Here is a 72,089-nt window from a genome sequence, read left to right on the forward strand (position 1 = left end):
TGTGAAATCCTAATTCTGGTACAATATTTTCTTGCTTACAAGGTTATAAGTCTCAAGGGTGATTCTGCTCATCACTATCGTTATGCCGGACTAGTCCACTAATTCTTTTATTTTAGTGGATTATGTAGCTATGCATAATGCTTTGAACACAGGTGCAGAAATAACCTTAATTTTAAGTAGGATAAATTTATTAAAAATAAAAAATATTTATAAAAAAAATTTCAAAATAAATTCTTATATTGCATTATAATTGTTTTAAATAAAAAAAATTACAAGCTTTGCAGATAGAAGTCTAGGATTAGCTGAGAGATTATTAATATCAATCTTTACACGTTATTTTCTCCTTAAATAGCGACCAATTTATTATACTCTAAAAAGAAATTTAGGTTCAAGAAAGATCACCCGTCAATTAAAAAAAAAGATCACCTGTCAATTAAAAAATCACAAAAAAAAATAATTTCATTATAATAATTGACAAATGTACGTTATGTGCGTCTATGTTTATTATTTTGTATAAACATTTATTTGGAGGTAGTTGGAACTTTGAAGTTTCAAGACATAATTGACCAGAAAATTAAAAAAAACATAATTAAGAAAACAAATAAATAGCTACAACTATAGTTACTATAGTTGTCTCTATTCTGCAGGTTTATAGACGTGTAAAAAAAAAAAAAATTGTATGTTCATGAACAACAGCCTGTGTTTTATTTAGTAAATATTTATGTTTGATCCTTCGAGCTTTGTAACATCTATTATTGCATGAAATTTATGAAAGCAATCTTTGAGATGGAGAAGCGAGTTCCTTAGATTGAAGTGGCTGTGAATCAAAGGACGAATCCAATTAATGAAATGTGTTTATAAGTTTTTGAGTCATTTGCTTCATGTAGATTAATCGGGGACTTGCGCACTAAGCGAGGAACTTTTATTATGTCCGGTGTAAGGACGCATAGGAACGTCCGGTTGGAGGTAAAATCCCGCCAAAAAACTCGGTATTTGCTTGGTACAACTAGGTATTATTTGATATTAACGAGAAATACCGCTCTTTGAAGACCAATACCGAGTTATACCGAGCTATACCGAGAAATACCGAGTTGTACCGAGTTTTTCTAGAAAAAACTCTGTACAACTTTTGTATAACTCGGTATTTCAAGATTTATAACTCGATATTGGGTCTTCAAATGATGATATTCTTCGTTATTGTTTGGTATTGCTCGGTACAACTCATTTTTTGGCGGGATTTGGCCTCCGACCGGACGTGACCGGACGTTCCTCTGCGTCCGGTCGGAGGACGTAATAATTGGCCTTAATTAGGAAAGCTACTATAGGTGAGCTGGTTTTATTAAGGCAAGTGATCATGTTAATTTGGATTGGTCTGGTGAGTCATTTGGAGGAATTAATCGAGAATGATTTCACCCTTTGTCCAATTTGATTAGGGAAGGATGCAAGTTATGCTTTCCATATGAGAGAATGACCACTTGCCCATAGGTTGCAGATATTATTCTGTGTGAACACTGGATGGCCTGGAGGCCAATCATAACACGCCACATCACCCGATATCCAGTAGTACGCAACACCGGTATCGAACAAAAAAATGACGTAGGACAGCGTTCGATGTCCACACAGAATAATTTATCCATAGGAAGATGCCAACTACTGCTTTGCAGAATTACGCTTTCTCCGAGTGCCATTTTGATCACGTGATTTCCTTAGGTGGGCTCATTGATAAAAACCTATAAAATACATAAGTTACATGAACATATATGAATATATATCTGATAATTAAGTTGAATGATATTATTTTATCAAATTGAGTTAGTTTGCATTAACTTCCTAAATCAAATCCTTAAAAATCAAAATTAAGTTTAATCAAGACTATTCTTAAAATAGAAATACTCAGAAGAGCTTGCTCTTTTGAAGATGAAAAGACTAAACATCATCTTAAGTTTCATTTGGAATTGTTACAGACTAAACAGAAAATTGACTATGTAATTGCTTAAGAGTCACGAAAGAGAACAATACAGCCTCTTATAGAGATAGTTACAGTAAAGTAATATAAGTGCAAAATTTTCACCAACAAGTGAGATTCACAAATTTAAACAAAAAATAATAGTAATACCTGTGAAGAAGTAGCAGTAAATAGAATCAAAATCCATCAGACATTCACAAAAATTGTCTTGAACAACTTCAAGATTAGGACAAGGAAATAATAAGCATGGTATGAGCCCTCTAAAATCTCTCAATAGAGGCAACTTCAAGTAGCCCAATGGCTGAGAAATTGCCTGCTACAACAGGCTGAAAAAGTTCAGGAGGCTGAGTAATGGAGCCTACGATTCCAACTAATAAATAGAACAAATTACCCAAATCGTCTAACATAGCAGCTGGAACAGTATAAAATTGACATTGCCTTTACATGAAAACGAGGCCAAGACCTAATCAGATTTTATTATTATTTTGTTTTTAATATTGAAAAAGAGTTCTAAGGGCCAACAGTACAGGTTATCCCCATTGTTCAAGATATATTTTGTTCCCCAGTTAGTTTTACAAATTAAAATAAATTGTAGAGAAGAAAATTAGTATGAGCTTTAAGAGTCCAAACTAGTATAATCTAACAGAAACAGTTGGTTGATTTAAGTAAAGATTAAGCCTACATTTGGGACTGCTTTCTTACTGCTTCTTAAAGTAGTTTGCTAAATTGCTTTAAGAAGCATAAAGAAATGTTCATTTTGGATGGCTTTCTTACTTTTTCTTAAATCCGCCTTCTAGTACAAATATTAAAATTTTTGTAATAGAAAACTGCTTTAAGAAACAGTAAGAAAGCCGCCCCGAATGAAGCCTAAGCCAGTAGAGTTTAAATGCATGCATGTTATTTAAATGACAGTGCAAATTTGTGGCATCCCATATGAACCAAGCAAAGAACTGTGTAAAATTCATTTCATTTTTAGTAAGAATAAAAGGATTAGAATATCCTGATTAATTTTTTATAGGGATGGTTACAAATGCATAAGACTTATTTTGAGATTAATATAATATAAATTCTGATAAATTATTCTTGTATTGCACTCATCTCAAAGCAAATACAATTGCTTTGAGAACCATCATGATTAAACTTTGACCACTTTGCACTCATCTAATTTTTTTCTTTTATTTTCTTCTATTAAATGTCTAACTTACATGATAAAATTTGTTATACAAGATTAAACAAATTTTATCACTTAGATCCACAAAATAAAAACATTTTGATAGGTTAAACTCCTAGTATCCACAAACTTGCTTCTCCTTCTTAATATCCCTCATACTTGTGGATAGAAGAATTCAATCCTCCTAAAGAACATTTCTAGAGTGAGGACAAGTCAAGTGATTGGCAAAGTGGTCTTTGGCAAGTCAATCGATTGGTGACCCTTCGAGTATACTAATAAAGCTCTTACTCTGTGTCATCAAGCACATAGGAAGCAGCATTTGTTATTATTCTAAAAAACTCGAACTACCCAACAACTTGTATAAAAACCACTTGTGACATCCTAAAAGAACAAGTCAGAGCAATATCCACTGAGGATTTGAAGGTGAAGATTGATAAATTCAATGGCAAGAATTAAGAATATTGATATATGTAAATTGAAGGTTGTTCATCGTAAGTTACATTTACCTCTCTTGGTGACGAAAGCTAGCAACGACTAAGGCTTCGTTTGGAACAGCTTTTTCATTCCTTTTTAAAACAGCTTTCCTAAAAAGAATCCTCATCTCCATCAAATAGCTAAAGAAAAACTACACAATTCTACCTTTAACAATAGCAATTACAATTTTAATGAGGGTATGATTTTGAATGCATGAAGATGCAAGAATGACATGTTCTACATGACTTCAAGCATCAACACAATGAGAGCAACTGTGGACTCAAATCCTGACTTACACACGTAGCATGGAAGTATGAAACAGATAAGTGAGAAAGAGAAAAGAATGTTTACAATCAATGAGCAAATTTCCTAATCTAATTTGGATTCTATTTTTTGTAAGAATCAAATCTTTGGAAAGTAGATAAAGGTCAATTTCTCAAAGACTAGACAAGAACCAAGTAATCGAAACTCGAAAGTTGGAGCTTGTACATATAGATTTCTAGGGCCTTCTCGTAGAGGCTTAACATCACCTTCATCAAAGACTCCAGTAGAAAGGCGTGAGTTTATTTTTTGAACAATAGATCTAATGCATTTGTTTGTTTCAAAAGATGGAAAATTCAGATGAAAATTTTAACACAAGGCAAAGAAATCGATGCTAAAGAGTTCAGTCAATTTTGCATAGCAAATGTAACGCAGATAACTATTACAGGAACACATAAAGAATGAATGAGTGCATGAATTAAACAGAGAAAGAGAGCGCCAGAAGCATGAAATTACATGCAGGATAGCGTAAAACTTTTGAGGATGTTGTGAACATTGTTGCTCGCCTAATTAACAGTGAACTCGATCTTGCAACTTGAACCTCTTACCTAATTTGGATAGTTAGGTGCACTAATTTTTGCACACACTTAGGTGTTGGATAGGACACTTTTTATAGGCATCCCAGGGTAGAGTGTAGCTAAGATAACATTTTACAACTTCTTTCTTTTTTCAATTTTACATTTATGATGATGTGGTGATGTGTTTCTGACTTGATTTGTTTTTTTGTTGCTTTCTTCTTTTTGTAGATTGATGAGTGGGAACTTGCCCTTAAGTGGTTAGATTTTTATAAAAATATTTTTTGTAGGTGACCACATTCGCAAAGGACAAATAAAAAATATTCAAATAATTATCATAAATGCGCTTTATAACAGGTACCACGAGGAATGCTAAGCCCTTGAGAATGTGGTCCTAAGGACTAGATTCTTGATGTTGATATTATGATCATTATTATAATTGTGTAACATTTTTTTAGGGTGATTATGTAATTTTTATTTTTCAAAAAAATAATTTTAGTTAGGAAAGCCTTGTAGGTGGGTGGGTATTTTAGAGGCAAGAGGCCAAGTAGGAGAACTCACACACCAATTTATTCATCTATAGAATTAGGCTGAGTTGTATATATGATAGAGCTCAACTACCTTTTTTTATTTTCCTGAGGCGCATTATAAAACCGACCTGCATTTATGACCATTAATTATTATTTGTTGATTGATGATTGATATGTTATTGATTGTGCATTAAAACTGCATGTTTTTCATAAGTTTCTTACTTTGTTTTGTTTGGAGGTGGCTCGGATGAATCAATGCAAGGCTCTTTAGGATGTTAAATTTTCTTAAACAATATAAAAATAAGCATAGCATTTAAAATAAACCAATTTTCAAAATTAATGCATGATCCCTTATGGGTCACTTTTAAAATGATGATTAATATTTCAAGCCTTGTTTACTTCATAGTGACTATTAGCCCGTTCTGATTGGCCTTACCCATGCATGCAACTTTGGGGCAAATCACATAGGTTTTCTTTTATAACATAGATGGATAGTTCACTTTGCATAGCATAGTACCATTCATGGTCAGGTTTGATACTCATTTATCTTATGTGCCTCCCACCACTCTTGCATTTGCATAAGACTAGATTGCATGGATTTGATACGCTCGGTGAAGTTTAGCTAGTATCTCTTTCAAAGCAAGGTGATAAATCTAGGTTAGGGCTGCCTGGTGGAATTTGGGTTATGAGTCCTCTTACGATGTCTTGCATTAGTTAGATCGTAGGAGTTAGTACTTGGTGTATAGTGCATCCTTTTGTAAATCTAGGGTCAAAGGTTGACAATATATGTATATTGTTGCATGTTTTATTGTTAGGTAAGCTCTCAATTCTTCATAGACTATAAATCTCACATATCCACATCACATGAATGAAGTCGCCTCCATCTGTCTCCTACGCATGCATGGCATGGATATCTCCTTCCCAGATTTCTTGTCTTTGAATTGGTTGCGTTATCATATGATCCTCGCATGTTGAATAGCCTAATTGAACATATCTTCCTTTGGATTATGAGAGTCTAGATACCCCATTATACACCAACCCACAAAGAGAATAATATAACATCTCTAATCGAAAGTTTTCTTAGGTAGAGACCTAAGATGTAATTAATTATGGGGGTTTATGCCCGTGGAAAACTGACACCCATATCAAATAAACCTCATTCGAATTGATGTATTAAATAGAAAAAAATCTCGTATTATTGGGTCATATATATTATTAACCATCGAGGTGTGTAGGTGAAAACTACTATTCTCCATGGTTAATCGTATATATGATCCTATTTGCTCTCCCATTGTCCTGGTTGCGAAGAGTGTGAAGGCATATGACCGTCTTGTCCCAATGGATAGTGTGATCATGCCCTTTGCATTATAACCCCCTGCTTGCAACATCCTTTAGGAGACCCACAATGACAATGAGCAAATATCAAAGAGATCAACAAAGTCAAGCAAAAGTTATCAAAGGAGTTTATCATGTCAGGGATTTGAATTACTTGTGACAAATTAGTTGGTAAGTTGATATTGCCTCAGGCTTATTATACTTAAGAAGTATTAAGCATGGTCCATATGTTTAAGGTGAAATTTATAAGTATCTCTATGAAAAGTGGGAGACAATATACATGGATTCAGTTCTTTATGCTTCAATAGATGGCATGATAATCTATACCATAATATGCAATAGACATTATATCAATCATGTAGCAGGAGCCATCGATAGATATACATCAAATTCAAGAAAGGCATGTGATATGAAACATATGCAGAAATTGATGGCTGAAATTGAAATTTCATCAAATATAAAACTGGAGATATATAAGAATCTTGTGGCCAAAACTCCTAAATAGCCTTTAGATTAATAAAATACGAAAGAAGACAAACAAGATACAATAAGTCTTCTATTAGAGAGGAAGATCAAGCTCTCCCAAAGCTCTAGATGCCGCTAGAGCCCAAACAAGAACTAAGAACCAGAAAATTTCAGCAAAAACTGAGATGAAAACATAACCCTAGCCACCAAAACATACTTAAGCATACAATCATTAGGTAAATCTTAAAACAGACCCTTTTATTTGAATTTTCCATCCTAAATCCCCCTTTAATTCCCCTAAATAAGCTTGTGGACCCCATTATCAAGGAGCGGCAGAGATGGGGGGCAGAACTTCCCCTATCCCGCCTCTTGTAAATCTAGACCAGTCAATCAATACTCTCTTCCCAAAGAACCACCTTGTCCTCATAGTGGAAGGAGGGAAACTAATTCTTCACCCTCTCATATGGCTCCCAAGTGGCATCATAGTTAGGTAAGTTCTTCCACTTAATCAACACTTCTTTGAGAGGCCGAGTGATATGAAGTGTTGTAACAACATTCTGCCCAAACCAGCCACTTGACTCATACCCTAGATGTTTATGAAGCAAAATACTGCAGGTATGTCTCCAAGCTCCTGCTCACCACTATTGTCTACCCGTCTGTCTGGGGGAGGTAAGCAGCGCTCCTCTTCAGCAATGTCCCTTATAGCTTGAATAGCTCCCTTCAAAAATACCGAGGAATACATTATCTTTGTCTGATACTATAGATTATGGTATCCAATGTAGCCCGACCACCTCCCTGATGATTGTGTACTCTACTGGCATCAGGCGCGTAAGATGTGTATCACCGAGCTCTTCAGCCCTCGAACTTCGACTCCTACGAGCTCATTTGCTTCGCCAAGCTACGTGGGCTTCTCTGCCGCCTCTTCAACATCGCTGGCAAGCACCTCCTCCTTAAGGACCACCTCACTACTCTCAGCCTCAACGTCTTCCCCGACTCTGTCACTGCTCCTTTTTCTTTGTGTCAAAGGAGAATGATGTAGAGCATCTTAGCTGCTAAAATGTTCCTTAGGATATTTGATTTAGTTTATTATAATTTTGTACATGTTTCTAGAACCTTCTAGGTTTCTTTTGCTAGATTATAAGTATAACAATTGTAAATAGGAAGAATGAATGAATTTTTTTGGAATTCCAATAGTTTTTGCGGTTTTGATCCCTAAGAGCTCTTTGCTTCTTATTTGCTCATGTTTCTTCAATGATCTCCCCACATCAATTTCTCTCCTTATGAATAGCCTAGTTTCCTAAATTATTTAGGTTTCATTTGTGTATGGATGCCCATAGAACGAATAAATAATCAAGCCTTCTAGTCACTTCACTTTTTTTTTTTATAAGAACCATACTTTGTGCATGATTAATGTTAATGATAATGCCCCTTTTTAGATTCCAACTCTTATAAGGAAGGATAATTCTTCTAAAAATAAAAAAATGTTAATAATGAGAGCACTTTTATATATGACAAACATCTGGATTATGTTATTGCTCAAATTTTGAAATGATCTCTGATAAAGATCTTGATAAAAATTCATAAAGAAGCATCAGCTTGTCATTTCTTGGATTAAGCCATTCCTCAAGATGAAATGCTAGCTTCAAACATTATTGCATCTAAAGGCGAGGATATGATGATTGAGCCAAATGTTGATGTTGGAAGTTACAATCTTATTTATCAACCAAGGTAAGAAGGGTCTAACAACATTTTTGCACTCTTCAGTGGAGGTTTGCCATTCACATTCTAATATAAAGGCAAGGGAATCGACTTCTGAAACTACTTTCAATTCAAAGAAATAAAGATTCATAATGTGATGAACCTATTGTCAAAAGATTATAAACTATATCATTTAAATATGGGAGAAACTTCAAAAGTTTATCTTTCCTCTCCCAGGTTCAATAGATACCAAACTAGATAAAAAATACACCTAATAATTATTCCATTTCGCATTTGCAAAGAAGTCTAAGACTTAAACTCCCGGTGAGTTATTGCTCAAGTCTTGGATCCCTTAGTTGTCTGCTATTTTAAAAATGATGGATGGATGTTATACATTAAAAGTGTTGGTTGATTTTATGGGCACCATCACATTTTGATGTTGGCATCTCCATACTCTATCTCCTAACATGCTACTTTGAGTGTTGTTCCAAATTGATGTATATTTCTATGTCAATTTTATTTCATTTCTCTTTCATTTTTGTTGGACATGTACTTAAATCAAATTATATAGATGTCTTCCTCTCATTGAACAATACTTGGTTTGATCCCTATGATCAGCAAAGAAAGTCAGTAGTCTTTATGAATACAAAAGATTCAACCACTTTGTAATTTTTATTTTCATTTTATGGATCGGTAGTTATTCACTTTAAAAAAAAAAAAAACTCCAAACAATCCCTGATATAGATAGTAATTTCAACATTTCCTACAACTTGCTCATTTACTAAGCCCAAATCACCACAAAAAACAAACATATTATCTCAAAAATAAAAAACCAAAATATTGGTATGATGGTATCATTTTTGTAGGTGGCTAAAATGAACAAATTAATGGTAGACAATGACGAGATCAAAGAATGTTGAACTTGCATGGAAGAAAATGCTCAGAAAAAGGGCCCAAAGTTATTCCATTTAAAAAAAAACTAAACTGGAATCATTGGGATCTTAAACAAACACTAGAGCAAGAATAAAAGTGTTGAAGGCACATTGGATTATTGGGTTTAGTCTCACATCAAATAATTAAAAATATGTTGGTAAAGAAATACCAAAGGATTGACTTTTACCAATAGATCTTAAATTTATTGTGATTTGACCACTTTTATGTTTGGAATAACTTCAATTTTATTTTGTCCAAAATCTTTAACAAATAATATCAAAGTCGATGATTGGTCTAGTATTGAATGGTTCATGCATCCTACTCCCCTAAGTCTTAATGTTTACATATTTTGATTTTTCTTTCTATGTTACATATCAGATCTAATTACCTTCTTTTATTCAAAGCAACAGTAAAGAAATTGATGATCCTGGGTTAGAGAACTTCTTAGGAAATAATAGAATAAGTAGATTGCTTCTAATTTCCCAAAATCTCTCCTAGAGTTGCCAATATCTTTTGGATTTGGGTATCAAATTCCATGGATATCTTCTGAATTATTCTCAATTTTCAATTGCTTTACTGATAAGAACCCATGCATAAAGAAGACATACATGTTCCTTCAGCATTCCTCATAGTTCATTTTAAATGTTTATGTCATTCTAGCGAACTTGAAGTTAAAAACACTCTGCTATTTCCTCTTTTCTAATTCTTAGATATTGATAGCAAAAATGATGAATGTACAACAACTACCAGCATTACATTTCCTAAAGCTTACTGGAAAAGATTGAACTCACTGAGGGGCCTTTCTTTTAGACTTGAATGGAAACCCACCAGGCGGCGATGGAGAAAACTCTAGAGGAAGATGTGGGAGCTCAGACTGTCCTGTAAGCATCTCTACAATCTCCTTAATGGATGGACGGCGAGAAGGCAACCTCTGAATGCAAAGGAGGGCTACAGTTATGCATAGAAGCGCTTGCTCCCTGTCAACCGCTTGCAAAGAGGGATCGATGAGATCAAGGAGCCTCCCAACATGAGCAAGCTGCCTTGCCCAAGAGATGAGATTAGCTCGTTCGAACTCCGACATGGGAGATGCGGTGACCTGCAGTGGCCGCCGGCCAGAGACGATAACTAATAGAAGCACACCAAAGCTATAAATGTCACACTTTTCCGACAGAGGCCCTCCTCCACCATACTCAGGGGCAACATAGCAGATAGTGCCTCTCATGCTGGGTGTGCTGCTCACCGTGCAACTCTTTGGAATGTCCCCGACCATACAATCTCGGCTGCTCCGCTTACTGATGCGATCCAACCATTGATCATTGCTTGTCTGGCTGCTTCTGCTAAAGCTCTTCTTCCTCGTTCTTTTCGTCCTCCCTTGCGAAGAGTGATGCTGCTCCGCTTCATTCTGCCACCATTGGCGCTCGACTGTTTCGATGTTGCTTTTTGATTTGATGATGGTTTTTCGGTTACTTTTGTTGGTGAGCTCCTCACAGAACTCCTCTCGCCACCACTCCCGTGCCGGCCGGCTTTTCTTCTTCGTCCTCTCCTCGTCTAATGAAGCCCACCATTCCAGTTTTCTTTGCTGCTTCTTCCTGTCCGTTCTTCCATTTACGCGAGGCAGGCAATCCTCAGCGGAGACGGCAGATGTGGATGCAGTAATCCATTCGCTTTTTGGCCGTTCCTTTTTAATTTCCGAGCGGATCCACTCCATCACGTAATCCTTGACGCTGCCCCCGGGTTCGGGATTCCCTGCGCCGCCGTCCTGCCGCCACCACCAATCTTTCCCTACACCATTACCAGTGCCTGCAGTGGGGACGGCCTTCCGGCGGCCGCTCCTTCTGCTGGTGGAGACCACCGTTTCAATCCCGCTGTCCACGCTTGCCCTATCAAAACCCCCAACTTCCGAGTTGGAGACCACGTCGAGGGGCATCAAGGTCTCCGTCGGCGAAGCTATGAGCTCTGCCTCTGAAACCCTAGTAGCAAAAGTATCGTTTTCCTCCTGACATCTCTCATCTAAGCCTATGGTCGTCGTGCTTTCGGCGGTTTCTCCCATCGCCGACGCATCATCGTCGCCTCCACCGACATTAATATCTGGCTGCCAGTTCTCATCTTTCGCCCAAATTTTTTGCGAAGATTTCTGTTCGATCTCGCCTCCTTGGGCTTCCTCCTCGCTCAGATTTTGATCGCCGTCGGGGGCCGGCGAGTTGATGCGGGCAAGACCGAAGTCGGCAATTTTGGCCGAGAGGCGTGAATCGAGGAGGATGTTGCTCGGCTTGATGTCTCCATGGATAACCGGTGGATCACAGATCACGTGCAGGAAATGAAGCCCGCGGGCGATGTCGACAACAACGGAGAACCGCCGCCGCCAGTCCATGAGCTCCAGACACCGCCGATCAAGCAGCGCATCTTGCAAACTACCGTTGTGCATAAGCTCGTAGACAAGTAATAACCTCCGCAACGGCAATGACTCGCCACCGTCATCCATAGCCTCTAAGTCCACCGCTTTCCGCCGCTTACCCCACCAACCGCATCTCTTCTCATAGCTACAAAATCCGAAAGGCACGACGACCCAGCCGCGATCTGGGGAGGATCCCATGGTGAGGATCTTGGCAGCGAGAGCGAGCTCGTTCTGGAACTCACGCTCCCCTTGGAGGAACTCGGAGTCCATGAGTTTGACGGCGACGTGTTGGCCGGAGGGGAGTGTGCCGCTGTATACAGGGCCGAAGCCACCTTGGCCAAGCTTGTGGGAAGGGGAAAAGGAGGACGTGGCACGGCGAAGCAGGGAGAAAGAGAAGCGGCGTAGAAGGCTGGAAGGTGGCCTCAGATCGGAAGGCACGGTGGCTACGGCGCGACCACGGGATAATCGCCGGTAAAGTATCACAGCAAGAGTAGCCGCGGCGGCGGCGGCGATGGTGGCAGCAAGGGCTGTTGCAACCAACACCGGCGTCGATAACTGGTGCGTTGGGTTGTGTCTAGGATGAGTTGTCGCCAGAAGTTTCGCCGCCGTTCCCTGAGACGGCTGCGGGGAAAACATTGAGGCGTCCGTTGGACCGTTGCAAAGGTAAAAGGACAAGAAGAGAAAAAGTGAGCTCCTTTTTGAGTTCGTACGTTTTTTTTCTTCTTCTTCCTTGGAGCTTCGATTGGAAAAGCTAGCTACTCAGCGCGGAGAGCATGGACGGTAAAAGTGGAACCTTTATTAGTTTATTTGTTCCTGTAAGACCAAAAAGTTTTTCTTACATTAAATGTAGTAATTAATAATAAGGCTCTGGTTTGTTGAGAGATGAACATGTGCTCTTCGCCATCTGCTGAATTCTTGACTGAGAAGAAAATAGTACAACAAAACCAAGCTGCTGTGTTCACATTTTTCAGTTTTCGATCAGCAATGAGAGTTTTATATGGTTTTTTTTTACTGATTTTGAAATTTTCAAATTTGTTTGCAGCTTCCACCAAAATATAACAGTTACAGTGAAAACTCAATTATTTTGATTGAAATATGCGTCTCAAATCTCTCTCTCTCACACACACATAAATATATATATCATCTCAAATCATATACATTAAAATATTTTAATATTTATTCTCCCAAAATTACATATACAATAGTCAGCAGATTAGCACAATCGGTAATCCATAAATAGCCTGTAACTATAAAAGAATAAAAGAAAATGCAGAAAAATAATAATAAAAGCAAATCTTGAAGATCTCTTACAACCGCAATCCATCTGGTCCTAATCCATTCCCTGACCTCAAATCATGGAAATCAACAAAATGGTCTAAAAAGCTCAACATTAACTCAAATTCACTAAGCTTCTAATGCAAGGCCTAAAGAACTAATATGTATGCTTAGTTCAGTCAATATAGTCAATAGCATTCAATCTCATCAATGATCATTTATTATTCATAAGGTGTAAGGCTCAACATGATCAATAACAAAAGCAAGAAAATTTCAATGAATCAATAGTCAATACAGGAATCAATAAATCCATAAAGTAATTTTACTAAGATCATTCATAAATTAGAAAAAGAAATTATAACTACAAGTGTCAATATATCAATCTTATCTATTTTATCTAATATCAATCATATGTATCATATGCAGTATATGTAACCATTATAATACATATATCAATGTATTTATGCACATTACGATTCTATCTATCAATACTATTAATACATATATGATTTATTATACGAGTCAACAAGAAATGACATCCAATTGATAATGAGTCATATCCATTATAATTATCATTTATCAGTAAATCAATTATTATTATAGGTGACTTTCATTAAATCAATAAATAGTCATCACTCTCTGCACGTTGGTGTAATTAGTCACCAATTACAAGTATTTTCTATATTAGATTGAGTCATAGGGCTCTTGTGTACAAAAATATCTTAGGAGCGCTGCCTTCTCTACTTCTAAGTAAGAAAAAGGAAGTCTTTGGGATGCTGGGTTATAAGCAATGCAGTGTTGTGTCCTTTGTATTATGGTATGTATAGGACCATTAAGAGTGTTACAGTGATGGCTATCTAGAAGTTGTGACACCAAACTCTATATATTCTGAGTTAATAGAATTCCTTAGGAGTGCTATAATGTTGGCCCTTCAAGCACCGCAGCGCTGTGATTATAATTTTATAAATAGCGAACTTTCACCGACTATTTCTATTCATATGGAGTTTTAAGCATTCAGATATGTATCTAAATTCTAATATAAGTTGTTATAGAATGATAAAAGCCCCAAAATATTATTGTAAATGTTATTTGTAAATAGTTTTATAATTAAGTCATTGTTAAAATGTCTATGTAAATTTATCCCGAATTTCTAACTTCTCAGTTAGAAATGTATGACTCAGCATACTTCTGTATTGAATTCTATTTATATTTGTTGAAAGAGTGATATTTTTTGTATTTGTGTTGAATCTATGTGAAAGATAAAATACTAGTGACTGTTTATTGATGCCTATGTGCATCCAAGTGGAGGTATAAGGGCATGAATTCTAAATGAATAAATGGTGTTATGCACCATGAGTCATAAGAGCCTGATATAATGTGCTATGCGCTGGGAGTTTTAAGTGTCTATTACTAATGTACTATGCATATAATGAGTTATAAGAATTTGATTTTGCATTTGTTTTATATTAGTGAAATGTTGGGAGGTATAAAAGCATGAGCGACTAATCCGATATGATGGGCTTAGAGATTGAATATGATGTGTTATTTCTACTACTTGTGAATGTGTGTTATTTATGTTATCTGGTTGAATAATTATGTTTACACTGTTCTGAATCTTTTGTTGAAAGTTCTGTATGGATAGTATGTCTTTATGCTTCCATAATTATAGATTTATTTACTTATTTACTTTTTTTGTTTGTTATTAAGAATTTAGATAGTTTTCGTGTAGCCTACTAAGCTGTGGTCTGCTCATACCTACTTTTTTATATGTATTAATTTCAGGACAGGGGAAGAGAAAGGAGTAGGATGAGTAGGTAGATCGATGTTACAGATTCCTAGAGGTTAGTTATGCCTTTATGTTAGTAGATTCATGTGACAATTATGATGTATATATGATGATGATGTATGATAATTCTATACTATAATTGTTGCCTATATGAATATTTTGTCAATAAAACTTTTTGTAAATGAATGAAAATTTGATAACATGTTTATTGTGTTTTAAATTGTAGTTTAATGACTTTGTGTTCTGAAAATAAACGAAAATGGAAATAAGTTTTTTCCAAATAGAGCTTAGGACCTAAACTATTGCGATCCGACACAATGTGACCCATTTGGTATACGAGTTATGCTGAGTTCGGTTGTGACAAGTGGCCTCAAGTGATGACAAACATGATGAAGGTTGCCGTGGGGACGATGACGACGAGGATGATAGCGAGCACGAGGACATAGACGATGGCGAAAGTGGGCTCATAAATGTCTATGATGATGGGGAATGGCAACCATAGCTGATGCGAGAGAAAAGTTAGTGTTCGGACAACGGTACCGAGCAGTACTGCTATCGGTACCGAAGGATACCGAGCTCGGTACAGAGCATGTAGTGATGTGACACATTTTTATTGGTCTCTGGACACGCTTGGTGTCCGAACACAATAATCACTCGGTGCGAGGACTCTCACAACAACAAAAATGAGGATTTTAAGAACAAGATAGCATAGTCTTAATGGGCTTCATGAGGCCATTGAGAACCATGTATTCTAAATTAATCTAATTTGAATGAAATCCGAATTCATTGAATATGAACATTTAAGATATTATAAATTCCTCAAAAAAAAAAAAAAAAAATTTTGTATTTATTTTACTCTCAATCATGAATCAAATATCTAAAAATTCAAAACTGTAATCATCCTTTCTGCATTCCTCTATTGCATCAAATAAAAAAACCTCATAATAATTTTGTGTGCCTGAAAAGATATAATAGAGGGTCAGATCTTAGAAACCTTAAACTTGTTAACTTATACTTCACTAAATGTAATATAATAAAGTAAAGGGACTTGTTTATAAAATTTTATGGTTTACCATGCCTTCTACAAAATTTTGACTCTGGTTAAATTTTGATCAAAATTAGTTTGATTAATTGCTAAATTATTAAACATATATTTTAAAATGTGCATAATGTCTATCAGCAATTAAATTTTATTAGGTAATCATTTAAAAAAATTCATTATTTTAAATTTATTTGACAAAAACTCTGAGCAAGATATGTAAGCAAATTTTTTTTCAATTTTTTTCAATTTTTTTTATTTATTTACCCAAAATGTTCCTATTATGTTCTATTATTTTGATTGTTGTTTGATTTTTTATCTTCGTTTAACTTTGTTTCGGATAATTTTATTATTATTTTTTAAAATAAATTTGTAGCTAAAAAATCTCTTAAAAGAAGTGGTAAAAAATTATCCCACTTTGTTTTTATTATTTAAAAAAAATTATATTAAAAAGCTGTTAAGAAAGCTATCCAACCTTAATTTTGAATAATTTATTTATTATTTTAATTATAATCAAATTCATAATGTATATTATTTATGTGAGTCAATGAATAAAGAAAATGACAATCAATCATAAGATAATAAAATAATTCATCTTCAAATTAAACTAATTTTATCTAATTTTTAAAAAATTTACAAATATTTTTTATTATATTTGCCCAGAAAATTAAAGTCTTAAATCGGCCGTTAGATACACAGATCGACCAATAGAGATCGTCTTAATAAAATGATAAAAAATGAAGTGCAGAGCTAGCGTTATCTATATATATTGGAAGATATTTGTCTTTTATGTGTTTGCCTTGTGACGGTTGCCTTCATAAGTGACGGTTTTTTTATTGGAAAAATGGTGGGCCAGAACTGGCCAACTAATATATATATATATATTACTTATAATTTATATATATATATATGCAAATTAAAATTATTTATTTAAATATATTTTGATAAAATTTTTAGAGCCATTAGACTATTTTAAAAATAAATATAATATAAAATTATTATCTGAAAAAACTCATGTACATTTTTTTTTTTTAGATATTTAAGTCGATTAAAATAAAGTCACACACACATCATATAGGTAAGCTTCAAATTTAAGATCTCTTAATTGATACCAAACCTCTTAATTAACTTAGACCAAATACAACCACGTTGCATATCCATTCTTGAATGCATGATTTTGCAATGAGAGTCTAAGCTCTTAGACTAAAGTAGGATGCATAGTAAACTTTCCATTTATGTTATGTTACAATACTATTTGAACGTTGTGATTATGCGATAAGTTTTGCAATCAACTGTTTTAGGCTTTGTTTAGAACAGCTTTTTAAAGAAATTTTGTAGTACAATTTTTCTAATTTAAAAATAATAACATTAAAATCTGCTTTAAAAAATAATAAGAATGTTGTCTCAAACAAAGCCTTAGCCTCTTTCAGTTGACTTCCAATGGGGTTTTGACGATGCTTACGAACTTCTGATGGCCATGAGCCTACCATGTTTGTATGCACTTGCGACGTTCCTCCTCCCACATATTTATCCATCAAGTATAGCTGCTTCTTGTCTTCCCTATGACAAAGTTGCCATTAGATCTACAAACTATTGCCACCTCCACGCTGCTGGAGGTCGGTCATGTTGGCTTCCGCCTACTTTCACTTCATGTTTCTCCACATATCATCGCCTCGATTTTTTTTTTTTTTTGAATGAGGGTATCTAACCGCAGTCACCCCAAAGGAGGCGCATGGCGTCGTAACTAATCCCTCAGTGGGTCTACCAGTAACCAACCCTACAGGTGCAAGGCCACACAGTTATTTTCTCCTCATTTAAAGAGTCGCGCTGCATGAGAGAGAAATCGAACATGGATTGGGAGGTTCCCAACCACGCTCACCCACCAACTCAGTTAAATCTGGTGGGGTAACCCCTCGATTTGTAATTACAATGTTTTTGCACTATTTGAATGTGTTTACCATTATTTTAAAAGATGTCTACTTTTCCCATTTGTATATCACATGTTAAAAGAAAAACATACCATAAAGTTGTCACACTTTCAATATGCTTTATGAGCATCTTCATACAAAAATATACCAAATATCCTATATGCCACACTGCGAAAGAAAACTCTAAGATCATTTCATCGCTATTTTTAATGCTCGTAGATTTTCCATCTTGTGTATCTTTAAAATTTTCAACATAGCGTTAACACACATTTATTAGTTAAAGCACATTAGATCAATTTTTATCTTTAAAATAACTCTATCATTTATCTTCCCAACATGTTGTAGTTAAACATCATTGAGTTTTTTCCTTCCATTTAGTTCTTGAAAACATGCAAAACATAGTCTTCTAGTCATTGTGTTCACTAATTGACTTTCCAATTATACATAAAAGAGTTAATCATAAGCGATGTTTTAGTGTGAGGTTGTAAAAAATGGGTTGAGGACATATCAAAACCAGGTGGTTTGGTGATTAAGGAGGTTGGGTCTTCAAAATATGAAGAGAACGGATCCTTGAGTACATCTTATAAAGCGGGGTCTTAGCAATATGTTGGCGAGGCTATTCAAAATTGTTATTTTTGTATTGTTCCATTACAAATTTAATATAGTTTTATCTTTACTATAATTTAACTAGTTTGAAAATCTAATTTTCTTTTGCAAATTTTTTTAATCATACCATCACAAAGGCACTATCAAATACATTTACACATGGTCATCCTACTTGAGCAATTTGAGGTATAAAAATTTTAACTTTGTTTTTCTAATAAATAAATTTTATTTAACAATTTAAATTTATTTGCATAATTAAATATGTTATAACTAAAATGCTACTTTTCCCCTTGCATTTCGGTGGTGCTTCTCCTATGCTTCATATGAGTCAGCCATAATGAGGGAAGGCTTGGGAGGAAATCATTATGAGGTGTCTCGCTAAATCCTCAATGTTGCATATAATTAAAGATGCCCTCTAGAAATTCAATATTAATCAAATTGATAATATAAAAGGATTAATGCATCAATTATGCAGTATAAGAGAGAAGAATTGAAATGAGCTCCAATTAAAATTAAGCTCTTATAGAGGACCCACTAGATCAAAGAGTGAAATGAATTGATTGACTCTCATTCCATTGCAGTTGTTGTAAGCTTTTTGTCTTTTTTTTTTTTTGGGACATTTAGGCCATTTAAGGCAAATTCACACACACAACACATACACATAGATTCGAACCCTGAACCTCTTAATTGGAAGCCTAAGCTCTCAACCAATAGGCCAAGGAGAGTTGTGTAGCTTTTTGTCTTTTAATAGTCACATGAACAAGAAATAGTAATATATTGAATTTTATGTATGTTTTGTTTATATATATATATATATGAGGTGATCGATTATAATATATCTCAAAGTATAAGGAGGCTGCTATCCAGCAAAAGTCTGACCACTATGCGTGAATAATGCAAGCTATGGGGTAAACTATTTCTACTTTGTAACTGAATTAACTTTCTCTTTGCGTTAGCTTGTTTGTGATATAAAAATATAACTCTATCTTTGCATCAGTAAAAATAAAATAAATATGATTGATCCTTATTTGAACTTGAGATTTTGTTTGGGACAACTTTTATAATGTTTCTTAAAGCAAATTTTTAGTACAAAAAATAAAATTTTTATACTATAAAAATGTTTTAAGAAGCGATAAAAAAGCCATCCCAAAAAAGTCTAAATCTTGAATTTGTTTGAAATTGCCACTTGATTCTTATCTGAAGTTACAGGTGTAGAAATCAGAATATGCAGCCAAAAAATGGCTGTTATTTAAGCTGTCGCAATCGATACAAATCACAAAGAAACCGTTTGGAACTTAGCTGCATCAGCCTTTTGCAGTACAAGTTCTTATCACAACTGACATTTGCAACCCAATAAACCAGCCACAGATTAAAAAAAAAGCCTAAATTATAATAATTTTTCTTCAGATCTTGCATGTTTATAATTTATAATTGTATAATAATAAAATTTTCAAAAAAGTTGCATTTGTTTATCATCTCTTTGTTATTTTTTTTGCAATTGGAGGGAGAAGAAGATATATTTTTAAATAATTTAAAGAATTTCAGGATGACTATTAGCTAATACTGTTAAAGTTAAATAACAAGTAGAGCACAAATTGCACAAAGATGAAAATTCAAAAAAGTTTTGTAGATTTGATTTAAAACTATTTTGAGGCTTCGAAATAACTTTCTTATTATTTTATTTTTTCAGATCATAATCATATTTTTTATTTGACTGAACATTATCTTTCGTTTCTTAAAAAAAAAATTATTAGAAAATTATTTTCTCTATAATAATTTTGTAAGTGAATGAATTACTAAGGATACTTTATTATGATGATGGTAATATTCTTCTTTTGATTCTCGGATGTCCTCTTTCTTTTTCTCTTCCTAGGCTGTGGAATATTTGATGTTGGATTGAGTCCTTTATGATTCTTTTCCGCATTTATATAGTCTTTAAAATTGTATATTTTGTTGTAGGTTTTATTATGATAGGCTCCTCTCATTATTTGTAGACATTATGGTCTCTCCTGTTATAGATGAAAAATGACTTTCTATTGGTTTTGGTTTGGTTTGGAACATTTTTTTATTGCTTTATAAAATTATTGTGGAGAAAATAAAATTTTAAAGTAATAAAAAATAGTGATCAAATAGAAATTGTGGTTGCGGTCATAAAAGCAAAAGAGAAAATTATAATTGCGGTCTAAAAAGCAAAGCAGTAAAAAAGTTGTCCCAAATATAACATTTATGTGAATCTAATTCTGCAACTTTTTGTGCGTGGCTGGTTTCTCCTTTGTCTTCTTGCATATGTTTTGATTGATAGTATTCATTTTCGAGCTAGGAATGTTTACCATATGCAATTAGCTAGCTCTTTTTGGTGATCTTATATATTTTAACTTTTATATTGATATAGTTTGGTCAAGGCATTGACTTTTCCTAAACAAAAAAAATGATAAAATTAAAAATTTTGGAGCTTAATTTTGTTGATTGGCTATACAATTGTATGAAAGATTTCACACCAAATAATTTATTTTGGTGTTGAGTCATTTATGATGGTTACATATGATCTTCAAGTGGATGCCAAATAATTTGGAGTAGTTTGAAATCACTATTTTTTTTATCTTTTTTTTTTTATTTTTAATATGAAAAAATATATACTAAACAACCACTTAGTTTATTTAGATCATGAAAGTTATTATCGATGCCCTGATAATAAATTTTATGTACATCAAAATTACACTTCAACTCTCAATATTTGAAAAAAAAAATCTTGACAATTTAGGCCCATTCTTTTTCTTGAGTAATTAGCCTTATTATTAGTTTTGATTTTGGGTTCGTTTGGGATGGCTTTCTTGCTATTTCATAAAACAGTTTTTTAATACAAAATTAAATTTTTGTACTATAAAGCTAATTTAAGAAGAAGTAAGAAAGCCGTCCCAAAAGAAGCCTTAATGTTTAGGGTTTAGAGTATGTTAATCAGATAAAATTTTAATGATTAGGGTCTGTTTAGGATTGTTTTCTTTTGAAATATATGCTTATTAGTATTTTTTCATATATTTTTATTTTTAAAAATACTCAAATTAACTTTTAAGTATTTTAAGTAATTTTAAAAATAGCTATTATTGGGCCACTAGCAGCGGCTAATTGTCATCTCTAGCATTAATCACTAGCTATCACCTCAGGCCACCACTGGCCATTATCGTTGTTTTAATCACCGCATAAATTAATTTACTTAATATTTAATAAAAATATGTTTATTTATACTTGAATATACGCAAGCTTTAATTTCACAAAGATTTGACCCTGATGCTCATTCTGCTAGGGTTGTTTCCCTGCTCCGCCTTTCGCTGCGAGGATGGTTCTAGCCGTCATTTTTTGCCTCAGGGAAGCTTCTCCACTCTAGTTTCCCTGATTTTTTTGCATGTTTTGGTTTTCTTTTTTGGACTTAATGGCAAATGCCTGGCTTAGTGACCTGGGATTTTTGAACGGAGCTTCTCCGGATTTTTCGTTTAAGGAGGCCTTATCTGGGGCTTCTTTGTCTTCGGTTCCTTTTCCTGATTTGCATATTTCTTCTCACCGGGGTTTGTCGGCATTGTTGATTTCAGAGGAAGAAGTTTCATCGCTTGCGACGTCGTTTGAATTTGCTTTGGTTGGTCGGTTTCATGGAAAGCGACCATCTATCGATGCCATTCGAAAGTTTTTCTTTAATCTGAAACTCATTGGTGATTGTTCGGTCACTGTTCTTAACCCTAGAAATGTTTTGATTAAGCTCGTGAACGATTTTGATTACTGTCGTATCTTCTCCCATTGATCTTATTTTGTGAATAATTGTTTTATGAAAGTGGTGAAATGGTCCCCTAATTTTGATGTTGAGGTTGATTCCCCGATTATTCCTATCTGAGTTTCGTTTCCCTATCTTATGCCCCATCTCTTCTCTCCTAGGATCCTCTTTGGGTTGGTTTCTCTCTTTGGCTGAGCGCTAAAATCGGCACAACTACTGCTTCGGGTTCCCGTCCTTCGGTGGCTCGTATTCTCGTGGAATTGGATGTCACCAAATATTACTCTGATAAAATTTGGGTGGGTTCAACCAATACGGGCTATATACAATCTGTGATTTTTTATGATATCCCCACGTCTGTATGCATTGTAATTCATTAGGACATTTGAAGGATGATTGCCGAATTTTGCATCCTCATCTAAAAAATATTCCTAAACCTGTGTCCACTCCGTGTGCGTTGTCTGGGATGAATGTGATTAATGTGGGCTCTAATGCTGCTCTTAACCCAAGCTCTAATTTAGTCCCTTGTCCCTTCTGTTACGGAGAATGTGGAGCAGGTTTTGGGTTGTGTTGTTGGTAATCTTGAGGATGTTGTTGTTGTTTTGTCCCCTGACGCATTATCGTTTGTAACACCTGTTCTTGACTTGGGATCTCTGGAGTCGGTTTCTCCTGCCCCTTTGCTAGTTAATTTGTTGATCGGTTTGGTTTATGTTGATGAGGTTGGTGCCGCTGTGTCTTCTGTGAAGGTTACTGAGGATGTTGTGGCTGGGGTCTTACCTTCTATTCATGATCATTGGGCTTGTGCTAGTGTTTGTGGTCGTTTGGGTTGTGCTGTTAATTCTTATCCCGTGTTATCTGATGTGGGTGTTGTGTCTGCCCCATGCTTTTTGTCTGGTACTACTATGCCTTGTGTGGCTGTGGAGAATTCGGGTGAGTCTGGCATCCCTAATGTTTTTTCCCCTGGTAATTTGGGTGGGGATTGCTCGGTTACACCTTCAGGTGTGGTGAGTGAGGGATCGGTTAGTACTGTTGTTCCTACTTTTGTTGACGTCCCTGTTAATTTAGTATCTCCTAAGGCTTTGGTTGCTCATGTGGGTGTCAATTCGGGGGAGAGTGTTAGATTGCAACTTGATTGGCTTCAATGCTCATCTGATTCCTCTTCGAAGACTAGCAGGGATGATGAACCTGTGGTTGATTTTACTTTGCAGAATGACTGTCCCATTGTTTCTGTTTCCTCCCGTGGGAGGGGTAAATGTGGGAGAAAGTAATTTGGGTTTGTGCTGTTGTTTCTCTATGGTTGTGGGTTTCTTGTGGTGGTGACAATTTGTGCATTGGTTGGCTTTGGGTGGTTGTCGGTTCACTGGAGCTTCGTTTATTATTTTTAGTTGGCCATTTTAGTTTTCTGGGCAATGATGTGGCTCGGGCTCACTATTCCGTAGCCGTGGCTTGTGGCAACCTTTGGCGGTGAGTTTCTTGCTCGGTTGGGATGGTTACTTGGCATGTTACTGCTCTCTGATCTAAACTGGACAGCCTGTGCCTGGCTTCATAGTAGTTGGAAGTCTCTGCCAGTTATTGAGCCCGATGGGTTGCAACCCTTTTGTATCTTATGTAGCTTTTGTTTCGTTCCGTTTCTTGGCATCTTATACTTTTTTATTGGTTTTAATAAAATTTGTGTTTGTGTTAAAAAAATATTTAATAAAAATAAAAATAAGTTATAAATTAAAATAGCAATGAAAAAAAGGGTAAAATCAAAACATAATATGCTCAGGTTTTATAAAAATAATTTCCTTTTTTTTTTCTTATAATGGAATTCTCTGAAGCACGATCACCAAACATCAAAGACCAGTGGACTACACAACTCTCCTTGGCCTATTGGTTGAGAGCTTAGGCTTCCAACTAAGAGGTCCAGAATTCGAGTCTATGTGTGAGTTTGCCTTAAATGGCCTAAATGTCCCAAAAAAAAATCAAGATTAGACCAGTGGACTAATGCTGATAAAGCTGTGAGACCTTGCGAGTAATCAGCCAGTGCTTATCCAAACCTGGCAAGTTGTCGCAATTGACTTTGTGGAGTTTGTCAACCATAAAAATCCACGGTGACATTGCTGTGATTTAATTTTCATGAAAATGAATACTTAATGGGCTGCTTTGTTGGCTAAAAAAAATAGACTGTAAAATGAATGTAATATTAAAAAAATAATGTTGAAAGAATACTATTAAGTTATTTGGATGAATGTAAAATAAATAAAATTGAATGATTATTTTATTGGGGTTTTTACATATCTAATACCTAAAACATTTCTATTTACTTACCTCACACATAAACTTTAATTTTTACTTTTTTACCACCTTAAATACCTAGCCGTCAACAAATATAACACTCCGTCTGCTCCGTCAAAACAAATTCGCGAAAAAGGGTTTTGCGTGCAAGAACCAGCTCTCAGAGCATCTCTCTCACATTGAATAGAACCTCCATTTTGAGAGACGGAGTTGCTGCCCTTCTCTTCTACTCGAAAACATGGTTTTGCGCACGAGAAACATTTCCAACCAGCTATCTCCCTTTCTCTCCTTCCCATCGGACCGAGGTTCATCTTGCCACGCCGATGCTGTGAAGTGCCAAAGCAGGTAATTTCTTTATTGAAGAAGAACACTTTTATTTGGGGAAGAAGCGATAATATCTCATCACCAAAATTTTCTCAGTAATATTTGCCATCGGCTAAGAATTTTTTTGTGAGAATGAAATCATTCTTTCAGTCAAAATTTTATACCATGAAAAATCAAGAATCCACTTATGAATCTTCATCCATATCCACTTTAAGCAATGAAATTCATGTTTAAGCTGATATGTGATTCTATAGATTTGCCTTCTTTATTTGTATTTTTGTCTTTATTATGAATGGTAGTGGGAGAGGCGCTAAAGGCCAAGCGGATGCTGGGAACTCTGTTTTTGGCAAATTGGTTTTGACGGAGCTAGACGGAGTGTTATGTTTGACGAGGGCAAAATATTTAAGGTGGTAAAATAGTAAAAACTAAAGTTTAGGTGTGAGATAAGTAAATAGAGATGTTTTAGATGTTAGGTATGTAAAAATCCCTATTTTATTTGATTTGAAATAATAAATGTAGTGTAAAGTTTAAAAATGATAATAATGGTGGTGCCTGGCTGCGGCGGCCAACGGCGGATAGTGACATCCGATGGTGGTGGTGCACTATCCACTGGTGGTGGTGATGATTAGCGATGGTGGTGGTCGATGGGGTAGGCAGTAGCGGTTGCAAGAGGTGGTGGCAGCGGCAGCCGGCGAGTAGTGGTGGGGATGGGAGACAATCAAGTGAGCTTGCATGTTGTATAAACAATTCTCGCTCAAAGCTGAATGAATTTGATTTAATTTAAAAATGAACTAAAATAATTTACACAACATTTATTTTGTTTTATTTTGCTCTATTTTGTATTCCAACCAAACACATATATTTTCAAAAACCAATACTTTACATCAAATTTTTAAAGTTTTTTTTTTAATTTAAAATTTTCTTTTGTGCAGTTAAAAGCATTATTTTATTTTCGACCCAAAGTCAGTAATGTCCTGTGATGAGATCATGTGGGATCTTTAGTCTGAACTCATTTAGGGATATATGATTGCTAGAATTTAAAATTTATGTATTTTTAAAATATAAAGTAAAAGAAATTCAGTGTAAAAGAAATGCAATATAATTAAAATGTTTTGGAGTTGCTCTGGTGAGTACAAAAGATTTTTTTTTTTTTTTGCTTGGAGTAAAATAAATGCAATATAAAATCTAATAATAGTGGTGGCCAATGGCCAATGACAATGGTGATGAGAAGATGGTGACTATGATCGAGTCATGAGACCGCAAAGGTGGTAACTGTTAGCGGACAGCGGATGGCAAAGACAAAATGCAAAGTGGTTTTTAGCGATAGAAGGTGGTGTTGACAAGCGATGGCCGCAACTGCAATGACTAACAATCTATAGCGTATTTGGAACTCGACCAAATCTAATGATTTTCGTCAAATACAAAATGAATGTTTTCGCAGCATTTTATACTAGCAATTTTATAACCGCTGCTGTAAATAGACATAAACAGCGGTTTTAACCGCAGTTCAATTCACCTTTAAAAAAGTTAAATTTTTATAGTATTTTGTATGATTTTCCACTACCAAAAAATGAATGTTTTCGCAGCATTTTATACTAGCAATTTTATAACCGCTGCTGTAAATAGACATAAACAGCGGTTTTAACCGCAGTTCAATTCACCTTTAAAAAAGTTAAATTTTTATAGTATTTTGTACCAGCGGTCCTCCGACTCTTCCCCTCTCTTCCGCTCGACCCCTCTCCATTCGACTTCGTCGCCTTCGTGTGATAGACGGAGTTTTGAACGAGTAGCCAAAAAGCTTCTTCGCCTGCTTCGAAGACGTGCCTTCCTGTCGGATACGAAATACACCCTCCTCAAGCCCTAGCCGAACTCCTTCCTCGCCATTTTCTGTTCGAGCGGCAGCAGCGACCACAACAAGAGCTAACTCGTCGCGAAGGTAGCCATTCTTCCTTCCTTCCGCGCGCTTCTTCGGTTAAATCCTGTAAATCTACTTATCCATAGAGAGGAAGAAAGGGAGAGGCCGACGCTGCCAGTGGAGGTTGTTCCGATTTCTAGTAAGATTGGTTTCTAGGGTTTAGTAGGGTTAATTGGGGGAAGTGATTAATCCATCGATAGATGATAATTGAAGTTTGAGATTAAAGGGGAGCATATTTCTTTTATTGAGATTGATCATTTTGTTGGCTTTTTTATTTGGCTGCAGAGAAGAAGTTGTAATCAGTATAAAACCGCTGCTAAAGCCTTTCCAGCGAACGCAAATACAGCGGATTTGCAACGGTTTTTAAACCGTTGCAAATAAATTAGTAGGTGTTTAAACCGCTGCAGTAGGTCTTAAAAAGTGCTGCGAAAGCCTGATTTATTAGTAGTGTTCAAATACACTTAAAACTAAGCTAGATATTGAATTATTAATACTTTACAATTTTACTATATATTTCTTAAGCCAACGCTAATATTCTCTAAAACTCGTGCATTTAAAATACTTTAAACACATTTTACTTGAAATAAAAAACTCTTAGATTATCTATAAAATAAATGAAAGCGATTTATTATTTATATTTGATTGGCTTTAAACCCAAATGTACTACTGAAACACAGCGGCATCAATGGATCATCACCCTTATTATTTTATATATTAAAGCTTCCTACAAATGAGCTACTCAAATATTTATGATGTTTTGAACATCATCAAAATAGATATCCAAACGATATAAAATAACTAATCATTTTTATTAGTAAACTCATAAATATTTTTTTTTTTTTTTAAGTAAACTCATAAATATGAAATCAATAGTGACATTAAGAATATATATATATGAAATAATTTAGAGAATATAAACACAAAATATTCATAATAGTTTTATAGTCTAAAATCCCTATGAAGAAATGAGTTCATAGTTTTAATACATTATAGATCAAAATGATTAATGCAACATTAAGTCCTACATACCATACAATTATAGAGTACTATGACAATATCAACTAACGATTCCACATAGAATTACCCATTTGATTTCTTTTTTTCTTACTACTCTTGAGAGTCATTTAAAATTCTTCATCTTCGTCAGCCCCAATTATTTTATGAAAGAATGATATTAACATCATATTATATTAGAACCTGATAATATAATATACAACAAATAAGCATAATGCCAACATAATCACCTACTTTAGTTGATGAGGTTGTTGATGCTGTTGACGCTACTTTTGGCTCTCCTGTGACGCTGTTTGAACCGCTTATTGACATTCTGGTTTCTCTCATTTCTAATGAGGTTTTGAAAGCCCAATTGGCGGGCAAGTTGTAAAACAATTGTCTGAAGCAAAACGATTGGCTTGATAATTTTGACTCTTCACCCTGTGAGGGTGATGTGGATGAATTGGATGGGCATGGATGCTGTTCATGGGAATTATAATTTGAATGTTAACTGCATTATTGAAAAAGCTTTTGCTTTGAGTGGTGGCAAACATTGTAGGAGAAAGCTAAAAAGGAAATAGTTTGGTCCTCCTCTGTTGATGTTGGATCATATTATTCTGTTCATTATTTTGGTGGTATTTTTTGTTGTTGGTTGTGGAGCTGTTGGCTGTCCTTTTTTGTTTTGGTTAGGATGGTGACATCTTCCTTCTCTAGTTTCTTCTTTGTCATTGGCAAGTGGGTGTTGTTTGTTCCTTTGAAACTTCAGGTTTCTTCTCCTTTTCCTGTTGTGTTCTTTGCAGGCTTCTTCCAGGTTATTGTGTTTGATCCTCATTGGATTGATGCTAATTGGTTGGGAGTTTTACTTGGGAGGCTGATGCTGTTCGACTCAATTTGTTGTTTCATCTTCTTGTGGGGCTTTGTTGGCTCGTTGGCTTTGTATTTTTCCTTGTTTTCTTTTCTTGAGTTTTATTGTGATATATCGAATCAAAGGCTCGTAGGTTTTACTTTAAATATTGTATTTATAGATGGCTATTGATTCACTAAGGATTTGTAACTCCCTTTTCATATTAACGCGTAGGCCCAGTATGAGGGTTTTATCAAAAAAAAAAAAAAAAAAACATAAGTCCAATATAAGATTTCAATGAAAAATAAGAAGCAAAACTTTATAATTATAAAATGGTTTTTCAAAGAACCAAATGGAAACACCATTGTGCAGCATAGTGATGAATTTTAAAGATTAAATATCTCTTTGCAATTTGCAAATCATATGGCATAAAACACCTCCAATGATATCATGTGATATAATGTGGAGATATAAAATCTTCTGAGGCTAAATAAACAACTTCAATTATATAATATTTAATTTAGTAACTTTTTTTAAAATATCATAACTAATAAGGGAACTATATATACTAAAAGGATTTTGTATCTTCTAGAACGTACAAATCACTATGTAATTCTAATGCATTAAGGAGTATTATTGCATTATATGTCGAACCAACCCAACCAATTTGAACATATATGAATCTCCAAGTCGTAATTGGCTCGGCTATTGCTAGCATATTCTTGCTTCGATATGATTTTCTTCTTCTAGAAGCATCCTCATGCTCTTTATGGACTCTAGCTTTAATGTTTATTACATCTATTACGCTAATACAATCATAATTTAATAAATCATATTAGTAAGAACACTTATAAGATATATTATGTTTTTAAAATAGTAAGCCAAGGTTGTTTTATTATTTAATAGTATTAGAGCACTGAGCACTGCAAGCTTAAGTATCTCATGTTGTAATTCTTCTATAGCATACAGCATATCATTCATATATGGACTCATAACTTATCAAGATTAATAAAGTTGAATCAAACTACTCAATTAATAATACTATGCATGTGTATGTAATAACATAGCTACTTGTTATTAAATGCATATTGAATATACCTGCAAGTAATCTTCTGAGTGTAATGAATGGCAAAACTTGATAAATGAATGCACTCTCCTCATTAGCACCATAAGCAATTGTTCAACCATATTGAAAAATACATATATAGATGGTATTAGTTGGAGGAGAAATTATTCCGTGTGGACGCCGGACGCAACTCTACGTCCGGATGTCGCGGTACCGAGTATCGAGCAGTACCAAGCCGCGGTATAGTAAAAAGGTGGCGTGGTGCATTTCTATTGATCTCTGGATATTGTTCGGAGTCCGCAAAGAATAATTTTTCTAGTTGGAGAGATAAAGTGTGCATCTAAGGCTTCATTTGAGATAACTTCCTCATTGCTTTCTAAAACAACTTTTTAGCACAAAATTCTCTAATTAAAAAAAAAAAATTTAAAAATTGTTTTAAAAAGCATTAAAAAAGTTGTCCCCAATGAAATCTAAATAAGAATAATCTTGATTTATATCCAACTTTCAGAAATGCTTTATTGTCATTTCCTCTCATGAGGTAAAATATTGCTTGATGATTAACTCTCACCTAACAGCTTTGCTGAATTGTGTTAATTTTGTAATGACTAGCCTTGTTAAAAGTCCATGTTGAATTAGTTAATTTTTTTATTAAAAAAATGATCAGTTCTGATAAAATTGTAGATAGGTTTGAGAGAGTTTCAATTATTTCTTACATATAAAATTCATTGGTTTGGTTACTGTTGTTTTTACTAAATAGGGGCTGTGATGAGCCAGCCATCCCCATTTGATTGTGTCACTACAAATTAGGTCGTCAATATCTTCCCAACTTGAATGCGACAGTATGACATTTGTGGAAGTCCTCGTCTTCTTGAAACTTTTTTTAAAAAAAAAAATTGGGAACAGGGTAATGGGTATCCACCCACTGTCACCTTCAAAAGATTGCTTAACGACATAACTAATCCTAGACTGACCTAGAAGAGACACCCACCCCATTGGCCCGCACTTGATTGGGCCCCACTTAAAAGGCGCTGCCACTCGAGAGGAATCAAGCACGGGTTGGGGATTCCCAACCGTACTCGCCCACCAACCAAACTAAATAATGATGGGTGTCTTCTTGAGACTTTAATAGAGCGTTTATTGGTCATCCTAGTTGATTAGGGCATCTCAGTTTTCAGTTAAGATTTTTCTTTGACTAATCAAAGCTTAATCAATAAAGTTAAGATTCAAAATAGACCGGTCAATCCAAATTAGATTTTTTTTTAATTTTTTTATTTTAGGTTTGTTCACATCTGACAAAGTACGACTCAATCTATACTAGCTAGTCTAGTACAGGGCTATAAAAAATTGTCAAATAAAGTCAAACCAGTCCAAGCCACTAACAAGTCTTAACCAGCTCATGAGAAGAATACCGATATAGTCATGCACTCTTTAAGAACCTAGAATTAGTCAAGAGACATTCTCCAAAATAGTTACAGGGATGGTGACTACACCCAGCAAATCAACTACCTAGCAGCAGGTCCAACAAGTCAATGGCTTCATCAAACAAGTTGACAACTTCATCCAATAAGTCAACGACTCACCTAACTAGCAATAAAATCCTCAAAATTTCTCTTCAAGCTTATTTCTCTCTAGCTATAGGCTTCATTTGGGACGGCTTTCTTACTGCTTTATGAAGCAATTTTTAGTAGAAAAATTAAAATTTTTGTACTAAAAAATTGTTTTAAAAAGTAGTAAAAAAGTTGTCTCAAATGAAGCCAAAATCTTCAAGCTTTATCTTTTTAGGGTTCTATTAAAACTTGGCAATCTCCCAAATAAAGTGTCACTCACAAATAAACCTTTTAATTGTTAGATGAGAGCTCCCTTTTACCAATTCAGGACACTGTGGCTGTTGTTTTCTTAGACCTCATTTGGGACGGTTTTTTTAGTGCTAGAAATTTCTTTTAAAAAGCAACAAAAATTCGTTCCAAATGAAACCTAATCAAAAGCGAAACACAAAACATAAGTCTCGAAGACTCCTAACAAAGTTGCAGAAATTGAAAATATCTATTACTTCATAATGTTTACGTTTAATTCCAAGTTATCAAATGCTTTTCTTTCATCAACAATTTCTACCCAAGTCAAATAGAAAATAAATAAAACTTTAGATAATTATTGGGACTCTTATGCTCCCAGCCTCATAGTAAACAAAACAACTCAAATTTTTTCAACCAAACAATAAAAAAGAAAAAAAAATCACTCAATTTCCCCTCTACCAAACCAGAGTGAAAACCAAGTTCAATTCAATTGCTTTGTCATTTTCATTTCCTCTCATTCAACTCCTTCAAAGCATAGCCTATGGAACTTTGGAAGCATTAACTCACTGTAACTAGTCCAAATAACAAGATACTACCCTTACAAAACAGATGTAAACCCCTTCGTATTCCAAGACATTTTCATGTATACAAATAAAGAAGCTGCAAGGGTTTTGCCACATATCAGTAGCTACACAGAATGTTACTATGTTCGCTCATCAGTACTAAGAATGACAAAACAGAAATATCCAATATAGAAATTTTCAGCCAATCGTTCCTTTGAAAAATAAAATTCATGTATATTCCAAGTTACCGCCTTTTCAGTATTAGCATACCTCTAAAAGTATTTTAACTGCTGATCACTGCATCAGAAATCAACAACCATGATATTAGCAATGACAGCCTGGGTTGCTTTGTTGCATGAGTTGTGCCAAGCCAGATAAACCACCGTCAGCCCAGTTGCATTTCATCCTATGAAATGATGCACCAAGTTGTAAATTTTTCAGGCTAACATATATATATATATATAAAAGTTAAATTATCAAAATGATCTTTTTACTCTTTATGAAGGATCAAAAGTTGCATCTCTCTCTCTCTCTCTCTCTCTCTCTCTCTCTCTCTCTCTCTCTCTCTCTCTCTTTGGTCCACGCTTGTTGTATACGCAGAGATCATTTAGTATCTCTTTAAGGAATTGCTGCAATAAAAGAATATGACAGAATTGGAATCACACTTTAAGAGCATATTCAAGAAGCTCGTGCATTCAACTTTAAAGACTCCTAATAATCATAAGTAGGAAAAAAGTAGTCAAATCAAACATTATTTTATCAATGACGATGTCATCACTGAGAGAGAATTGAAAGCGAAAATTTTGGAGTTGTAGTATCACGGAGCAAGTCAATTAACAATAGAAAACATAACAACAAGTGAACAATGTGAAATGAAGGTAAATAATATGGTGTAACCACTAGTTCACAAATAAAAGTTAATAAGATACTCATCAACCTTCCTAATTACTAAATTGAGGAGGTGATTCAAAAAACTTTCAATAACACAACATCTACAATATTTTGCTTACATGATAATTTCAACGGATATGCCTGTATGATAAGGTATCAGCCTTCTAGCAGGCAAGGGTGGAAGGTGTAGAAGGTAGCAAAGCAAACAAACGATCTGAAAAGTTTTTATTTTTAAAATAAGCCTTCCTTTGAAACATATAGCCTGAAGGTGTAGAAGGTAGCAAAGCAAACAAACCATTTTGGAGCTTAGTCTACCTACTAAAAATGATCTTTATCATTTACAGTGAATTCAAATTAATAGAAAGATAATTTTCTACCACAACTCACACCATGATGCAAGATAAATTATACAACACCAGCTATTGAGATGATCACATAGACACATACTAAACAAGTTCAAAAACTTGCAAAATACAAAATTTAAAATGTCAAATGAAGGAAAATACCTCAGGCTGGTCTGTTTCCAGAACCAATTGCTTCAATGCCCAGTTTGGCTGCCTTTCAAAAAGTTTAAAAATTATGTTTTCCAGTTCTCTACGGTCCCTCCTCGTTCGTTTAACCTCAGATCCCTTCACTGGTGCAACCTTCTTCTTATCCTGGTACAGCAAGAAGAAAACTTCAGGTTTTGACAATGAGCAGAAATATATGTTTCACCAAGATACGCATTCCTATTTCATTTATAATACCAAAGAATTATCAATGACTCTTCCAAACACTGAAAATTTTTCAGTGGACTAAGCTTAAGCTGGTCGTATGTATATTAAAGTACATTCTGAATCTCAAATGGATTAAGATTAAACACAACAGAGAGACGACAAATACAGAAGCCGGGACCTAACTGACAGATCTGTTGCAACAAAGAAAGTTCAAACACTATTGACATAAGTATCCATAAAGCCCAAAAAGCTTGTCATCAACCAACGAATCAAGATTCATCCAATTAAGCAAATAATTGGCTAACTTCCTTAATAGATCACCAAAACCTAATCTAACCCGACCTACTTTAGTTTTGCAAGATTGAATCCAGGTGAGAGTAAACCCGATACATTGGCAAACGAACCCAATAAAAAAATCATATACTCTTACCAAATCCTTTATCACACTAAGTAATTAAAAATTGGAGTTCCGCCCTGAATATTTGAAGGATCCACCCAATCTGACCCAAATTTTCAGCCAATTCAAGTTCAAACTAAGGGATTCACCCACGATATACTCAATCATAACCTAACCAATTAAAAGCCCCAGTGCCAAAGCTCAGCTTAGGTGCATAGGGCATAATAGGTTCAACAATGATCTTGTAACCTGGCAAAATAGACTTATGAAATGATTCTAAAACGGCTATTAAAAATTTAGTCTCATTTTTACATGACAAATAATCCTTCCCCTGTTTATATTTTGAACAAATAAAAAAGAAATTGATATTTAATGATATTACCTTCGAGCCAGATGGAACCAAGCCAACCATGCCAGGCATGGGCCTCATAAGCACACCGTGATCCTTGTCAATTATCTTTCAATATAAAACATTACTCAATTTTGATAAACAAAAATGGAATATGATTAATGCAAAAGGATTAAATTACACAAAGACTTGTTCATTAGTCCTATTGAGCACACCTGAATTTGCCTGGTTTTGATCATAGCTTTATTTGACCTTTCACGGCAAAGTTTGCCGTATTCCCCAAAATTTTCACTATGAGGTTCCATATCAAATTTATGCTCGACCTTTCCTTCCAATGCACATTTTCCTGCAGTGCAGCAGGCTTTATTCTTCTTTGCACAACATGAAATACTTCATACACGCCCTAGAATAGTGAATGCCAGAACTCTCAAAAATTATTGAAATCAAGTTGTTATATTTTCTTCTTTGCACAAGATGAAATTACTTCATACACTCTCAAATCATGTTGTCTCCTTAAGAAAGCAATCTAAATTTAAAACTACACTATTCTATGCACGATAATCTACATCCCATCCAGTTCATGAAACTAAACATAAAATCAAATAAGAGACAACATAAATCTGAATATAACATTTTTTCTAAATCTACACTAAATTATAATTTGAATCGATCAATTTTAGAACTAAAAAAATCATATTGTTAATGTTTGGATTTTACATTCTTTGCCAATTAAAAGAGAGGTAAGTGTAGGCAGCAAAGGAAAGATAAAGAGAAAACAAATTTCCTTTAGAATCCAAGAGTTAGACTCCTTTGTTCGTATTCTTCGCAGTTCTAGGAATCTTCATATAAAGGAAATCCATTTTGCATGATTGTAAAATATTCATTTTACATGTTATTTATATCCATTAACTAAAATAGATTCCTATGCAAAAGAAAGCTCCCATGTGATTCTCATGTGTCGCATTGACAAGGAGATGAATCATCCATTTAGGCAATGATATTGGCTATATTTTTATTCAGAATTTTTGGATGCAACATCATCTCATGTATCTTTTTTTTTTATTTGGACACAAGTGGTTAATGTTAAAGGCATTCTTAGCCGAGCCAATAATGCCCGCCCATGCAGGTGCATGTCTACTTGAGTGTTGGAGAAGTCCTTGAATTTCTAGGTTGTATTCTATAGCATTGTAATTGGAGAATGTTTATCAAACCATCATAAATGAATGTGCTCGGTCCTCTCCTAGGGTACATTTAATGCATGCTATGAAAATTGCTTAGATGTTCTATTAGAATTTGAGTTAGAGAATGACAAGTAGCAACAACCCCACCTTCAATCTGAAGATGGTATCATATACATGGCTTCCGTAATGAAATGTTCGAATTCATAGCATGACTTTATTCCCCCCCCCCCCCCCCCCCCTCTTTTCCCCCCACCCCTTTTTTTTCTTCCCTACTAGTAAAAAGTAAAGTCCCTAAAGAAATGAGGTTGTTGGAGGGAGATGGTTGGTGGCTGGAAAGTATAATGGAATGAGGTGGATGGTGGGTGGCCAGTGTGGTTTGGAAGTAAATAATATCATCCGATGGACAATTCATTATTCTCCCCTTCATTTAAAAATAAATGGCTTAAATTTGATAGCAAACAAAGTACCTTCCAATTATGGTCTCTTAATGCTGATGGAATACCTCAAGGCATGATATAGTAAAATCCGCATCAATACCAACTTGATTTAGCCCAAAAAAATGAAGTTAATTAAAATTGTCCCAACCTATTTGATATGAATGTCGTTTTTGCAAGCACATATGAATTTTGTGGTGAAGCCAAGTTTACATGTGTATTTGTCTGATTAATATGAAGCTCTTGTAAGCATGCCCTAGTGTTATTCTAGCAAAACTGCTCAATGATCATGGATATAATATAGGGATTGCATATACAATGTTAAATGATGCATACGACCCGCAATCAAATGATAAGGTCAAAGGACTAAGGTTGAATCTGTTGAACTGCAATACGATCCATAGATATCTATGGACATGATTATCCTTTCTGAAGTCATCATGTGCCTTTCTAAGAAAGTTCCGTCATTGTGTTCCTAACTCTGTGTGTATTTTATCATATTTTTTTCATAATTTTAAGAAAACTATATCAATATAGGCATTTATTTCTATGCAACTTAAGTTTTTGTTACAAGATGAAATAATGGCAATTAACCTAATTGTCTTTAGTCATTTTTTTTTTTTCATCTCATTTTTCTGCTTAGCCGGATGTGAGAGGCATAGGGAGAGGGAGAAAAAGACAGAAGTTAGGGAGAAAAAGCCTAGATCAGAAAATTTTGGTTTTCGATTCACATGTTAAGACAATTAAATATGATTTTCTCTACCACATAAAGACTATTAAATATGATTTTCTCTGCCACAATTTGGAGAACAAAATGGCCACAAAGATTACATAAGTTTGAAAAAAGATTATTAAGAAATCTGATTGATAAATATGACGAGTTACTTGCAGCAAATGTCATGAAGCTTTATTCCAAATTATTTGGCTTTGGCTTTATTGATACTCTCATTTTGTCATCTAACTGCAACATATGCAGTTAATTTGGTGGCACTTCTTTTATAAACTACTTTCTTACTGCCATAGGCAAGACCTACAATTTCATGATATTAATACAAGAGTTAACTCAAACCACTACCAAAATAGCTAGAGGTTTTATGGATCCTCTATTCATCTGGTACAATATCATTTATGCCATAATAGCATTCTTTTCAACTACTGCATTAACTTTTCATATTTGAATGTTATCTATCATATACATATTGATCTTATTGCAATCTTTGTAGAATTTACAAATAATCAACAACTAAGCATACACTCTAATTCATCAACAATTGAAATACCCTTGGCTATTCCTTCATATAATCACTTAATTTTTAAGCTAAAACAATAAAATAACAATATAACGCTTGTTGTTGATTAATCTTCTATATTGTTACAACAATCCCATTTCATATAAAATAGTTAAACTAGCAATTTCAATTACTTTTCATAACATAATTTTTATCTCTAGCTACTACTTTGTCAAAGGGGCAAGAATTATCCAGCACGACCAACATAACCACAGATTACTCCATAAATTAAAACAACTTATCTTTATGCATTATAGAAATCAATTGAATTATTCCAAAGTGGAGCTACTCATTCCGACTACCCTTAATATGCTATGTTTCTCAAATATATTGACCCCCAACCAAATCAAAATAAACAAGCTTTGATTCCTTCCCCAAGCCCATTTTTAAATGTCAATACTTGACTATACACAATTGATCAATAATCATCATCATTAAGCATAGATTACTGCATCCGATGGAGTAATCCTGATGGGGACATCGGAGCATGGAAAATTTATCAGAGGTTAGGTTGCCGATCTATGGCCACGATCACACCGATATATTTTTAAGTCCTCATATGTTCTTGTTTTTTATTTATTTGTTTAGTATTTATTTTAGTTGTTTTTTTCCCTTTCTACCCCTTACTTAAGGGAGGTCATGTTTAAGCCCAAAGGGCTAAGTCGTCTTTTTATTTTTCTGTCCATTGTATGAGGCTATATATAGCCCTTATGTTTTCTTTTGAAGGTTAATGAATGGATGATAAAGAAATTTCTGTGCATTAAGTTCTAGTCAGAGCTTGAGAGAGTTTGGGAGAGAAATCCCTTGGAGAGGGAAGCAAATCACCCACCAGCCTTAGAAGAGTCCGGGCTCGTGGCTAGTTCTTCGTATCTTTTTACTTCCTCCTTTTCCCTCGCCCTTTCCATACCACGAATCACCCCACCCAAACTGTCAGCTTTCCCAAAGCCCTCACCGTCGGCTACCTCCCCATCCCACCACCGGCCTACTCCCCTTTCCCCCGCCTCCACCTAGCCACCAGCCACCCTAAGTGGTTCCCCTTGATTGGGTGACCCACTTACTCCCACCACCCCACCAAACCCTAGCCTAGCCTAGCCACCGCCCCCTTGTTCACCTTGCTCCCAAATTTACAAATATCATTATTACTTTCCTCTTCCATATGTCCTCTTTTTGGAAGGTGACAATTTCAATTATTCCAAAATCAAATTTGAATTTGAAACATTTCCTAAAATAGAATTCTATTTTAGGAAAGTTTCCAAAATCAAATTCAAATTTAATTTGATTTGGATTGGAATTAGATCCTATATCCTAATTGGAGATCCCTATTTAAGAAAGCATTAAACCTTGTTTAATTTCTCCAAATCCTCCCCCTCTATGCCGTCGGCCCCATCATGTTCCCCTTTGGGAATTATTTCCAAAAGTCAAACTTCTCTCTTGGAAATAATTCAAACCTAATCTCTCTCCTACCCCCCCCCCCCCCTCCCCTCCCCCCCCCCCCTCTCATCCCTTTCCTCTTTAATTATTTCCAAAGTCAAGAATTAATTAGAGGAAATAAATCCCCAAAATTTCTTCCATCCTACCTCCCAAAATCTGAACCTATTTTCTTCCCAATCCTCTTTCATTGGGCCGGCCACCTCCCTAGTCCCTCCCTCTTCTCCACTTAAACCATTGAGAGAAACTTCTTTCTCTCAAGAGAAATCTTTAAGGGAAGCAAAGACCGCTGTCTCCATCACGTCAACCCTACGGAATCGATGAATGGCCGATCCCGATCTTGACTCCGGATTCATCTACAACGACCAAGAAAACGTCGATATTCTCCGATCGACATTCTTTGACGTCAACCCAGAGATTGACACTTCTGCCGACGAATGCCTAGATCGAATCATCTTTACCTTATCCGAAGCAATCAAAGAACAGCTTGCCAACGTTCAGTGGCAAATCACTTCCGGTTCTTGACGACGATGAACTTTTTCCCCTATTCAAATTATTTTCTAATCCTCTGCTCTTGTAGGTAGTGATTCAAGCACAAGAAATCATGACAAGCTTTCTGTCTTGGCTTAGTAAACGTAAGATTTGAGTTTTGATTTTCTATATTTCTAATCTCAATGTTAACTTAGGAATTTTATTGAATAATTACTTAATTTGCATTCTGCTGAAATTCTAAATTACTTTGATGATTCTAGTTCTTAGCATATGATTTGGCCTAAGCGTAGCCACCCCTCTTTAATTTTCTATTATCGTTTAATGGCTAACGTTCATAATTATTAAGTGTTATTATTCAAAACGTGCAAGTTCTTATCGCATTCATCTAAAACATACTTAGTTCTGCATCAAATCCTCATCCTTATGCATTAATGAGATCAATGATAATTACTCCTATTTGGGTTGGGTCATCCTTCAACTCTTAATATACTCTATTTATTAACATAGAACCAGTCCTTAGCCCATCCTCCCTAGCTTAGCAATCCAAAATCTTAGCATTTTCACAATCAACTTGCATATTAGTGAATAAATGTGTATTCATGGTTTCATGTGAATAAGGAATGCCACTATCTATTCTCTGATCCATCTTTATTGGACCATCATAATAATTAGTATCACCCAATGTTTAAAATTGTGTAATTAGATATTAAAGCGTTTTTCCTTCGTGAGGCGAGGCATAAGCTTTAAGGAATTTTGAAGCATAACTCTCAAAAAAAAAAAAGAGTAAAGAAAAAATAAATGTTAAAATATTTTTTATATAATACCCAAATAATATGTTAAAGAAAAATATATTAACTTTCTATTGAATTATGAAGTAATAAATTGATATACATATGAAATAAAAAATAGCACAAGACGTAAAATGACAAGTGATACATTGTGTGAAATAAAATTAAAATCTAAATATTATAAGAGTGAAACAACATAAAATATAACAATTACATAAAAGTACCATATAACATCAAGTTCGATTCCAAATTCCTTCTTTCCTAGTTTTCTACTCATCCACATTTAATTTCTAAACAAAGCCGAAATAGTTGGCAAAAACTCAAAAATTATATTTGAATAGTCGACATAACAAATTGGTCTATCTTATCTTGTGGAGCCCAAAACCTCTCAATATGTTTCTTCTTCATTTATTTAAGTCATCTTCCTCTATCATAAATATTTATCATCAACATAAAAATAGGAGTAATACACCAAAATTTTGAGAGAAGGTGGTAATAACGTGCAACTTCCAATTGATCCCTGACGGCGGCTACAACGGAGGTCGAGGCAGTCGAGAGAAAGTTATTGCGACTCGGGGACACATGAATACTTGATCTGTTCGGAGCTTTAGTTTAGGATTTAATTAAGTTTAATTATATATATAAAGAGTGAGGCGTACGCCTTATGCCAGTAATGCGAGGTGTGCCTCAGCCAAACTGAGATGCATGCCTCATAAAAAAAAAAAAAGCTTGAGGCATAAGCCTTAAGGCATTTTTCATCGAAATTGCGCTAAGGAGAGCCTCAAGACGAGCCTCATATTGCACAATTTTAAACAACGATATTATCATCATCATCATCTACTTTAAGCTATCCCAAGTGCATGAATCATTCCCCATTTATTCCTAAATGAATCATTTCTTAACTTCTTTTGTTCAAATTATACTCCTTTGTAAGTCTTCTTAAGAAACATCATCTTAAAGTTTTCATTCATACTCTCAGCATTTATATAAGTAATGGACTACTTAGGCAGAATTACATTGCAGAAATTGTTTTAAACTAATGAATGTGATTCAACAAAAACTTAATCTTGGATGATAAGATGCAAATGTATAGAAAGTGGAGCAGCTTTGGTATCTTCTAGTTTGGTTTTTAATACTTGAATAAATGAGGGTCCTATCAAGCAAGGTAAAATAGACTATTATAAATTTCCTATCAATCAAGACAATTGCCCAATTATAATCATTATAGGATGTAAGATGCAATTTGTCTCAATACATGGGTAGCCCAAGGTTTTTTATCTCTTTAATATATCTTCTGAGACGGTTAAGCAATTGAAAATGCATATTAAGCGGGCAATACATATGTTGACAGACTGCTAACAACTAATGTGATGTTAAGGGTGATCGTAAGGTATTGCAACAGGCCTATAATATAATGTTCAAGATGAAATTTGGAAGAATTGTCTATTTTAACCTCTTAATTAATCTACTAGAGCTACTAATCTCATTTCAATGAATAGAAATTAGCGGAAGCAACTATAATTTTTGTTCTTTAATTTATAATTTCATTCATTTCTCAATATTTATATACAATAGTTAGAAGTTCAATCAGAACATCATTCTATCTTTCTAACTCCTGACTACAAAAAAATAAACAAAAAATAGAGAAATTGAAATAAAATATAAACCTGGTCTACCTCACTCCACTAGATCATGTCCCCTCTAGAAAACATGTGAAAACCACAAAGTGAAAGCTAACAGTTTAGTAGGTTACCATAAACTACAACTATAATTAAAGTATATTAATTAAAAATAATATGCAAGTAATCACTCGATCAATATTTGTATAAGCATATAACTGCAAAAATATGTAGCAATCAATGTAAATAGTATCATGTCATATGAACAATAAAAATCAATGCAACTATATATCTTAAGAGCAATAATTAGTAGCCATTTAAATGACCAATAGGTTATATCATTCCTATACCCATCAGCTACAAAAAAAGCATATATCATTTTATGTAGATTAGGGCATCTTTCATTTACAAGTATTTATATTTTTATATTCATCATATGTATATCATACAATGCATATATTATGCATGTATATCATGTCTTATATCCAATGCCAATAAATATATCATGTATATCATATAATTCATATGTATCATATACTTTTACATTAAATCATGTAATTCATAATCATGTGATTTATATATATTATATGTCCTTGCATTAATTCTTATCATACACCTGTTAGTCATATCTTATATCATGTATAAATCATGTCATGTTACTTTATTTATATAATTTATCATATATATTCCTGTCATATGCATATGCAAGCAATGTAAGCAAGATAGGACATCTGGCTACCTATGGTATTTTTCCTATATCCAGACTTATAGGCTAATCTTACAAAAATCAGTCTCAATAATATCAATCATATTTTCAGAAATCAGTCTCATATCACATATTGCAAATCAAGTAGCTATCATGTAAGAAGTCGTCACTTCCTGTCCATCGGCATATCATATCATATCAATCAATATTCTTATGCCTCTCTTTTTATATTATTTAAGATTACACCATAAATCTTATTTTTTTAAAAAAAAGCCCATAGGCCCACCCTCCTATATAAAGCAACATGACTCCAACCAACTTAAATCAATCAATCATTTCTGACTAAACTTTCATTCTTTTACACACATTTCACATCATATAAATTATAATATCAAATATCATAGACACTCAATGCAGATGTCAGTATACTCAATAGTATGCCTTTAGTATACCAAAAATATATGTTGACCTAAATGAACAATAAATATGTGTACATTATATATTCTATGTTTAAATTCAATATATTGGTTCCTAATCATTTTATATTCAATATTATACAACTTATTTTGATTAAAATAAAATAAGCAAAATCAACCAATAGAATTTCAATATTAACCAGTTAAAATGCACAAAGTAATAATATCTACCACATATCAAAAATTGTACAGTGAAAAATCACAAAAACAAGGGATATCACATTTTAATCAATTTTAGAAGAGATAAAATATGAGAAATCAAAAGCATTAAGAACAAAAATAAGATTCGAGTTACTTAACACGATCAGAACATTTTTTCCAATAGGAGCGAAGGACGAAAATAACCCGGAACTCTCTCTCTCCTCCTCTCTTTCCTAGCAAGGCATGCAAAAAGTGGAGGGGATGGCTGGGTGATGGGTTTAAAAAAATGAATTTATATATTTTTATTAAAAAATAAGTTTCAGACAACGTTACAGCGCCCAAAACCTCAGCACCACTGTGCCCAATTAATTCCCCAAAAATCTGAGAGCTCATTGCTAGGGTGCCAGTGCGCCACAATGTTCCCTCAGACAAATTTCTAGAAATTTATGGAAATGGTAATTGGGGTTATTACAACAAGACGATAATACAACACATATAAAAATACTTTACAACTGCTTGCTTTATTGGTTGCTTAATGAAGCTATGAGTGAAAATTATTTTGCAATTTATCATATCGGAGCACTAGTACGTCCTGGACATAGTTTAACTAATATCTTGAATAACAACAAAATATGATAAGTTGCACAAGCTTTTCATTAAGAATTTCTGATGGAGGCTGTCGGTAATAGCGGTGACTGCATTTGAGTCATTGCTAATAAGCAATATGTCACCTATGCAGATAAGGAGATACATTGGATGATGTCTTCACGGAAGTGGAGAGATGAATCAGTAACATTAAACTTAAAGCCAAGTGATTATAAATAACTACAGAAGGTAGCAAACTACTATTGAAAGGCTTGTTTATGTCCATAGATTGCTTTCTTAAGGAGAAAACATGATTTGGAAGTAGGGAGTTCTTGAATCTGTGTGGTTGTAACAAACACCTTTTCATTTAGATTGCCATAGAGAAAAACATTAGATGCATCCAACTGAATAAACATCCAGGTGTTTGTAAAAGCAACCGTAATAAAGACAAACTATTGGCAATTTTGCAATCGGGAAGAACACCTCTGTAAAATTAACTCCATGTTCTTGTTTGCAACCTTAGGCTACTAGACAAGCCTTGTGTCGAGCAATGGTGACATTGACATTATATTTGATTTTGAACATCCATTTACAGTCAAGTTTTTTCAGAGTTGGAGAAGGAGGAACCAAAATCCACATTCCTTAGATTTGAAGAGCTTGAAATTCAGACCAAGGACTCTGATACCATAGAGATTTAGACGAAGAGAATGCAGGCACGAAGAAGATAGGGAAGAAACTGAGAGAGCAAAAATTGTATTATATTCCCTTACTATTTCCATTCATACTCTCAGTATTTATACAAGTAATGAACTTCGGCATAATTCCAATGCAGAGGTTATTTTAAATTTATGGATAAGATTCAGGAAGAGGTTAATCTTTAATGGTTAAAACAGGAGTGGCGCAGCTTTGGTATCTTCTGCTTTGTAGCATTATCACGAAGAACACCTTAGAGGATAAAAAAGATTAGATATAATGTATAAATTAATATGTTTGAGGTTCATATAGACATTTTCTCAAATGCTAAAGATTCAAATAGATGCATATCAAAAGAATGTATGTACTTCTAATGAGTGCAATCAAAAGCTGGGGTTTTTTAAATACAAAGCAAATATAAATAGTCATTAGAAAACTATGAAAAAACATGCAAGTAATTTCAATATGATGAATGCAGTGGTGTAGATCGTGTTATCAAACAACCTTATCATCTTAAATTTTTAAGGTCCATTAGAATAGTTCACAAACCTTCAATCTACATGATCCTTCAAATAAATGAAATCAATTTCAGTGATAAAGAAACTTTAAATACTATCATAGATGGTGATTACACATGTTCCACGTTAACTTTTAATAATATTTATACTTAGCATAAATATATTTTATTGGCAAGCATTCATGCTTCACTAAGAGCTAGTTTGTTTTGGCAAAAAAAAAAATTTAAATGATAGGAGTTGAATTTTGAATGTGATTTTTATCAGAGTTTTTTAAAAAAGAAACCAATGCTGGAGACCAAAAATAGAAGTTTTCATGTTGTGCATGTGTAGACCAACCCAATGCAAGTCAAAACATAACATAAGATATACAAAACATAGATAAAAGAAGTTCAAAGAATGGCATCAAAGAACAATCACCCGACTTTTCAGTAGACAAAATAAATAATTCATAACAGGAAACATAAAACATTAAAAAGCATGCAGCCATAAGAGCAATCACCAGAAGCAACTCTACAAATCCATTTGTCATGAAAACTGTCAGATATTCATTGATGAAGACGATCATGTCATTGTCGAGAACAAGAATTTAAACTTAGAAAGCTGAGAAGGAATACCAAATAAGCCCCCACGAGCTATGGAAAGCAAAAAAGCACTAGCTGACACAATAAAGATATCCAAACCAAGATACATAGTTATTTATCTAACTGCAATTGTCATAAAATGATAAGACAAAGCAAATGATAGGCATTTATTTAAAATTCTTGCTCAAAACATGGCATCCATACCTTGACTTGATTCGGAGAAAACACACATGGGAACGAAATCTTTGAACATGTTCAATGAATAGCTCTTGGGTGTATTACCACCATCTTTCTGAGCCAACTCCATCTTAAACTGCCATCACATAAACATAAAACGTGGAAGAAAAGGTTTTAGACATAGGAAGACAGGCAAATGAAGCAACACGCGCAATTAGGCCTCTAATAAACCTTGTCAGCCAGGTTAATAAGGATTATGAATATCAAGAAACCAGTAAATTCCATACTTTCTAGCAAACCTCAAGATTTTTCATGTTGTTTATAGCTATCTAGAAGTTCACAACGAGACTAATTAGCCCCTTAGTGGTTCTGAAGGTGTGACTCCAAAAAGCTTTAAGATATGATATACTTCTCTACAAATACAGCCTAAAAGAGTTCAATCTATAAGACATTGCTACTACTACGGACCTCAAAATTACACGCTATGTATAGAGTCTAGCTATTTGTAAGCAAAAACCGATAAAAATTTTAATGGGCAATGATTGTCCAAAATATTTGTAACACAATTATTTTAACAAACAGTAACTCCGCAATTAACCACATAATGATAGATACTAAGGAATACTGACATAACAAACAGGGAAATGACCTTGGGCATATTAAACTCTAGACGTTTCAGCTTCTTAGACTTGATCATACATGGTGAAATATAAGGGAACATTTAGTTATGCTTTTGTTTCTTACTTTCTGCTTTTGGCATTAAAAACAACTAGTTATGTAAGAGATCATATTTGGTAAGTAGTTTTTGTGTGTGTGTGTGGGGGGGGGGGGGGTTAAGTGAAAACAAAAAACTAAATTAAAAAAGAAAAAATTGTAACGAAACTAAACATGCCCTCAAAAATTGTCTATCAACAACTAAATTGTCCTAAACCTTTACATAACGTAAACTCTCAATTAGATCTGAAGAAATCAGTAAATAATCATGTAGGCTAAATACTAAAATCCCATATAATTGCATAGACAAGTTATGGTTCAAATATTGCTTGTGATTTGAACTTCCTTAACAGACATTTTTATAGCAGCAATAAGAACTAGTTGCAAAGAACTTTAAGTTGAGTTTCAAGGTTCTTCCAGTACAGTCCATCGAGATCACAGTAAAGGAAATCTAGCATGGAAGTAAAATGTTACAATAAACCACATTAAATGTAGCTATGATGAGAATAACAATTATAGCGATAAACAAAGTGATAAAATCACTCTAGTACAAAATAAAGAAAATAATAAATAACAGAAATATGTCACGGACAACAATAATGGAGGATGAAAACAACAGAATGCCAACAATATTCCAATTGTAGCAATGGAATAAATAGTTGGAACAGATTCATACATCCACAAACAGAAAAAACAAAATTACTATTCAACTAATTGGAGAATAATTGAGATGGTATCCGATCAAAATTGACAAATGACCAATACCCTCTGCTTGAACAAGTTAATTTTGAAGTGTCTACCTTTAGTGTTCATTTAATGATTAATAATCAACTAAGAAAGGACGACCATCCATCATTGTGAATGTGCACAAAGATATCTAGTCGGCAAGATCATTTTTAATCAGCATAACACAAATAGTTATTGAGTGATAAAAAAATGAACACTTTTATGGTGACTTCAACTCCCCTACATCCATGTCTTAGTCCTATCGTTGGACAATAACACAATATCCTTAGTTTCAAGAGCACCACAGCTTGCATAATGGCGTAATGCAGAAAACAAAAAATATTTAAAACAAGAGTCATTTAAGTATTTAACCTAACTTATATCATAAAATGTCAACCCCAACTATAACCTTCACTTTAATTGCACGATGTTCTTCCCCAACATCTAAAAAAGAGGGCTTTCAATTTTATATATTAAACATAAATCTAGAAGCACAACTATTTCTGCCATAACCACCCTGAGTTGCAACTGAAACACTAAATTTCAGGAATTCCAATTTTGAACGTATTAAATGGCATCCTCCAAGACTATAAACTCCAAATGTTCTATGTCTGTAAGTTTCTAGGGCCTTTTAATGAAACCAGGTTTCTAGCTCTACACCCTAATCCTATGAAATTAGAAAAACCCAAATAAGAAGAGCGGTTCTTCAAAGAACACCCAATGGAAAGAGCAGGAGAAGACCAAGAATCCCGGGCAACAGAATATGGTCGCTTTATTAGGTATCGAAAAAAATCGCTTGCCTGGAGTGCGTTGGGCTCGTCTCCATGGACAGGGTCGAGAGAGAGCACGACCTTCGCTACGACAGGGTTAGGAATGCTGGAATCCGACGTGGAAGACGGCGCAGCGGCGGACTGCCACGACCGCGATACCATTGCCGGGCACTTCATCAGCCAGACCGATCGGTCCGCTCTCCCCGTCTCCAGGACATGCCTTCCGTCCTCTCCCACAGACATCTCTCTCTCTCGGCGTCGATTAATGATTAATCCCTTCGGAAGTTGGAGGTAAACAAAAACGTTTCAAGCGATCCGTTTGGGACGGTCGCTCATACAAATAGCTCGCCAAATAGGCTCCAACATTAGGGTGTTATTTATTTATTTATAGAGGTCGCATAGAGATTTGTTTTGATTGCTCTCTACCGTTGCATATGGTCATGTTAGTTTTGACTGGAATCTATTATGTTGATTAACTGAGTTATATTTTTGACGCACCTCAATTTATTGGTCAAATTTGTCGGGGTTTGTAAGGGACCTCGAAGGATTCAGGGGTCTTACTCATGGGAAAAAAAATTGGTATAGCGTCATGACATTGTATGTTATGGTGCTACAATATTGTACACTTATGTGATGTAGCGTCACAGGTTATAAGACGTCAGCACAATAAACTTGACTTGGAGATATAGACCGAAGTGCTACGGTGCTTCAGAGCTAACAATGCCACACTATAAATTTGTTGGAGACAAATAGTAGAGTGCTCTTACGGTCCAAATCTAGACGATGAGAGTTGTGTTGGACAGTTTTCATTTTTGTTTTTCATGTTTAACTTGAATGAATGTGTTCGTTTATGTTGCATAAGTGAACCTCTTTATTAGTTTTGAGATAGAAAAGTGTGAAGAAGTGAAAGGAGATAAGAAGAGAGCGAGAGAAAGAGATATGTACAATTTCTCCTATCTTTTACGGTGAATTTCTTGATGTGATGTGGTTTCATGATTTTTTTCTCGATTTCAAATTTTTTTTGTGTTAAATATTGGCGTTCATTTTTTTGCTTATTTATTTATTTATTTCATTTCATGGTTTCCTTGCCAACCACTTCTTCGCATCATTTTTTAATATTTAAAGACAAAAAAACACACACACACACAATCCCTTCATCGCTCTATCTTCTTCTTTGAGTTTGTTGTGTTTATGGGCCAATTGATGGAAGGTAGCACAAGGAGGAACTCAGAAAAAGTACAAACATAAATGAGAATTGTGTAGGGTAATTAAGTGAGATCTGTCCATATTATCTTTTTAGCATTTTTTTATATGTATTGTCACATCAATTTTATTATCTTTTTAGCATCATCGCTCTTTTGGAAGCTCTACTTGGGTTTGCATGCCCTCTCCAGTCGTTCTCTTGACGGCGATGGTCACCTCTCTCATGTGCCTTTTAACGGGTATTTTTTCATTATTTAGTGTTCCCTTGTGTTGTTTTGTGGTCCTCTCAAAAAAAATTTTTATTCGTTCCCCTCTGCTTAGCAAAATGGCGGTGAATCGGCTGGTCAACCCTGGTTTTTTAAAGGGGTCAACCAGGTCTCGTTCGTTTCTTGAGGCGTTATATGGTTCTTCCTCTAGTGGGTGTTTTCCTGACCTAAAGACTACTACCTCGTGGTTTGCCATTTCTATGGATATTAAAGGAGGAGATTCTTGTGTTGACGGCTCCTCTACAATTTGCTTTAGTTGGCTTCTTTCCTTCCCGTCACCCCTCTCTCAAATCTATTGGATTTTTTTTTTCTTCAATCTTAAGCTAAATGGTGAATTTTGTATTACCTTGTTGGATCAGTCGCATGTCTTGATTAAGTTGGATAATGATCTTGACTACAGCAGAGTTTTTTGCCATATATCATACTTGGTTAACAACGGTTACATGAAAGTGACCAAATGGTCTCCCTTAGTGGATATAGGTGTTGAATCCCCAGTTATCCCCATTTGATTATCTTTCCCTAACCTGTGACCACACCTCTTCTCCCCTTGAATTCTTCACAGTATGGGTTTACTGTTTGGGCGACCGTTAAAAGTTGATAATGAGACCGCAAAGGGTTCTCGTCATTCTGTAGGGCATATATTGGTTGAGCTTTACATTACAAAAAAATATACTGATAGAGTTTGGTTAGGTTCTGAAATATTCAGCTATATCCAACATGTTGTAATGGAGGATTTCCCTCCGTTTTGTGCTCAATGTAAATGTATCGGGCATTCCAAAGGTCAATGTAGCCCCACTCCTTCCTCTGTTTCGATATTGGTTTATGTTGATACTACTATTCATAGTAAGATTGATTTTAATTCAGATGGAATTGCAACTGGTGCTGTGAAAAATCTGGATAATGCTCCAACTCTAATTCTTGTTTTGCCAATGGATAGTATAGTGATTAATGAGGTGAATGTAGATATTAAGGTGAATGTAAAGATTAATGAGGGAATTCCCTTACAAACGAGATATGAGGTGAATGTTGATATTGATGTTGTCGGTCACACTAATGAGGTCCTTGCTCCGTTGACTGCAATCTTACCCATGGTTTTATCCTATGAAAACAGAGAAGGTGAAAATTTAATTTTGGACTCCAACCCCTATTTGGTTAACCTTATAGCTAGTCCCGTTAAGTCTCTTATCTCTAATGTTGGAGGTGATTATGATGTTGTGGTTTTTTAAGGTCAATCTTCTCCAGGGTTCCTATGGTCAGTGTTGCTGTTAACGATTTGGGCTTGTAGTTAAGAGTGGAAATGCTAGTGTTGGTGTGGATGATATGGCTATTAATAGTGTAGTTGTCTCAGATGGTGAAAATCTTGTGGATGTGGATGTTGAAGGTTCTCTCATTGATGTTCCTATATCTATTGTTGCTAACGATGCTTTATTTGCTCAATTTATTGCAAAATCAAACGATAATGAGGTGATTCAAGGTGACTGGCTTGCTGATTCTGGATCCTCTACTAATGGTGATGTTGGGGAACAAATGGTAATGCAAGGGATGGATTCTCAGGATATATATGACTTAAATGTTATTCATATTGCTGACAAAAGTTTGTTCAATAAAAATGGCAAACACAAACGAGAAAAGAAAAAAAAAAATTAATCTTCTTAGTGGAGTTTATTTTCTTTATTTTGTTGCTCCTGTTCGATTGGGCTTCGGGTGTTGCTTCTTGTTTTGGTTTCATTACTTTTCCGTGGTTTGTTTGGCTTCATTATGGGCCTTTGTTGGTGGTTGGCGTTTGAGATTATGCTTTACTTTTATTTGGATAGGTTTGTCTTGATTCTTTAATTAGTCTTTGGTTATCCTTTTAGATTAATTGTTTAGCTTGTGATTTGAGGTTTTAAGTGTCTTTTGTGGGGTGTTCTTTGGCCTGCGCTGTTTTTAGCCTACTTGGCTCCTATTTTCTCTTTTTGTCTTTACAGGTTGTATGTTTTGTTATCCCTGTAGGTTATTTATTTAGTCCATGTTGCTCCTTAGCAGATGGATTGCTCATGCTGACTATTTCTGCTCTAGGTTTGTGCTCCTTTGGTTTTGTTGTTTTTTCTTCCCTCTTGCTTCTTTATTGTAATAGGTTAAATCATTGGCTCCTAAGTTTTATTTCAAATGTTTTATTTTTAGTGTGCATTTGGTTCTTTAAGTACTTGTATGTTTTATTTTAATTAACGCATAGGCCCCGTTGTGGGTTTTCCCTAAAAAAAAAAAAGAATTTGTTGTGTTCATATTGGATGCTTGTTGAACGTGATAAGTGTCAGTACTTGTGCACCTTGCCTATCTTTTTCATCTCACTGCAACGTTCGCCCTAAGCCTCTATTCTTCTTCTCTCGAACAGGTCATTTTAAATAGTCCCTAAGCATTTGTGCCCTCACAAACAGGTGAACTGAATTCCTTCATCAATTTTCTTTATTTGTATTCACATTATTTCAATGACTAACCTATTGGTCTTATTTTTACTTTGTTTTCCCTTCACATGATCACATCGATATTGTTGTGGCTAATTATGTGGATCATTTCCCACACATATGTGTCGTCCTAATTTGATACATACTTTAAGCCCAAAATCAATCAACTGTTATTTTTCTATTTTTTGGTAAAATTCACAATTATCATATTGGAGCAAAGCTGCCAAATTATTATTATATTTAATTATTATCAATGTCTTGTAATAAAAATCAATCAACAAACATAAAATTATAAAGTTAAATGCATTTGCATTTCCTCCTATTCCTACAAATCAATTGTTTTCATTAGCTTTAATACTTTTGGAGACAGATACAAAGAATAAATTTAAAATGTAATGTAGTTGATTGTAATGAACTACTTAACTACTGTTTCTTTCATTGCCCATTGCTACAATAGATAAAAGAAAGAATCTTGGTTGAAAAGAACTATGAAAAATATAACAAGGAACTAGGTTTAAGTATGATATATCATAAAAATTTTATCTTGATCGAACACGACTCTCGAAGCAAAATTGAATTAAATCCGAAACCATATGAACTCTGAGCTTAGCCAACTTATAGTTGAATCTTGGTTGAAAATACAAACCCAACGACATCAAATTTGACTCAATCCAAGCTCAAATGGGTCCAAATCGAAGACCCTGAGCACCTTTGGAACGTTCCAACTATAATTTGGATGATTAAAAAAATTTCCAAACGTGACATGCTTATATTTGAATTGAGCGGCTCATCATCAGTCCATCGACCACTGTCGACCATTGTCGGACTATCGTTGGATTTTTGTTAGAGCACCGACTGACACCAAACTTTAGCCCGACCTCCGACTAATGTCGAACTCGCCCGGTCACTAACTGACACTGGATTTCCGACCGGCCATTGACTGACGCCAAACTTTATCCCAGTCATCGACTGACGCTGGACTTTTGCCCGACCACGAACTAACGTCGGATTTTCTCTTGACCACCAGCTTTCATCCGACTACTGCCCGGCCGCCAATTGACACTGGACTACCGTCCGATCGCCAACTAACGCCAAATTTCCACCCGACCACCGAATGTCATCGAATTTTCGTCCGATCTAATTGTTTAACTAAATCCAGCAATATTTTTATTACTTCATTCTTTTTTAATTTACGATTTGATTGGGACAACTTTCATATTGTTTTGCTTTTTAAATCACAACCAAAATTTTTGTTTGATAATTATTTTCTCATTACTTTTAATAAATTTTCATGCCATGAAATTATTATTTTTGCAATAATACTTTTAATAATTTTTATGCCATGAAATTATTATTTTTGCAATAACTTAAAAAAAAAAGTTAATTTTCCCACAACAGCATCTTTACCATCATCTTTTACAAAAGCCTGCAACTATCCCAAATAGATCTTTAAATGATTTTGTGGGATAGATTTTAGATGAACAATTAAAAGTTGAGGAGAAGACTCGTTTTCTAAATTCATAGTTAGCTATAAATTCTTTGAATTTACATGAATTTATTGTTTGGATTCATGCCAAAAAATATATACTGCATATGCTACTATTTTTAAGTAGCTTGAATTTCTCTTAATATGAAATTATGGTCTTTCATTTTATTTATTTTGATTCATTTCAATATATAAAAAATATTCTAAATATTTAATTAATCAATGAATATTAAACGATAAATTATATTATTAATAACAAGCAAGGAATAGTTATTACTTTAAATTTCGAAATTCTAGCTTATCAAAATTAACGGGTTTTCCTTTTTACTATGTTATCTACATATCTACTTTTTAACATAATAAAACGGGAAGACTTTTTAAATTTGCATTTGATGTTATTAAGGCTTCGTTTGGTAGCGCATAAATTTTTCTGTTTGCGGTTTCAATCGGAAAAAAATAAGTATTTTAATATTTGTTTGCGTCACTTTTTTAAAAGGCTTTTTCATATAACTCCGAAATAACACCGATTTCATAAGTAAAAAAATTCCGCTTCTCCGTTATGATACTTCCGTTTAAAAATGAATAAAACTCTGGTGGAAATCAAACGAAGTCTAATTTTCCTCAAATTCTGACTTGCCATTATCATGATTACTTGCATTTCAAATTATCGTCTTCAATCATCACGGAGATCTATGGTGATTTTGAGTTCCATTAAGAGTTGTAAGGGTTGGGGATGGAAGTAAATAAAAAAACAAATAAGAAAATAGAAGCAAAGAAAGTAAAGAACATCATGATTTAACGTGGAAGAATTTGAAATCGGAAAAAAATCATAGAGCCACACCACATCAAAAAATCAACTATGAAAATTGGAAAAATATGTACAGATATCTTTAAGTCTCTCATTGCTTCTTTTCTCTCTTACATTGTTCTCACACACAAAATAAAAGAGAATGTTAAAGTTAATAACACCAAGGGACAACACCATAGAGAAAAATGAGAAAGAAAAAATGTTCAGTCTGCCTCACAGTGCTACGACGCCAGTTTGGAGCACTGCGACACTCAAACATGTAGAGCTACGACATTTACACAGTGTTGCGGTACTCTGCTCTCTATTGCTTCTCCCATCAAATTTTCCAGCACCTGGGCGCTTGGGAACATAGCGTCAGGGCACTCAGGTACACAGCATCGGGGCTCTCAGGTACATAGCGCCAAGGCGCTCGGGTACACAACGTCGAGGCTCTAACAATCCAAGTTTTAAAAATAATTGAGAATAAATATTTTTTTTTTTAATTCTTCTTTGCAGTTCAATCAATCACATATCACTTATGCAATGAAATATCATGTCAAACAATTATGTAGGCAAAACCATGCATCTTAATATGCCCAATCTACCTGATTTACAATCAATTTCTTATAGATCCAATAACAATTTAATCAACTCTTCCAACAATTGCTCTGATGCCAATTATGACGCACAAAATCTAATTTGGAAGATTTTTTCTTTTATCTTTTAATAATAATACTAGAGCTATCTAATTTCATCCATTAGTAATAAATAATGAAAACAATTTCTAGAATTCAAAACATCACTATACATCCATATTCATTTCTCCAAAATTATATATAATACCAAGAGTTACAATTACAACATATCTTTTCAATCATGAGCATAAAAAAAAATAACTTAAAAAAAAAAATAGAACTTGAGAAATCATGAGCAATCTCACATTCATGCTCTTTAACCCTAATTTTAAATCATTTAACCACATTCAATGAGCTAAAAAAATATAGCAAGCCATCTAATCCTACAACTAACTCAAAGCACGGTAAAGAAGCAATATACATGTCAGCGATCAAATTTGGGTCTTTTATCCGGAAAAAATTTTCTAAGTGCAAATAACCTGATACCAAGAGTTACAATTTGGGGCATTTACGGGGAAAAAATTTATTATTCCTCAGTGATATCTAACAATCGACTTTGAATTTGAGAAATTATCTCTATGTATTAATTAGAAATTTAATGAATTACTTTTACTTTTTTTATTATTGTTTTAAAACTTCTAAGTTTTCATTAATATCTCAATGAGCTTAAGAGCCCAACAAGTAATCAAATTCTATAACTGAATTCAATGCACGAAAAAAAAGTAATATACATGTTGGTAGTCAAATTACAACAGTAATAATCACATGATCATGAATCAATGCAGAAATAGTAAAGCTCATATGCAGTAATAGTAGAATATGCAAACATTAACATAATACGATATAGAAGCCAGTAAAATAGTACATAGGAAAATTAGTAAATCAGTATGAGTTTCAAATCGATAAAATAATCGTCGTATCACTACTTACAATCAATAAGGAAATCATATAAGACGGTAAAACTAAAGCATCAATAAATAACTATGAACTCAGATCAATACTTAGTAGCTGTAAATTTTATTATAATATGGATGTTACAGAAGTTATAGTGCTGATTTGTTGGTGGTTTAGTTCCTTTACGTAGGTACCCCTTAAAACTCATTCTCAATCATAATCATGACATATCTCTCAGAGGACTCTAACTCCAGTTAGGCACTTAATCATTTGTTTAATGTGGGAGAGAATAAGTAGCTTGAAGTGATTGACATTTGTGTCATGCTTCATGAAGATGCACCAACTCACAGTTTCATTTCAAACAATTTTCAGGTTTTAATCCTCTCAAGGTTTTGGATTTATAGGACTTAATAAATCCTAGTAAAGATGAGACAAACAACCCATAAGAAAGAAATGATAATGATAAAATATGGGAACAATACCCAAAATAACATATAGATAAATCAAACAACCAATTCAAAATATGGGAACTCCAAGCTACAAATCCAAAGAAAAAGAGTGGAAGAAAGATATATATGCAGATTTGAGATCGAAGCTGAAACATTCGGCAATAGAAGCGGTGGTGTTGGAGATTTAGAAGAACCGCAAACAAATCTTCCTAAGTCGGTGTCAAGAACTGTGAACGTGCCCCCATAGGCCCTGGTTTGCAGGCAGTTCATCCGCGAATGAATCTTCCCACGGAGAACCGCAAAGAAATTGATAGAGCAGCGAATCACGATAGCAACAAATCGAAATTAGGGCTTGGTGCCGAGTGGGGAAGATGAATTACTCGAGCCACGAAGAGTAGGAAATAAAAATTATCGATGTTTCTTTTTTTATTATTTATTATTTTTCTTTTTATAATTTTTTTTTGTTTGATATTGCACTTTTTTTTTTCTTTTGTTTTTTTTGTTTTTCATTTTTTATTCAACCCAATTGTTTTTTGTTTTTTGATGTGTCCTATTTTTTATTTTTCATTTTTTAATTTTTATTTTATTTAAATTTTTTTTAACTATTTTTTCCTTTAAAATTTTATTCCAAAATTAATTTTCAAAATAAAAATTATTATGCATCGGTTAGTCTCACGACTGCCTGCCACCTACTTCTTGCTTAAGATAGACTGGCTTCATTTATAATTTTTTTTTCCGGCTAAAAAATTTTCGAAGAAATTTATTTTAAAAATTTGTCCCATTAACAATTAGTATTAAGTAATATTTAATCAATTTATGCTTGACAGGGTTTCTACTTTCTACTTTTCCGCTTCTATGGAAGCGAAAAAATGGAGATCAATCGAACAGGATTGCGAGGGGTCCGAAAAAGAGAACTGTAGGTTTGACCGATGAGTGGCTTAAATAACGATGGCGGCCTATGATATTGAATTCTGTCTTAGTTCATCAAGAATTGTCTAATTATTGTTTACTCAGAGCTGGTGCTGCTGGTGGATTGATTAGGGGTGTCAATATTTGACACGACACGAAAACTCGACCCGAAAATAACTCATTCTATGCTTCTACACCCCTAGGGCTGCAAGCGAACCAAACGTTTGATGAGCTACTCGTGGTTCGGTTCGATTAAAGCTCGTTTGTGATCGTTTAATTAGCTAAACAAACAAACTTGAACAATATTGTAAATACTCGATTCTTAAATAAACAAACTTGAACACTAATGCGTTCGGCTCATTTATGTTCGCAAACAACATCATTTGAAGTTCGTGAACAAGCTCGACATTAAGCTCAATAAGAAACTCGATAAAAAATTGATTCGTGTTCGATTTTGAACTCGTGAATAAGTTAGATAAAAATAATTAATATTTGACTATAAAATTAATAAATATAAATAATCATTGACTTTGTTACATAGACAATTGCTTTTATTATAAATATGTTTGTTCATAGATATGTTCATGAACGTATTTGTTTGATAGTTAAAAAAAATTCGTTAAATATGTTCGCGAACAAGCTCGATAAGCACTAAACGAACAAACATGAACTGAACATGAACCGAACATGAACACTCATTAATTTAAATGAACCAAACATGAACAAAAATAATAAAGCTCAAACAAACATGAACCAAACTTGAACAAGCTGATATTAAATGAACATAAACATGAACACTCACATAGTCGGCTCGGCTCGGTTCATTTGCAGCCCTATACACCCCCCACAACTATCCATCGCCGACTGCAGAAAATCTAAGCGCCTTAATAATTCAAAGAGCACGACTTCCTCCCACGGCATCATCTATTTCTCCCTTGTCGAATACAACCTTTGTCTCCTGGCATCGCCTTCGTTTTCAAAGAGAAAAAGCCCAAATTAATCTTCGTAGACACGTTCTGATGACCGAAGGTTTTATATCCTGGACTTCTCCTATCGTTATGGGTGGGCATCGCACCTTCTCTTTATTTACAATGTCCAGCTTTTTAGCTGTTTGAGAAGAAAGCCCACAAAGTGTTTGATTAATTGCTCGCTGCCTGATTCACTCCCAGTCCTAGAAGATTTAAGCTCCAAGATACCTTGGGAGCGATATACAGGAAGTCACAGGACATGTATGCAAACGATCAGCAAGACCTCAAATATCAAGTTTTTTTTTTTTCAAAATATCAATATTGTTTGGTTTAATTTTTCGTATTATTTCTAAACTCTATTGCACCTGATAATCATATGCTATCTGGATTTTTGTGGAAACTAATGATTCTCACACATGAAGGGTATGTGTGTCGATAGAAAACTGACTTTCTTGTTGCTTGCCACACTTGAAAATGTTAGATTTCAAGATAAGCCTTTTCTCGACGCCTTTTGTTTTGCATGACTTTTGAGTTTTGCTTATGAATGATAATCCTTGATGAATTTAGATTTGTTGTATATATGATATTTGAACTTTATATGCCATGCAATTTGATTTAAATTTTAAAGGCTGATATTTTCATTCAATCTATTTTTTTGTCGACCTTTGCTAATCATTACTTAACTCCTACATTCGTACTGATGGCTCTCTACTAGAATGGCCGAGAACAAATGGTGGTAAAACCTTGACATTTTTCCATTATCTATAGAAGATTGGTTATTAGTGTCATCGATAGATTTACATCTAAGTTTGATGCTCTTATAATTCATAATGTCTTGGATAAATATATATGATGGTAAATAGTAGATTCCATGTTTGAAGTCTGATGTAATATTGACATATCATGGATGTGTGCTTTTTTGCTTGAATGTTTGTTTTTCTGCATGTGTCAATTGTTACTTCAACTTGAACTAGAATGCCTGAGAGCAAACGAGGGTGCAACCTTATCACTTATCTAGAAAAGATAGATCATCATTTTCATTGATAGATTTGCCAAGTATTTGCATATAGCATCTTCAATAAATATGTAATTGGAAGTGGTGGAATTCAAGTTTGAAGGCATATGTTATATTTGACTATCATGTGGATAAGCCTATCTTCTTTAATGCTTGTTTTTTTGTATTTCTCTATTTTTACATCGAACATTCATTTTCTATGGAATTTTTATTTTCTAGAAACCAAGGCAAAGAGTCTTCATTACTAGAATAGTAGAGAAAAACATGGGTGCATTTTTGTTACTTTGCTAGAGAAGAATGATTGTCATTTAATTGATGGCTTTGCCAAGTATTTGCATCTAAGTTTGATGCTCTTATTGTACATAGTGAGTCTTGGATCAATGTTTAATGTTGAATAGTGAAATTTCAAGTTCAGAAGCCTATATTATATTGGCCAATTATTTGAGTGTGCTATTTGCATGGATGTTTATTTTTTTGCCATTATAACTTATTACTTCAATTCCAACATTCATATCATGCATGAATTTTCATTTTCTAGCAAATCTTGAAAAGGATTCCATTCCTATATACCCCGACTCACTTAGTTCATCTATTATATCACTAAGCCCATATCAGGTCCAAGATCTCACACGACTAAGATTCGACCACTAAATTCTTTAGGTGAATTTAAACAAGTTGCTACAAGCCATCTTGAGGTTGGTTGACTTGAGGGACCTTAAATAGATATAAATAGGTCACTTGGGATATTGATGACTTCATCAATAGGACAACTGAAAGTAACGATCAACGAGACAACATGACAACTCGTGCTAAGAATTGACTTCCCAACCATTACAAAGCTAATTAACATAAGCGATTTGATAATTGTATTTAATTAACTTCCTTCTACTATAATTGTATGAGCATTGACTGGCTTCCCACTTATAAATTGGTGGTCCAAGGCCTCTCTCAAAGAGAGTACTTTTTGAACATCATATCAAAGGAGTTTTTTTTTTTATAGAAATTTTAGTCTCTCCTTTCATAAGCTTTGCTTGATCAATGTAATGGTCCCAATTGAATGTTTTTTGGTATGTTTCTCTCAAGAGAATCCAACAATCTACCCTGATTCGATCAAGCCTTGTGTCTCCAATCCTTTAGTAGGGTTTGACCAATTTTCACTAGATGCATTTGTCTTTAACATGTCTTTAAGTGCTGTGAGCTTTTATATGATGAGAATCACGAATCAAGAACTTGTAGACAATCAAGATACTAATCAAATTCCACATAGAGTAACGATGATTTCATCACTAATGACTAGTTATGTTAAATGGAGAATTGTCTGACCCAAATAATTTGTGATGTGTTCGAATGGGTTCAACAACCTACTTCTCTTCTCCACAAAACTTGGTCACCACACTGAGGCTATGAGGATAATAGTCAAATACCTAACTTGACTTTTGAGGTTCATCATTCTTGTTCTCAATAGGGAGTGTTGTCTTGACTCATCACCAAAAGATAAATAGATTAGTCACTCGGTCAATTAATGTCTTCTCCTTAGGGATCGTCGAAGAGGAGTTAACTCTTAGGTTAAAGATATAAGCTTCTGAGTTGTACAAGATAGGTTAAATTCGGTTGATCTTCTTGTCATTTTGAGTCGATGAACCCCCTGCTCATTTTAAGTGCCACCATCATATGCTACTTGTTATTTATAACCTTTGAGGATGTATGATTTATGGTGGTTCTCTTGCTTTTTGTTTGAGAGCATCATCATATGTTCACTTTAAGAAACAATTGATCATCTATTTGTAAGTGCATATAAATCATCGAAAAAATTGTCCCTATACATAAGACATGGACTACTTGAATTGCATGGATAATTAATTACCCACTATTAGAGTGACATTCTAGACATATGAGACCTTGAGCCAGTTGTTTTGTAGGCTGCGCTCATATAACCTTGTGGGAGTGACCTTTTTGGTACACACTCTGGATGAAATCACCTCAATCGTTGGCTGAGTTGTTAGAACTCACTAACAGCCATATTAACAATAAAAAATATTGTAGGATTTCATCCTGTGTGACTTTCGTTCAAAAAAAAATTCTCATGAACTATGTAATAGGCATTGTGGCTAACTTGATTAGTTAACTAATCTAAGAATGGAGAGCGACATCCTATAAACTAGGGGTGTCAATTTCGGGTCACGGGTCGGGTTCGGGTCGGACCCGGAACTGACCCGGGTTCAAACGGGTCGACCCTAACCCGACCCGGTTAGGTAAACGGGTCGTAAATGCGAACCCGGACCCGACCGTCGGGTCAACCCGAACCCGACCCGTTTTGAAACCGGGTCGGGTCCAACCCGGATTTTTCGGGTCGGGTCCTGATCGGATTTTCGTGTCGTGTCAAATATTGACACCCCTACTATAAACCCTCAAAGAAGGAGAATGCAACATTTCAGTCGATGTTCTCTACCTACACTATTGGTTGAAATCATTGACGCCTTCAAGGACAAAGAATACTTCAATTAGCCTTCACCATTTTGCGTAGTTCCATTAGCCTGAGTTCTCAACAAATATTGTCTTTTACGAAGATCACATGTATAATATGGGCTATTGACACCTATTCAATTTAGTGGAAGAGCACATCTGTGCTAGAAAACTGAAGGAGTTTCGCTTTGCTGGCCCAGGACAAGGGCACTCCTAAAACACTTCAAATTGTAGGAATCATCCTGACTATTTTTGTGTAGTTGGGGTTGTTGCAATTCAGTCTCATATGGATCCAACTGGGTGAGATTAGTGCTACCACTAGTTCTATGATTATTAAAGTGCCCAGGGCACCATCATCATCAATGCATTGATCATTGACTTCGTGGTCATAATTCATAAGTATCCTAGTCGACGTAGGAAATTTAAAAAATATAACATTTAAATGTGTTTTTGATAAAATTTGGATTGACTCTCACATGTTATCACTAACAAAGGAATTTTTATTTTATCCAGTGAACGTACGCTCCTCTACGTTCGATTTGGGCAAAAAAAGCGCTTGTACCGAGTACCGAGTACCGAGTTGTACCGAGTTTTTTCAAAAAACTCGGTATAAGCGCGTTTTTGCCTAAAACCGAACGTAGAGGAGCGTACGTTCACTGGATGTAATAAAAGTTCCCAACAAAGGGACCTCTTTTTTTTGGGATGAACTTTATTAAAGTTTGACCCCTTATTTACCATTATTATCTATTATTATCATTGACATGTGTTGACCTCGTTTTTTGTGCACTCGCCCATCGAGCTCGCTCGATCAACCCAATTGGGCCTCTTGGGGCCCAATTCGATTCAAATCGATGTTGATTTGGGTTTAATTTCATAAAATAAATTTGATCGGATCAAATTTAACTCAAATCGAGTTAAATTGAGCCCGATTCAGGCTCAATTTCAATTCCAATTAATCCCGTTGATTCAAGATAAACTCCAATTGACTTTTCCATCAATTAAAATTGTTTTCTAAATCAAGAAATTCACTCAATCGGATTGAATTGAATTGGCTGTCGACCCCAAATTTTTTTCCTTGGTATCCTCTATCTCTAGCAAACGGGTAGGATTTATTTGCATGTATTCGTGCAACTAATATGGAAAAAGATGCGAGCGGGCTTCCATTTTCGGAGAGGCATGCTTTACCTTCAACCAAGGCAGCAATAACCACCCAGGCTAAGATCCATTCGCCCCTCACACCGCAAGTTAGCCTTCTCCTCGCTCTCCAACCCTCCTCTTGCTTCCTTGCTTGAACAAACACGGCCGAAGCCACTTCCACTCTTCCGATTTCTTTGGGATGAACGACTAGGACTGGAGTCAAGAAGCCCATTCCCGTTCGGCTCCACTTCTTGTTCGATCAACCCCAAGAGAAAGCTATGATCTCTTTTTGTTTCGCACGCTCTAGCTAGGCCGAAGCCATCCAATCCGCCCCTCTTCTGCTCGCCTCTATCTCAAGAAAGTTTGCCTCTACCCTTCCTTCTCTTCTTCCTCTTCTTCCTTCCTCTACTTCTCCTTCTTGTTCTTCTTCCTGTCTTTTTCTTCTTCTTCTTCTTCTTCATTTTTTCACTTGCTTCTTCCTTTTTCTCTTCCATTTTCTTCTTCTTCTTTCCTTATTCACTCTTTCCCTTATTTTCTTCTTCCTCCTCCTCCCCTCTTTCTTCTTCTTCTTATTTTTCTCCTTCCGAATGTTCTTCTTTTCTTCTTCTTCTACTTGATTTCCTTTTCTTCTTTTCATGTTTCCCTTTCCTCTTTCTCTTCCTGTCTTTACTTCATCTTCTTTCCTGAAACTGTTGGCTAAAATTTGTTCATTCCCTTTAAGAGTTGAAGATGAGTTATTCTTTATTCTTCTCATGAAAATGAAGTTGTCGCCTATGAACCCATTTCTGTAAATCAAGAAATATCGTATTGATTTTCTTTTGCTTACAGTAAATGATAGCATGGTGATTGTCTTGTTCTCTAAAGCAAGTGAAAACATCATTCTTATTTTCTTTTTCCAATGTTCAAAAAATAATAATTAAAAAAATCTGAAATACATAACTTCCTATTGATTTGCTTCACGCTTATCATAATTCTTGAAAGAAAATATGTCATTTCTTACTAGCCGCATGGAAAATGTTTGTATAAATGCCTATTAGGAAATTATATAAGCTCTAATCAAATAAAGATGTAGAGTAAACACATTTTTATTCCATTTCATTTATGCTTTAAAAAAATTAAAATCTATTTTTGATCTTTCGACAAAAAAAGGGACAATGGTTGCTTATGATTTCCATATGCCCATTGAATGATTGCTTTAACTTCTTTCCTACAATCATGAGTAACTATGTTGTAGTGATCAAGCTATGTTTTAAGAAGATGCATTCATATCATAATGATATTTGATAAGGGTTACTATCAAGAGCTGCATCTTTAACAAATGATCATAGATGTATGGACTTTGATATAAATTGGAAGTGTAAGTTGATCCTTCATTCAATAAATCACGTTTTTGTGCTCTTTAAAAGATGTTGACAAGAGTTAAATAGTTTGTCATGAAATTTTAAAGCGTTGAAAGTTGCTTGTGGCAAATTGTATAGCATCCAAATATATTTGAGATGGCTTCTTAGTGTGCTTGATGTAATTGTACTAGCCATACAAGTTCTTTGGAAACTTACATGCATATGTTAGTTGTAAAATCAGTTGTTTGATTCAAGAACATGTAAACGTGCTAAATCTACATATACACATGTTTTATATTCTCATGTTGTGTCTGCACATTTGATAAAGGACTTGTATGCTAATCGGTGCAGAAAGTACCCCGTATGAACATATTGAAAAATGACAACCGCTCATATTTTGTGATTATGTTTGGCATAAAAGTTTCATGTTGCCTTGCTCCTTAGGGATTTTGACATTGGGTACAATTTATTTGTTAAGCCTATTCACAATTTAGACGTCCAAACATATGCTTGAAAATATGATTTTGGACATATCTTTCCAAATACTATGTTTATGTATTTAATAAGAGTGTGGGTAAGTATATTGGAAGGATTGAACTGGGAAAGATTCACAATAATTTGCTTTAACATTTGCATCATGTTTAAAGGGTGAACATAAATCGTCGTTGAATAAATACTCTTGTTATTGATAATTTGTAGGTATAAATTAGAATCAATATGAAGTTCAAGTTATCGCATTTGAAATCTCAAGATTCAGTATGTATGTTGTTGCCTTAAATAATTGCAAACAAAATTTAGCTTTGCGCCTAACTTTGAAAGATACTTTGCAAACATTCATTCATAATATTTCTATAGTGGTTAGGCATGATCATGATATGGAAGCTATGAGTATTTCTTCATGTTTTAACAAGTCATGTGATCAAATATATAGTTTATCATCAATATTATGTGATATTCACATGTATATTCTTGTGTAAAATTCCACCTACATATTTGATATCATACAAATGTAGAGGCTCGTGTTTACATTACACAACTTCACTTGTTTTATATTTCAATCATGAATGATAAGTCTGGAATATATACTTAGTTAGAACCATTTAATCATGCTCACATTAGAAGCTATGTATATGTTTGAGTTTCGATACTACATTTACATTTGACATTGAGCGATTGTGAGTTTGTTGGGAAGATTATATGCATATTTTAAGTTGCAAAAATTATACATTTACTACAAAGATTCACAATTTTATTGAGTATACATACATATATGTTTTATGCTTCAATGTCATAACAATGTCATAACAAAGATAGCCTACAACGGCTACTATCAAAGCCTTAAAAGCTAAAAATGAACATAACTATTATCCTAGGTACAAGTGCAAGAAAGCCAATCAGAAATTTAATAACTTAAAAGCATGCATACAACACTTTCATCTTTAAGGGAAATAAAAGAAACCCTTATACTCAATCATAAAAGAAACAAAAAGGTCATCTCATATCAACTCTTCAATCAACCAATGTAGGCATTCAACAAATGCTAATTTAGGTAAAAAAAAAGTAATGATCCCTCTATCTCTATTGTAATTGAAATCCAATAAGAGAAAATGTAGATTGAACTATAGAATGCTTTCATTTTACTGATAAAATTAATGTAACATATGCAATATTACAATTTACTCCCCTCTATGGATTTGAGTTGATTTGGATTCAATTTGGCCCGATCGAGTCAATTCAACGAAATTGAACTCGAATCAGCACTGATTTGAGTCAAATTGGGTTCGACGAGGCTGATATGAATTGATTGAGTTTGATTGAACCTAGTTGGGTCTAATTTGACTCTATTCGAGTCGATTTGGTCCGATCAAGTCAATTTGATAAAATTGAACTCGAATTGATGTTGATTTGAATCAAATTAGGCTCGACGGATTCAATCGAGTTGATCGAGCACGCTCGCGCCCAATTGGGCTCAGATCTGCATGACCAAAGAAATATAGGTATAATCGAGGGGATATGCGCAAAAAATGAGGGAGACGCTACCATCCTCTTCTACCCTACACGAAATCCCATAAATTAGCGATGATATTCTCCTTTGCTTGGACTGGGAGAGGAGACCATGAGCTGGATCTATTATGTGTGGGGTATAAGGTTTCTTAATAATCTTGGATAAGATTTGCTTTTAATTTTTAAGATTAGTGGCTACCAAACTTAAAATTCATTTATTCGTACTTTTCAAAATTGGTAGTTACCAACTATAGATTCATTCATACTTATTTTTTTAAGGCGATGGCTACCTAACTCAAACTACATTCACATTTCATTTTGTAAACCTACCATCTAATGACATAACTTTAGAAGGGGGAAATAAATCTAAGGTTTCTGATCCCATAGCAAGAAGATTGAAAATAGGCGAGGAAAAGGAAGAGAGGAGAGTGGTGCCTTTTGAAAAAGAATTTTTTTTGGGTGTAAGGGAAGTTCTTTGAATTCTCAAGAAAAAATAATTGTTGCTATTTTTCAGTTATAGTTAGAGAAGAAACTTTTGATCATATAGTCAAATGTCTTCTGACAACAATCCACTATAACTTGATTATAATTCTCTGACCACTTTCACCTGACTAAAATCCAACATTGCCGACTCTATCCACCTTCACCTTACTATGGTTTTGGACCATTTTTTATCAATTACAATTCTCCAACCACTATTGCTTGACTTTAGTCACCCAATTATGGTCGCACAACCATTTTTCCTTGGCTACAATCCTACAACCATCATCCCCTCATTATAGTTCTCTGATCACTGTTGCTTGACTTCAACGCTTTGATCATATAGCCTAGTCCTCTGACCAACGTCACCTATTTTGATCCTCTAAACCTTGTCACAGTAACAATTATCCTCCAACCATCGTTTCTCAACTATTGTCCTTTGACCATTACCAAAATACAACGAACTTCTAACCATCATTGCCTAACTTCATTTTTCTAGCCACTGTCACACAAGAAATATTTCTCATTTAGATTCTTGCAATAGAGAGGAGAAGGTAATAATTGGAGCAACATTAACATCTCCTTCTCCATGTCTAGCATTCATCTTCATATCAATTGCTTTTTTCTTGGCTAGAATGTGGTATCTTTGTCCATATCTTCAATTATGTATGAAGCGTAATTCTTCAGGTATCTTTTTGTAGCTTATTAGATTATTCGGTCTTGATGTGACCATGTACATAGGCCTATTTAATGTGGCATCTTTGTCCATTTTTTCATGTACCTAGGTAGAGGCTCTCTCTTTAATGACAATTTGTATTAGACAAAGATTATGAAAAGTTTGGTGGCCATGATTTTGAAAATTTAGATGTTTGATGGCTCAAAGAGTTTTGGCCTATGTAGAACAAAAATGCATGGTGTTCTTGTCCAACAAAAACTTTTAAAGGCACTCATAGGACGTAGCATGATGCTTGAATCTATAAGTGAAGATGACAAGACAGATTAGTTGAAAAGCTCTCTCAATGATCTATTTGTGTTTTGCAGATGATATATTGATTTAGTTCTTAGTGGAAATGGTAGTGGCCTATCTGCTAACTTAGCAAAATCCTTCGGATTAAGCATAATATCTAATTATGGTCATGGGCCCTTGATGCCATTTCCCAACGAATTCAATTATATTTATTGGCACATTTCGTTTAATTCTTAACCGGCCAACCATTGAGGGTTGTGCTGTCAAAGCTAAAGCATTTTGGTTGCCTCCTCAAATGGGTAGTTTAACTTATTGAGTTTCAAATTTCTAATATTACCAAGAATCGCAATCAAGGCATAAGTACTAGTCGATTCTGTTGATGACTTAATACAATTGGAGGCTAAAGTTGGACCTGAGATTTATGAAGATGCACTTTGGACCAAAAGCCTAGTTAGGGTAAAATTTACCCACTCTATTAATTCATGTGGCAAACAATTAAGTTGCATATGAAGCTTTGTTAGCTGACCTATGATTTGCTCTTGGTGCTCGTGCCATGCAACTCGCTACCTATTCAAACGCTTAACTCATTATTAACCAAATAAGCACCAGGCCCAATGTCCAATACCCTGCCATACGAAAATACCTGTTCATGATCAAGATCGATATCACTTGGTTATAATTCTTTTCCTTGAACAAATCTTGTGAGAACAAAATTAGATTGTCGACTTATAATCTAAGTTTGACAGTGCAAGGAGTCAACTTTATTGAATTAATTTGCTATAGCATCCAAGAATCTTAAATGATGCAAATTAATCATACCTTTAGTTGTGTTGATCCCTATATAGAATATCTTTTGATTGGATGAGCTCTAACTTAAGCAAAAGATTGTAACAGATTCAAAATAAAAGTGCTCCATACAATACATATTGATGTAGGCCAACTCTTTAAGTGGTTGAAACCAATAACTAGCATTCAATGTGCGTACATAGGAGAAAGTCGCTAACAATAACCTTCTCAATGAAATTCATTCCTACAAGAGTGGCACCCACTCGGGCGAAAGAACACTTGCTAATTGGATTCTCTACAGTGGTCATTTCTAGCTGACCCTGAGGAAAAACTTGGAGGACTTTTTAGGGAAATATTGACAATCTAGAAGTTTGCTATACTTGAACTATAATTATTTCATCGACTCAAGCCAATCACATGTAATTGGTCATTTGATGTCTTAGGGATGTATCTTCTCAGCCCTTTCCAACCGGTTTGGTCATGATCGACCACTTTGCAAAGTGGATAACAACCAAGGTGTTGGCAATCGGCCATGACTTTCAAAGTTATCTGCAGCATTATATGGATCAATATGTAATTGTCCAAAGTTTGTTGTAAAAAACTCAAGAATTGTGTTAGGCATAGGGGATCCGACTCAAGTTCATTTTCATCCGCCATCTAAGGACAAATGCTCAATTACAAGTTGCCAAAATGTCAAGCTTGAACCTCTTGTGGAAGAAAGCTGAAGGTTTCAAATACAGGTGGGTTGAACTCTTACCCTCTACAGGGAAAACTCCATTCATCATTTCTCATGAATTTGAAGCACTTGTGGTGGTTGAGTGTAATTTGCATAATAAGAGATTAGTTGCTACCTTTGCTTTTGATGAGGAGGAACTTGACAATTGGCTAGATCAAAATGAGGTTTAATTTCACTCAAGTGTCAACCTAGTTGAATTAAGGATGCAAGCCTCTTTCAATGAGGAAGAAGCCAAAAGGAAAGTCATCAAATATTACGATGCCCGTGTTTGGGAGAAGCATTTTAATATAGGTGATCTCATTTTCAGGGAAGTTGAAGCTGCAGGGTCAAACATTGGAGGAATCTTATGTTTTCTATAAATAAGCCAACCCTGGCGCTTGCTTGCTCAAATATATGATGGGAATGATATAGTAAGGAAAGAGTGGGGATGTTGAAGAGTTTTTATCCTTGGAAGGGTAGATCATAGAACTTGTGCTTGACTAGGTAGTCAATTAAAAAAAAAAAAAATAAAAAAAATAATATTATATATTATATATATATATACTATTATTATATATATATAAGGAAACCTATTAATATTAAACTCACTAAACATCACCCGAAATAGAGCACTTGAACAACTCAAATACTTACCACAAGCACATCCAAGTGGAAGGATAGTTTAGCGAGTTGCATCTCCCTGCGTTTTGCTTTAGAACAGAAGAAGTAATTTATGCAGTGTCAGACATGATTGGTTATATGAGATGAGCAATTACCTGAAGATAACACACTGCCCTCGTTTGATTGAGTCTAGCGTAGAATGACACCACACTCTACAAATCGACTTATAATGTTAAGGTTGAAGTATGGGCGGCAGAGTTCTATAGGCTACTTCTCACACACAAAAGTTAGACAACTTCCTTAGCTATGACAATGAGCCAATCATAGAGTTCAACTAGTCGTCGGGGTGAGCTAATGATCCTTGGGGAGATGTTTGACAAACATGTGTGTTTATGTGATGGACTTTATTGGGGATGAGTAGGAGTAAACACCACAATGATGAAACAAGCTAGAAAGTAAAAGCTGGAAAAAAATAAATGACATCAGGATTTAACGCGAAAAAATCTAAAATAAGGAAAAAACTAATATTAGATATTGTGCAGATCATAACATTTATCAAACTTTCAACTGCTGAAGCATATGGAGTCTTCTTCATCTATTCTTCCTCTGCTTAAATTGAGGGGATTATTCCTTGGATAACTGAAAGTGACTACCTAAGGGAGTGCAAATTGGTTTTGCCTCACTCATGTTGAATCATCTGAAGCATATTTTCAACATACTCAACTTGAAACAACTTTAGTATACCTGCACTTCTATCTCTGGTGATTCTCATACTGAAAATTTTTTTTTGGACTCAGATCTTTCAATTCAAACTCCTTTGATTACTATTCCTTCAGATATTTTACTTCTCCATATTTGACCATCCACATAAAAAAAGCAGAATAATATAAACTAATAAAATCAAAATATTTGAAAAAATAATAGTGGTCTGCCTAGCACTTTGCGTACCCATTATTTGACATAAACATGTCAAATCTCTTATACCACTGCCTTGATGCTTGCTTAAGCATGTATAAGATCCTCCTGAGCCTACACACTAAATCTTCATTACCAGTGACTACATATCCCTGAGGTTGCATCATATACAACTCTTCATCAAGGTCACCATGAAGAGATGCTGTCTTTACATCTATCTGCCCTAGATGTAAATCCTCTAATGCTACCATACTTAGTACAACTCTGATTGTAGCCATCTTCAGCACTAGAGGGAAAATTTTAGTGAAGTCCATTCCTGCTGAAAGTCTTTAACGACAAGTCTGGCTTTGTACTTGTTACCATCAAGTTCTTCTTTCATCCTGTAAACCCACTTGTTTTGTAATGCTTTCTTGCCACTTGGTAGCTCTATCAACTCCAAAGTGTGATTCAACTCAAGTGAGCACATCTCATCATCCATTGGCTTGCTCCCACTTTTTTGAATCATCAACTTGGATGACTTCATCATATCACTTTGATTCACCACTATCTGTGAGCAATAGATAGTACAATGAAGGAGAAAACCTTTGTATTGGCCTTGAGATTTTGTTAGATCTCCTAATTTTTGTAGCAGGAGTCTGAGGTACTCTATGTGCTTCATTAGCTTTATCTTCTTGATCATCATCATCATCCTTAATTTCAACATATTTAGAAGAATCTTCAGGAGACCCATTTTTATCCTTGTAAATTTCATATTAATTGAATTTAACATCCTTGCTTATGATGAATTTCTAATTATGATAATCTCAAAATTTGTAGTCAAATTCATCTAAACCATATCTAATAAATGTACACTTAATAGATTTTGGATCAAGTTTACTCCTAGATCCTGTATCAACATGAATATAAGATGAACAACAAAAACCTTAAGGTGGGATATGTTAACCTCCTTTCCACTCCAGGCTTCCTCAGGTAACCCCTCAAAGGAATTGAAGGACCACGATTGATCGAATAAACTGTAGTATTCACTGCCTCTGCCCAGAACTGCTTGGGTAGACCAGCATGTAATCTCATGCTCATGTCATACTCAGTGATAGTTCTATTCATGTGTTCTATAACACCATTATGCTGTAGCGTTCTTGGAATAGTAAACTCATGCTTGATCCCATTCAAAGCACAATACTCTTTGAACTTCTTATCATGATACTCTCCACCATTATCTAATCTGAGACACTTGAGCTTCAAACATGTCCATAGCCTTCCACTTCTTAAAAACATCAAATACATCTGACTTTTGTTTTAAGTACACCAATATCTTTCTACTATGTTCATTAATAAATGTGATAAATACAAAGATTCTTCTATAAAAGTAGCTAGAGCAGGACCCCATCCATCAGTATACACTAACTACAACTTGTTTTACTTGACCTTTGAACTAGTAATTTGAAAAACTCACCCTATGTGGCATGCTATATACACAGTCTTAACAAAAATCTAAATATATATATATTTTAAACCATGAAGCTTTTATCTAGTAAGAAGTGAGTGCATACCTTTCTTACTCATATGATGATAGGAAACACTAGGATTCACAAGTGTTCCTAGCCAAAATCAGTAAACTGCAGCAGATTTATTGCTGTCCACAGCAGGAAACAGCCCAAAAACAGAGAAAAACAGGAGTTTTACACGAGAAATCTGAGAAAAAACGAAGGAAAATGTTACGCCGGCCCAGGAGGGGCCGGCTGGACCGGTCCAACCCGGACCGGTCCACTGTTACTCCAGGCGGAGAAACAGAGGGGCGGGCGGAGCGTGAGGTTCACGTGGGCGCTTGGGGGGAGGTTTAGGAGGGAAATTTTGAATGTGAGGGCTGTTTTAGGAAGTTTATTATTATCCTTTATGATTAATTTTGTATAAGGAGGAGTTTAGAGGGAAATTAGGGTTATCTTGAATTTGAGTTTTCTCTTTGAG

At 34.6% G+C, this 72,089-nt stretch overlaps 2 protein-coding genes across 2 annotated transcripts; both read right to left on the minus strand.

The window, feature by feature from the left end:
• Nucleotides 1–9,950: 9,950 nt before the first annotated feature.
• LOC110106712 (receptor-like serine/threonine-protein kinase At2g45590) lies at nt 9,951–12,656 on the minus strand. Its single transcript, XM_020836691.2, has one exon. The coding sequence runs from the start codon at nt 12,437–12,439 to the stop codon at nt 10,196–10,198; it is 2,244 nt and encodes a 747-aa protein (XP_020692350.1). The 5' UTR covers nt 12,440–12,656; the 3' UTR covers nt 9,951–10,195.
• Nucleotides 12,657–32,535: 19,879 nt separating this feature from the next.
• Nucleotides 32,536–47,999, minus strand: LOC110106705 (transcription initiation factor IIF subunit beta; the record flags this gene model as incomplete). Its single annotated transcript, XM_020836680.2, has 6 exons — nt 47,671–47,999; nt 45,458–45,566; nt 34,538–34,668; nt 34,356–34,430; nt 33,367–33,516; nt 32,536–32,598 (listed from the first exon to the last, which is right to left on the minus strand). Coding segments are annotated over exons 1-6 (741 nt in total), but the record flags the coding sequence as incomplete, so codon positions are not given.
• Between the last annotated feature and the right edge of the window lie 24,090 nt (nt 48,000–72,089).

This window comes from Dendrobium catenatum, unplaced genomic scaffold (genome assembly GCF_001605985.2).
Source record: "Dendrobium catenatum unplaced genomic scaffold, ASM160598v2 fragScaff_scaffold_1583, whole genome shotgun sequence".
NCBI lineage: Eukaryota > Viridiplantae > Streptophyta > Magnoliopsida > Asparagales > Orchidaceae > Dendrobium > Dendrobium catenatum.

Bases quoted from the DNA above. Each gene is read 5' to 3' on its own strand.
- LOC110106712 (XM_020836691.2), bottom strand. From the start codon at position 12,439: ATGTTTTCCCCGCAGCCGTCTCAGGGAACGGCGGCGAAACTTCTGGCG.